The sequence below is a fragment of the Ambystoma mexicanum genome, chromosome 2p (assembly GCF_040938575.1).
Source record: "Ambystoma mexicanum isolate Mex_15411 chromosome 2p, UKY_AmexF1_1, whole genome shotgun sequence".
In the NCBI taxonomy this organism is placed as follows: domain Eukaryota; kingdom Metazoa; phylum Chordata; class Amphibia; order Caudata; family Ambystomatidae; genus Ambystoma; species Ambystoma mexicanum.
Genome location: NC_090923.1, coordinates 508,485,228 through 508,557,316, shown reverse-complemented (window position 1 = coordinate 508,557,316; position 72,089 = coordinate 508,485,228).

Sequence of the window (72,089 nt, the reverse complement as noted above, 5' to 3'; positions counted from 1 at the left end):
GAAAAAACAAACTCCAGAAATCCAGCAAAGCTGCTGGGGGACGCACTAGGTTAGGAAATTCAGCCTAAAGAGAGAATTCTCCCTAACAGGCACCCTCAACTTGGTACACGGTTTCCTTCCGTGCATAAGCTCAAACGGAGAATAACCAGTCTGCGCAGAAGGGGTGTACCTATATGCCTTATATGCCTTAAGCGCGTCCGAGACCACACTCCTCCAAGATAGACCATTAGCCACTGCTAGCTGAATGCACTCTTAACAAATCTGTTCATCCTTTCCACAAGACCGTTAGCCGTGGGATTGTACAAGGAGGCCCTAAAATGCTGTATACCCATGCTCTTTAAATACTGTTGTATGTGGCTGGACACAAACTGGACACAAACTGCACTCCATTATCAGTAACAATGCCCGCCGGCACTCCTTCTCTGTCAAACACTCCGTTTAGGAAGTCCACCACCTTCTCCGCGGTCACCGTTTCTAGGACTGGAAGTATAGTCCACCAGTACAACAATAAACCTAAAATCGCCTCCTAAAGCATCCATGGGACCCATAATATCAATGGCAACCTTTGCCCAAACCTCCTTCGGAACCTCCACCGGATACACTGGTTGGGGGCTGGGAGCCTTGCTTTTATCACTAGTGGCACACGCCACACATTCTTTTACTTCTTCCTCCACATCACTATCCATTCTGGGCCACCAATAAGAGTCCCTGAATCTCCTCTTTGTCATCGATCTACTTAGATACGCTTCGTGAGCCAATGTAACAAACCTACTCCTAAGAAACACCAGAGGTATCAGCCTCTGACCTCTGGCGACACCCCACAGGCCTTCCGAAAGCTCATGCCACACATGACCATAATATCTACTCAACTCCTTGTCTAGGATGCCATTTTTAAGCACTGTCCTGATACTTGTCAAAGTCAAATCATTGGCACACTCCCTATTCCACACCTCCTCATCAATAGCCGGAACTACACAGGCCACCATGGTGCACTTGTCCATATCTACCTTGTCCTCCTCAACCACACCTCCAATGCAGGGAAGACAAGACAAACAGTCAGCCACAGCATTTTTTGTACCAGGGATGTACTCCACCTTAAAATTGAACTCATGCATGTCCTCCATCCACCTCGAAATCCTGGATGACGCGTGAGACAAACCCTTGGTGGTTAGGACGTGTAGTAAGGGCTTGTGATCGGTCCGCAAGGTATTCTGCACACCCCACAAAAAGGTTCTAAAATGTTTAGAAGCCCAGACAGCAGTTAAAGCCTCCCTTTCGATGACAGCATACCTCTGTTCTGCGTCCCCCAATACCATAGACTCTCAGGTAAACGCTATGCGGCGATACTCCCCTTCATCCCACTGTTCTAGTACTGCTCCAATGCCCACCTCGCTGGCATCGACTGTTAACACTGTCTTTATCTTGGGAGAGAATGAACCCAAAGAAGGAGCCCGGTTGACATCCTTCTTCAATCCCTCGAATGCAACCTGACACTCCTTGGACCATTGAAAACGAACCCCTTTTTTTAACAATGCTCTCATGTTGGGCGTCTTATCAGCATATGATGCAACAAAACGACTATAGTATTCCGTTAGACCCAGGAATTATCTAGGTTACTCTTTATTTACGGGGGCAGGGGCATCTTTCAACACCCTCACAAGATCCTCTTTGGGATGAATTCCACTCACATCCAGGGTGTGCCCTATGTAGGTCACACTAGACACCCCCAGATGGCATTTGCTCAGTTTTATGGTGAGGCTGCTTTTCTTCAATACTTCCATTACTTCAAGTACTTTTCCATCATGTTCACTACGACTCCTCCCCCAAACCAGAATGTCATCCTGAAAATACTCAACTCCAGAAATGCCACCAAATAACTTTTGCATAATCCTTTGTAACACTGCCGATGCACGCTTAAACCAAATGGAATCCGACAAAACCGGAAAGCTCCGAAAGGGGTCACGAATGATGTCAAAGGACTGGATTCTGCATGGAGATCAATATGGGGTATACTGATGATAGGTCGAAGGTGGAAAAACATGAAGCCCTTCCCACCAATGCGAGTAACTCATTTATGTTGGGCAGGGGATGCCTGTCCACCCATATGCTGGCATTTAGATCCCTTAGATCAACACACATCCTCACTCTGCCTTCCGTGCCAATACTACGGACGCCAACCACTCAGAGCTCTCCACCTCCTCAATTATGCCAGCTTCCTGGAGTTTGACCAATTCATCCTTAAGCCCTTCACGGGCTAACATGGGAACCCTCTTCACCCTGTGTACACTCGGCACAGCACCCCTCTTGAGCACTATCTTGCTTTCATGGTCATGAAGTCAGGGGCACAGGCATGCGGGTTCGCATGAACAGGAGACCTGGATGAACTCTGTCCTGGCGCCTTTGGCACCAGGCTCATGAACAAAAGTAAACAAGAACATCCATTTAATACCAAAAGGCTTTTATTATGGACATAGCACTTCACATGCATTAACCTTGAACATTCCATCCATTAAGCAACCTCAAGTGTATTCTTGGGTGTGGCTGCTAATGGATTGCCTTCACACATGCTCACTCTCTAGGATTGGCCGAGTGTGGCTGGTAAACCGGCCCTAATGGGCCTGCCCACGATCTCGGCTATATAAACTGCCCCGATCCTCAAGACAGACGCTTCGCGTTATTCTGCACTTGCAAGCAGCGTAACCCTCACTGTCGCCTGAGGTCAAACTTACCTTTGAAGATCCTGCTTCCTGGACATCCTGCTTCCTGCCAGCATACTTACCAACTGGGGGAAGCTGTTCGTATCTGTATATCTCTTCAGCAAACCAAGTATTCATCTTTACACTTTCCGGAAAACCGAAATCTTCATCTTGGCACTGCAGCATGACACGCTCCATCGTCGACAGCAGCGCCTGCAAGGAAAAACAGAAGACAAGGTTAGACATTGAAAAAACAGTCAGTTTAAGGTTGCGCTTCACCATACTTCGTGCTTTTCCTTAAACCATCACTTACCTGCTGTCGAACGTTGCGGTAGCATCCATCTTCCATCCGGCCGTGTCTCGCATCTCACAGCTGCATTGACGTCGCATTTCCATCTAAGGGAAAAAAAAGAAGAGGGGCATTATTGCGGGCATAAATAGGAGCAACATATAAAGACATTAAAGAGAACAAACAGCATCACAAGAGCTCAAGAAAGACTTACCAATCATAAGGAGAAGCATAGTCGCAGCTGGACTGGACTAATTCTTATCAGGGATCAGTGAAGGAACTAGATCCCATTCAACGCGCCCCTGCCTGAAGTAGCAGGACAGAAAGCTTATCTTCCATAATTCACAGGTGAGCTTTATGGGCCGGCGTATGCTCACAGAAACCGTACTTTGGGGTGAAGGGTCCGAGAGGTACAACAATCACAGATTGGCGCACTTACACACTCTTATCTCCACGCAGGAGCAGTATCACTACGTACCTCTGCTCACAACTTTTCTACTGAGGGAGAGGCCTGAAGGGGGTGATTCAAGTTGAGGGAGGGCTGCAACCATGCCCTACCGCCTCTGCAGAAACCAGGTGAATGTAACAGAACGCAAAGCCTCTAATACTCTCTGTCTAGGCGCTTTGGAAACTTCAGAAACAGATCAGTTAGCCCTCTTACTAGGGGAATTACGGGCTGAAGTACATGCTTCAAGACAGGAAACCAATGCATTACGGAGGGATCTTATTGTAACTCGAGAAAGAACTGACAAATTGGCAGGACAAATGCTACAAGCACAAGAAGGACAGGTTCCACTGCCTGGAGTGACCCATTCTTCTCATTCTTCCACACTACAACAATCAACACTGGTTCAGGTGGTTCTTCCAGGAGCAGTGCCTCTAGCCCCTCCCGAACGCTTCATCAGCGACCCAAACAAGTTCGCTGTATTTTTGAACCAATGTCACCTTCATTTCCTGTGCAGACCAGGAGCCTTTCCTAATGACCAAGCCAAAGTGGCGTTTGTACTCTTGTATTTAGGAGGTAGTGAGGTGGACTGGTCTATACCTTTGGTAAATCAAGATGATCCTTTACTCCGGAACTTTGGGAATTTCCAACATGAGATGGAGAATTGTTTGCCCGTCATACTCATGGACAAGCTCTGGACAACGAGTTGTTGTCATTCAGACAAGGGAGTCAAAATCTATTAACCTATATTGCAACCTTCAATTGTCTCATAGCCCAGACCAACTGGCCAGAAGAGAAGAGGACTACACTCTTTTACCAAGGGTTACGTGGAGAACTTAAGGATGTGTTGGCGCAAGTGGTGAATCCCCCTGAGAGGTGTGCGGACTACATAGACCTGACGGTGCAACTCGATCATAGGTTGCAGAATCGGAAAATGGATCGAGCTAGATCAGAGGGACGGTCAGTTTATGTTCGACATTGTGAGAATCAGACTAAACTACATGAACAGTCTGAGCCATTGCAAATTGGTGGATTACGAAGTTCCCTTACCAAAGCAGAAAGAGAAAAAAGGAGGCAACAACAGCTTTGCTTATATTGTGGACAAGCAGGTCACTCCCTCCATGACTGCCCGGTAAAACCTCCCAAGAAAATTGTTGGGGCAAACGACAAAACTGATGAAGAAGAAGAATAGAACTCGGGAAACGCCAATGCCCGGCAAGTGTAGGGTTCCGCTTGTCGAGCATGAAAAATGAATCCGTACAGACCTCATATTCAGTCCTTCCAGTGCTTTTGGTGAATCACAAGCAACCATCAAAAATACATGCCTTGGAGGTATATAATGATTGTGGAGTTGTGGGTAACTACATTGACCAAGATTTGGCTCTCCGAATAGGCCTTCCTCTCTGACAGAAGCAGAAATCGGAAAATGTCACTGCTGTGGATGGTTCTCAGCTATCAACTGGCCCGGTGACGGAATACACTGAGAAAGTCAAGCTTCTGTGTCAGGACGGGCATCAAGAGGACATTACTTTCAATCTCATTGGTGCTCCTCAGTTCCAGATGATATTGGGAATGCCCTGGCTGGAGACCCACAATCCTAGGATCGACTGGCAAAAATGAGTTCTGACATTTCCTCATGATTGTGCTGACACGTTACCAAAAAGATGACACCAATCTGAAACCGAAGAAAGGAATCGTGTTGGGCCTCATCAGCTCCTTACTGCTTGAATACCAAGATTACCAGGATGTCTTAAAAAAAGAGCAAGCCAACGTTTTGCATCTGCACAGACCCTACGATTGTCAAATAGATCTTGTACTCGGAGCCCATGTCCCTTGCAGCCGAATTTACGCTCTGACAGAACAGGAAAATCAGCATCTTAGAACTTACCTGGATCAGTACCTGGCAAACGGTGTCATTCGCCCATCTAAGTCACCTGCCTCCTCGCCCTTATTCTTCATGCCTAAAATGGAGGGGGATTTAAGAACTTGCATCGGCAATAGAGCCATCAATCAGATCACAGTAAAAAAACGATATCCTTTACCATATATACCAGAGCTCCTGGACCAAGTGAAACATGCTCAAATCTACACCAAACTGGATTTAAGAGGAGCATACCATCTTGTAAGAGCAAAAGAGGGAGACGAGTGGAAAACGGCCTTCTGCACAAAGTACGGCCTCTTTGGCTACCAGGTCATGCCCTTCGGGCTATGCAATGCCTCCGCAGCGTTTCAATTATTTATGAATGATGTACTCCGTAAACTACTGGGCGTTTGCACTCTTGTTTACATTGATGATATTATTATCTACTCAAATTCCATGGAAGAACATGTAGGCCATGTCCGGCCAGTATTAGGGAAGCTTCGGCAACACCAATTGTATGCCAAGTTGGAAAAATGTTTTTTCCATGTAACCAAGGTCCAGTTTCTCAGTTTCATGTTCACACCACAAGGCGTACATATGGATACACGAAAGGTGGATGCCAGAAGTTGAAACTAGCATTCACTACAGCACCAGTCCTTCAACACCCTCAACCAGACCTATCTTACATAGTTGAGACAGATGCTTCAAAAATAGCCGTGGGAGCAGTATTGTCACAACGAGACCCTGAAACAGGAAAACTACACCCGTTGCATTCTGGTCCCGCACATTTTCAGCCCCCAAGTTGAACTACGCAATCACAGATAAGGAATTACTGGTGATTAAAGCAGCATTCAAGGCCTGGAGACATTGGGTCTCATTCCGAGTTGGGCGGTAAGTATAGGCGATTACCGGCATGGCGTAAAGAGCGTTTCCGTGCTGGCACAAGACCGTAAAAATCGGCCTATTCCGACTTCGCGTGCACGCACTTTGCGCCATGCCGGTAATGTACCTCAGCGCCATGCTGTAAAAGGGCCCCAAAAGCCCTTACCGGCAACAAGCGCACCGTACATAACACTACCGACATAGAGAAATTAGCAGTTAATGTAAATAGCGGTCCACGCTATTTACGGTCACCGTTAAAAAACGGAACTGGAAAAAAAAACATCGCACAGGAACGGGAAGGCGCACGGCGGCTTTCTTTAAAATCACAATCCATTGCCATCCTCTCCATACAGGACCCGGAGGCATATAGTGATCAGAGAAATAGGCATTCGAGACCAGCATCATGCCCAAAGCATTAAAAAAGGGTGCTGCACGCATAAGGAAGGAGCGCTTTACCCAGGACGAGCTCCAGATACTGGTGGACACTCTGCACGAACATGCAGACACTGTATTCAGCAGTGATATGCAGAGGCCCACCGTCGTCAGGAAGAAAGAGATCTGGGCCTTGGTGGCACAGAGGGTGAGCGCCGTGGGAAACACCCCCCGCACCACCAAGGACTGCAGGAAACGGTGGGATGACCTCTCTCTCAGGGTGCGGGCCATCCTCTCGGCAAACAGAAGTCAGGCCCTAGAGACAGGAGGAGGGCCAGATTCCCCCATAAAAATGATGCTGTGGGAGGAAACGTGTGCGGCCATGATGGGCACAGAAGCCATAGAAGGGGTTGAGAAATGGAGTGCGGTGCAGCGTCTTCCGCTGATGGAGGTGAGTGTCATGAGTCAAGACAGAACATGCATTCCTAACGTAAGTCACTGCCAAGGGCTGGGCAAGGTGTCACGTCATGGTTGGGCAACCCCCCCCCCCCAATGAAATCATGCTGTAACAAGTGGGACCCAGGCTGATGTCAGGTGCAAGGCTGTAACCCATATGGCCCATACCACACAAAGAGGCCGAATCTGTGAGGCACACGTGGCAGTGATTGTAAACATTGTGAATGTGAGTCATCACAGTACTCCGCCAACATGAGTGACCCAGACATCTGCATGCATTTACCATCCAAGCCCAGATCACTGTCCCACTCACCACCCAAATGTCAACAAACCGCTGCAATCCCATTGTGATACCATAGGCATGTAGAAATGCTGACCCCAAATTCATTGCTCATGCCGTCTCTCTCTTCCCCCCCCACAGGCAGCGAGCATGACAGCGAGGACCAGGAAAGCACCCGGGCCAGTACCTCCAGGGGCAGAGCCAGGGGCTGCCGTATACCTGCAAGAAGGAAGACAACACAAGCAACACCACCTGCTCCAGCAACCCCCATGGAGGGTGCACAACCCCCACCCGCACCCCTACCCATGCCTGCAGTGCCGCTGGACGCATGTCCCACGCTGCACTCTGAGGAGTCCAGTGTGGCTTGTGAGAATGCAGCCATGTGCCTCCTCGATGTGTTAGACAGCCCCACATCAATATCGGGAACCAACGTGGAGGACGCCAATGACATTGCCCATACCCCTGACACACCATCATACAACCAGGTGGCACACAGCGACTCTGGGGAGAGTGATACCCCAGGGCTCACAGGGCAAGGAGTACAACCTGCCTGTCCTGTATCCACTTCCCCTGCAGAAACTCCGGAAAGGCCTGCAGGCCCAATACCAAGCCTGCCAAGCACATCAGCCACATCGGCCATGGATGTAGTGCGCTCCCAGCATCTCACAGGCCTCATTGAGGAGCTCATCAGGGACAATCGCGAATCAAGGGTGGAGTGGCGCAATGACCTTCAGGCTCTGGGCAAGGGGATCACAGCGAGCACAAACCGGCTCTGCGACGTCCTTGGCCGGATCGCAGATGCCCTGGAAGCAGCACACCCCACACCACAGCCCCAGCGGGAGGACCCACCTTCACAAAGCTCCTCCACCCAGACCAGCCTGGTCCATCGTTCACTGCGTACATTGCACCGCCACGACATGGATCCCCCTGGCTCTGGGAGTGCACATTGACCATGCTGGCACACACATGTGGCCTATGTTGTCCTAATGGAACTATTGTGGGGTTGTTGTGGGGGAGGCGGAGGGGGGTGAGGGTGTGTGTGGAAGTTGGGGGGGAGGCAGAGGGGGGTGAGGGTGTGTGTGGGCTTTGGGGGGAGGGGGTGAGGGTGTGTGTGGGAGTTGGGGGGGAGGGGGATGGGGTGGGGTGGAGGTTTTGTTGTACACGTTAGAACATTATTATTCAATACACCAGTTGATCATCCAAAAAAAACAGAGTGGACATTGATCATTGTGCATGTGTCTTTTAATGTTCCACAGTGCATGGTGTACATGTATCCCCACACCCAGTGCCTGATGTCCTGTCATCCTCACACCCTCAGCTGACTAGTGAGTTAGAAATATTGTCCGATCAATGATTGCCGCACGGCACGTCCCTCCTGTGCATCGGCACCGTGATGCTGTCCTGCCATTCCTTCCTCCTCCCCCTCATCATCATCTGGTGGTAGCAGTCCAACGTCAGGGGGCAGTGGCACGTTCCGACGGATGCACATGTTGTGCAGCATTACACATGACATGGTGATCTTGGACACCTTCTCGTGGCTGTAGATGAGTGCCCCACCCGACCGGCTGAGGCAACGAAATCGTGCCTTCAACAGGCCAAAGGTATGCTCTATCACCACCCGTGTACGGGTATGGGATCTATTGTAGTCCTCCTCGTGCCTGTTCTGTGGGTTGTGGACCGGGGTCATGAGCCACGGCTTCAAAGGGTAGCCAGCATCACCTGCATGAGAGTGGAATGAAGGTAAGTGTTTGTAAATTCATGGTGGAGAACTGTACTAGTCTTACATGGCAGCAGGTGATTACTGGCCATACACACATGTCCCAGGAGGCATTCACCCCATTACTGGCCCAGCTATGTGTCCTGTGGAATGGAATGATGGAGGGGGTAGCTTCTTCATGATGGGTTATGGTGTGCACTCACGTCTTGTTGCATGTGCATCGTATATGCATGCAGCAGTGTTGGACTGCATTCATTGAGGTGTTGTGCGAGTTTTGGTGACAGGGGGGGTTGGCTGTAGTTAGTAGCATACTCATCATTCTGCACTGATCTGTGCCATGGTAACCTGCAGAAATCCTATGGGTGTGCAGGACCAGTGACACGTTGTGGGATCCCTTTTAGACTCACTTCTATGCACTCCCAGGGATGACTGTCCTGTGTGGTGAGATGCAGGAGTCTGCGACATGGTGCTATTGCACTGCATGGTGCTGGATGCCCTTACGGTGTGTAAGGGCCGCCGATGAGTGGTGCATGTGTTGTGGTATTTGGCCAGGTTTCCTGTTAGTCATGTTGTGTTAGGTGTCGGCTCTAATTCATCACTGTGTGGTTAGGTACTCATGTGCCGTGTCACTTGCCTTGGGGCACAGTGTTCTGTGAGGTGCACATCGTGCACTGGCGTGAACATTCCCACCCAGGTGAAGTAGGTACCCCCCCTTTTCCCACCCAGGTAAAGTAGGCATCTCCCCCCCTTTCCCACCAAGGTGGAGTATGCAGCCAACATACTCACAGCTCCAATGCACTGCCATGGCCCATTCAGGTTACTCACCAAGCAGCCAGGCACGTCGTCCGGCGTGTCGCTCCATGTAGCGTGGTAGTGTGGAGTTCCGCAGGACCAAGGAGTCATGAGTTGATCTGGGGTATCGGGCATTGCAATGTGTGATGGCTTTACTGGCATTACACACCATCTGGACGTTGATGGAGTGGTATTGCTTGCGGTTGCGATACAGCACCTCCATGGCATGCGGGACCACCAATTCAACGTGGGTGCAGTCGAGGGCACCTATGCAATTTGGCATGCCTGCCAGTGCATGGAAGGCAACTGCATGCATGTGTCCCACTGTATGCTGGTAGGTGCCTGTGGCAAGGAAGTGGAGCACAGAGACTACCTTCAGTAGAGGGGGGATGGCAGTGCTGATTTCTATGAGGCTCACTATATCGTCATGTATCAGATCCACTATGGTGGTAATGGTGTCCCAGTCAAGCCGGTGCAGGGTGTGGATCTGCTCTGGTGTGATGTTGAAGGGGGTGGCTCTGATGCGGGGGTTTGGGGGTTGCCGGCGTGGTAATGCTGGCTGCACCGGTAGGGCATGCTGGGCCTGTCTCACCCTCCTTCTCCTCCTGTGGATCCTCTCTGGTGGGGGCTGTGGTTGTTGTTGTTGCTGTTGTTGTAGTTGCTGCCTTGCAAGCAGGGCCTCCAGCTCCAGGAATGCTGCTACAATTGGTATCATCTTGGTGTGGGAGGGGGTGTGGTGTGTGGGTGTGCTCCTTTTGTGCTGTGCCAGACTCCATTGCCTCCACCTTTGCTGATTGAGTGCACCTGTGCCTCTTGGAAACACTGCTCACGGTTCTTAACACCTTCTCAGCGATGCCGTTATTTACTCCATGCCGGTAAGGTACTTTGCGGCTTTGTGGAGGCCGTTTTTTGCATGTCCGCATTACTTGGAATCAGCTCCAGTTTAAGCCATGCCGCTAATTTCGGCATGGAGTGTCGGGCGTGCGCCACTAGACCGCTATTTACGCCCTTGTACTTTACAGCACCGTAAATAACGGTCTGGTAGGTCAGAATAGCCCGTAACGGGAAACAATGCCGGTTATCCTTTTCCGGCATCGTTTTTCCCTTACCTCCTAACTCGGAATGACCCCCATTACCTTCTTGGGGCGAGACATACGGTCACTGTCATCACAGACCACCGTAACTTGCGATACTCGAAAACCACCAAAGCACAATCCTCGCGTCAACTTTGTTGGGCTCTCTTTTTCATGGAATACAATTTTATTATCTCTTATAGACCTGGAGTACGCAATGGGAAAGCAGACGCTCTGTCACGCATGAGTGAAGCAAAAGAGGCTTTTACAGCATCCGACCCTGTGGCCATAATTCCTGAGGAAAGGATTCAAACCAGAATAGCTGCCACCACGTGTGTGCATGACCAAAGAACCAGTTTACAATCACTGATGGATCAATCGACACAGCAGGAATGGCTGTTAAAACGTGACCAATACACCATTGAAGACAATCTACCGTATTTCCAAGGACGATTATATGTCCAAGACCAAGAACTGCAAAAGCAAATCATCACAAATGACCACAATTCATAAGTGGAATTACACCCAGGAATAGCCAAAACTCAGGCTAAGGTAAAACAAAACTACTGGTGGCCAACCTGGCAAAAAGACATTGCCCAATTTATTGAAACCTTTGGTGTCTGTGCTCAACACAAGTCTCAGAAACAGAACCCCTCTGGCTTGCTACATCCCCTAACAGTACCGCCAGCACCTTGGCATACCCTGTCGATGGACTTCATCGTGGATTTTCCACCCTGCAATGGATACAACGCCATATTAGTCGTCGTGGATTTATTCTCCAAAATGGCCCATTTCATCCCCCTGCAGGTACTCCCAACTGCATCAACTCTCGCTTCTGTGTTCCTAGAGCAAATTGTTTGATTGCATGGATTTCCATCAATATTAGCATGATTTCCATCAATATTATCTGAGCACGGAATTCAATTTGTTTCTGCCTTTTGGAGAAAGTGTTGTCCGATTGCCAAAATCGATCTCCGGTTGTCCACAAGCCATCACCCTCAAACTGATGGGCAAACTGAACGAACCAACCAAACTTTAGAGTAATATCTCAGGTGTACATTGCAACAGTCCGAGGATTCTTGGAAAAATATTCTCTGGATAGCTGAGTATGCATACAACAACTCAGTTCACACAAGCACAGGGCAACCTCCATTCTACACTGTGCACGGAAGACATCCGAGGACATCAGTATTTGATCCACCCGATACCCTGGAAATGCCAGCCATAAAAAACGTGCATAAAACCATCACACAGGTTTTTAAGGAGACGACAGAGCATCTGACCAAGGCTACGGAAAGACAAAAACTGTTTGCTGATCGACATCGGAAGGAAGCTCCCGCCTACCAGATTGGAGAAAAGATGTAGTTAGCAATATATAGAGAATATATTCCTCTGAAGGGGCCAAGAGCTTCCTGCGCAAGATACCTGGGCCCCTATACCCATAAAGTCCATAATCAATCCTGTCGCCATGAAATTGGAGTTACCATCTCACATGTAAATTCATCCCATATTTCATGTCTCTTTCCTCAAACCAATGAAATCCAATACACGGCTTAGTTCTCTGCCAGAGCCCTAAGTAATAGACGGAGAACCAGAATATGAAGTCAAATCCATCCTGGACTCCAAAGTGGTTCAATCAAAATTGTATTACCTAATTGACTGGAAAGGTTACGAACCTCAAGACCGAACTTGGGAACCCAATGAACACATCCATGCTCTGCGTTTAATCAGACAGTTCCATTGCAATAATCCTACCAAACCAGGACCGGGAGCAGAACCACCCTTGAGAGGGGCCTTGAGGGGGAGTGCTGTCATGGTCATGAAGTCAGGGGCACAGGTATGGAGGGGTCGCATGAACAGGAGACCCGGGTGGACACTGTCCTGGCGCCTTTGGCGTCAGGCTCATTAACAAAAGTAAACAAGAACATCCATTTAACACCAAAAGGCTTTTATTATGGACCTAGCAAGGTGCATTAACCTTGAACATTCCATCCATTAAGCAGCCCCAAGTGTATTCTTGGGGGTGGCTGCTAATGGATTGCCTTTGCACGTGCTCACTCTCTAGGGGTGGCAGGGTGTGGCTGGTAAGCCGGCCCTTATGGGCGTGCCCACGATCTCAGCTATATAAGCTGCCCCGATCCTCAAGACAGACTCTTTGTGTTATTCTGCACTTGCAAGCAGTAAAATGCTCACCGTCGCTTGTGGTTGGACTTACCTTTGAAGGTCCTGCTTCCTGGACATCCTGCATTCTGCCAGCATACTTACCAACTGGGGGAAGCTGTTCTTACCTGTACATCTCTTTGGCGAACCAAGTATGCATCTTTACACTTTCCGGAAAACCGAAATCTTCATCTTGGCACTGCAGCACGACACGCTCCATCGTCGACAGCTGTGCCTGCAAGGAAAAACAGAAGATAAGGTTAGACATTGAAAAAGCAGTCCGTTTAAGGTTGTGCTTCGCCATACCTTGCACTTTTCCTTAAACCATTACTTACCTGCTGTCGAACATTGCGGTAGCATCCATCTCCCATCTGATACATCTCGCGTCTCACAGCTGCATTGAGGCCGCATTTCCATCTAAGGGAAGAAAACAGAAGAGAGACATTATTGCGAGCATAAATAGGACCAACATATCAAGACATTAAAGAGAACAAACAGCATCACAAGAGCTCAAGATAGACTTACCAATCATAAGGAGAAGTATTGTTGCAGCTGGACTGGACTAATACTTATCAGGAATCAGTGAAGGAACTAGATCCCATTCGACGCCCCCCTGCCCGAAGTAGCAGGACGGAGAGCTTATCTTCCATAATTCACAGGTGAGCTTTATGGGCCGGCGTATGCTCACAGAAACCGTCCTTTGGTGTGAAGGGTCTGAGAGGTACAACAGTCATAGATTGGCGCACTCACACACTCTTATCTCCACGCAGGAACAGTATCACCACGCACCACCACTCACAGCTTTTCTACTGAGGGAGAGGCCTGAAGGGGGTGATTCAAGTTTAGGGAGGGCTGCAACCGTGCCCCAATGCCTCCGCAGAGACCAGGTGAGCGTAACACTTATGGGAAAACCCCTTTAGTTTTCCCAGGGTTGAAGTATACACACTGGGATAGGCCTCTTTGAGATACTCTGCAGACAACGCCTCTTCCCCCGCTCCAATTTCCATCCGCACTCACACTTAGAACGAGAACGGCCTTCCCTGGCCGTATTTCTATTTTAAGAGCCGCCTGTTCATCCCACCCTACTACAGAGTCCCCCTTGTGGGCCAAGTACAACTTCCCACGGGTATTACTCCCTTCAAACTCAATGGTGGCCCATTGATATCCCAACACTTTTATCAGCACTCGTCCATATGTAAGCAACTCAGCCACTTGCTTGTGGAAGCTTGCCACATATAACTCGGGAGATATAATAGTGTAGGGTGAACCAGTGTCGACCATCATCTTCATTGGCACCCCATTCACGGTCAGCATGGCCCATGCACCCTTTCTCCCGTGACCATTTCCCACCCTCAATAACACTCCTTCGCGCACAACTTCACTCCCAGGGTCAGGGTTGGTGTCACCTACAACAGTTAAAAACATCTTCATCTGGATCAGGATCAACCATCCTAATAGGTTGCTTGTTTTGCACAATGGTCTTACACATTCGGCGTAATGCCCTCTGCCTTTACATTTTCTGCAGCCAACGGTGACGGAGGGACACTCCTTCGAGCCATTTGCATGTCCCCGCCATCCACATCTCCTGCACCCTTCTCTTGGTGCTGGTGTTCCTTTACTGTCCTTAAACTTTCCTTTCTGATCATCACTCCTTCTCTTAGTTATTATGGCGTGTACATTTTCATTTCTATCTGTCACTTCCAGGACAATCCTCTTGTATTCCTCTATAGCTCTCGTTATCTCTATCACTTTTTCCAAAGGTGGATATCTCTCAATCCAGAGACTCTCCCTCACCCTGGAGTCACTTGTGCGCATCATGATTTGATCACGGATGTACTTGTCCGCCAATCCAGTGAATTTCCAGGATGCAATGAGAATACGTTGTGGGATATTTTTACCCATGCCCATGCGCCCCACTGCACCCCTTTACCAATGGGGAAAGAAACAGCCAAAAATGGATGCGCTAAACCCTGTGTGCGCAAAAATCTGCAAAACTGCACGTGTGTCACAATCACAAAAGGCTGCACACCCCTGCCACACAGTCATAGTGGGGGTGACAACAGAATTCTCACTGCAGTAGAATGCCAGTGGGTGCTGTTGCGTTTAACATGAAGCAAGGACACAGAATTGGGCTAAAAACCGGAAATGTCTTTTAAAATGCAGCTTTTGCAACCTTCAAAGTGCTGTTTCGGTGCTAGATCAATTAATTTTGCAGTGAATCATGGAAATGAAAAGGGTACAGATCATCCAGTGTGGCCCGAGAAACCGAGCCTCATTGACTGACAGCAGTTAAGAAATGTATACCATGAAAAACCAGCCCAGCAACATTTCTTTCAATTCCACGGGAAAAATGCAGCTAAAAATGGCAAAACATGTACCAATTTCAGTTGTGCAGAGAAAACTCCAAGCAAAGGCTGGATACTTACTTCCAGACTGCAAACAAATCACAGAAGTTAAGAGAAGAACTGGTGCTGAATAAAATGTTGCTGCAGAGGAAACTCTGATGTAAAAGATTCAGTTTAAATGTGCTTTTTCCATGAAGAAGTGCAAAATCGCCTGTTTAAAAGTATGTTTTGGTGAAAGGTCTAATTCTTTAAATGTCAAAATCCCCTATAAACTGTGTTAATTTTTATATGTTTTAAATGAAAGATTTAGGTGAATCTTGAAGTCAAAACCCGGTCTTGGGTTAATTAAATAATTAGTTCTGACTTGACAGTGCCCAACATGGGAAAGATGACACTTCAGGTTGACACTCCCCTGTTAGCAGGAAGGCTTAATTGATGCTGGAGGTTCTCGCATATTTAGAACAAAGACCTCATCAGACTTTCGTCTCTGGCCCAGCCAAGGACAATGGTAGGCTGAGCACTGATCCCTTCAGGGGAGGGGCAGAAAACTTCCCTCTCGGCCCCCACCCTGACCAAAGGAATTTGACAGCTGTTGCCAAGTGAAAGAAGAATTTAAAACTGCTGAAAGATATTTGTGGTTTAAATGCTTATTTGTGATTAAGATTTGAAAACATTTAACTTTGCCCCATGAAGGAGGACAAATCTAAAAATTGGTAGTTGTAAATCTAATTGTATGCTCTTTCTGCGAAGACGTGAGTGAACCCTGTACCACGTAAGGACCAAAGTTACACAAAAAGAATAATTGTGGCAAAACTATTGATGCTGCAAATGTAATATTGTATACCCATGTTCTAGGGGTAATTGCCCAGATATGTACTGAATTAGGAATTGGTAGGCCAAACCGTTATGATTAAAATTGGCAAAATTCTACAGAACGACAAAGATAGCTCTTACTGAGATGGGAGTTAGATGTCAGGATAACTCACAAACTATGTAATGTATGTGTCCGGTTTTATTAGAGGGCATAATTATAGAAATGTGTATTTGTGCAAAGGTCAAATTCTGGTCCAAATCATTGTGGGAGTTCTCAAATCACATCATAAAATATGACAGCTCTTTCTGACTTCCAACCAGAAAGAGGCAAGTGCCTTTGACCTAATGCAGCCGTGTGGGTGTGGCTTGCAATTCTGCCCCTACCATAAACTTTGTGATGTCAATTGGCATGATAAATATAGAATCTTCACCACACACAGGACACTGATTCCTGACTACATCCTGATTTCCACGTGACGCTCTGGTCCTGACCTCTTCATCCTGTTCCAGAACTCTTCATCTTGTTCCTGTTCCAGATTTCTTTACCAAGCCAAGGCACAGCATTTGCTGAACTCTTTTCAGCTAGGCCCTAATCCTTAAACCATCCCAAAGGGAAATAATTCTGATCCAGTCTGGCTTGCTACCATTCCTGCTTGCCTGCTGAACTCGCCATACCACTGAGGTACCAGTCCAATTGACCAGAACCGCCCAGCTGATCCAATTCTACCAGAGATGCCCTGCTGCCCATAGACCTGACCTGTGATGACCAGAAGCTGACGGTCCAATCTTAATTTACAGTGGACAGTAGTGGAAGTATCAATAGGAATCCTAGTGACCCATAGTATATGTGCCTTGTCCAAACCCATCTCTCAACCTATCCCATCTTTAACTTAAGAACCTCTAATATTATCAGATCAATTCTTGCAACCCTGTTGTAATCCCTAGTGTTTGCACTGATTTTTTCTTATTTGTTTCATTAGACCATAAGCCATTAGTGATTTGGATTAAATAAAGTAATTCCCATAAAGAAAACCTAGTATCTGCCACATGAAGAGTTATACGTGGGCGTGCGTAACTGTGGAGATTCACAGGTGGCATTCTGTTTTTCTTAGTCATTAATATAGTTTAAATAAAACCAATCCCTCATTTTCAAAACCGAATTTCTGCTTTTCTCTGTTCTATTTTTTCAAAAACGCCTCCCATTAAAACATACATAACTTCTTCAATTTTATAGCTAGAGACCGAATTCCAATTCTCAGTTAAACCTAAGACCTGTAGCTACATCCACAACCATTGCAAAACAGCGTATTTGACCCGTTATTATTAAAAATCGCATAGTGAAAATTAGGCGTGAATTTGCATTTTTGTAAAAGTTTTACACGTGTCTTTTCCCATTCAAAGTGTTTCTTAAGTTCCATTCCGATTTAAAGTTTGTTCTGTTGCTCATATTGTAGCTCATGAGAAAAAGTGGTATCTTTCCAACACCACATTTGTCCTCTTGCCAAAATGTGCTTCCAACTTTCCTAAGGCTGTCTCATAAGCTAATATAACTCCCTCACCCTCATCCCCACCATCTCCACCATCTGCGCGGGGGGTACGCACATCTTGCCCCAGAAGATGCCTGAAGACTCTTAGCCCTTCAGTTCCTACACAATTCTTTTTAGTTTTTAGTTCCAAAGGTTTAAATATCACATTTTGCACCCAGTCTACACTTAGACTATGCCCTGCAGCTCTTTCATAGCTCGTTCCTGGGCATTCTGCCCCACCCATTTCTTGCCCTGCCTGCTTCGTAACGTGTGCCAGCAGGTCCTGATCACGCCCTTGGCATGATCCGAATTGATGCCTGGAGTCACGTGGACACATTTAGCTCCACCCACAGCTGGGTCCGGAAGAGATCGGGAAGCAGCTGCTTACCTCCTCGCTGGTGCTGTGTAGGTTTTTGCGCGGACTGGATAGACGCTCTCCTCCGCAGTGCACCCTCCTCTTTTGTTTGCTACAAAGGAGCGCCGGCCAGCACGATGGTTGCTTCTGCAGCACGATGGTTGCATCTGCTTCTGCTGCCGCTGCGCTCGACCCCCTACTGCTCAGGGGAGCGCTGGCAGCGCAGCTCGATGAAGGACTGCCCTGTCCTTCGATGCGCGGCTCTACTGAAGCTGTAGTTGCCTGCACCACGCTCGACCCCCCTCCTCATCAGGGGAGTGCAGGCACCAGCTAGACCCTGCTCAGGACACACAGCTGGATACCTGAGAGGTTTGCTCGCCGCAGGCCTTCCAATCCGCACTCCTGGGGAAGGCCGAACGGCGGCCAATGTGTTGCGGGCACCACAGGGGCCATGGTCCTACTGGGCTACTCTATACCTTGCCATTGCACGCGTGCGGTTGATCATAGTTAACTGCCCTCGTCGCCAGTGTAATAACGAAGACACTGGGTGGTTGGAGAAGGAAGTTTATTGCAGCAAACCCTGAGCCCAGCAGGACTCTCCAACAACACAAACCAACTGCTGTTACATGGCACGTAGAACCTCCTCCACAAGTAAACAGAGAGACAACGTGAGCACAGATAGAATGCTAAGGTGAGCATTCCAGGTAAGCCTTCAACTCACATTGGGCCTCATTACGACCCTGGCGCTAAGTGAAAAACGATGGCGGTAAATGGTTACCGCCATCGTTTTCCGCCAGGTCCGATCATGACCCGTGACCGTTAACTACGATGCCATTAGCGGCATCATAGTTAACGCTGCCGCTAACTGCGCTAAGGGTGCGCGCACGCGACTGCCCACACCGTACTTAGCGCCATGGCGGAAAGGTACGCAAATGCCGACCCAAGCGGACATGCACCTAACGCCATCACCCAGCCCGTTAAGTACCTTACCGCCATGGTGCAAATAACGCCATCGCGAACCAACCATAAAGGGCCATGTTAAGTGAATGCAGCTGCCACAGGTGCACAGAAACAGCACAGGTGAAGGCAATACAGACTCAGGGAAGTACAAAAAGAGCACACCCTCCCCTTCCCACACCCAGTCACACTCCACAATGATACCAATACGACTAGCAATGTTGGGGCTGGAGGACCTGATAGCAATGCATGTGCTACAACAGCAACAACAACAACAGGCAGCACAGAGGAGACGCAGGAGGAGAAGGAGGGCAAGGCAGGCCCAGCAAGCCCCACCAGCACAGCCAGTGCCACCACGCAGGCAGCCCCCAATCCCACGCATCAGAGCCAATCCATTCAACCTCACTGCTGAGCAGATCCACACCCTGTACCGTTTGGACCGGGACACCATCACCGCCATCGTAGACATGACACACAACGACATCGTCAGCATGATAGAAAGTCCAACCGCCATCCCCCCCCTACTGAAGGTAGTGTCTGTACTCCACTGCCTGGCCACAGGCACCTACCAGCACACAGTGGGGCACCTGCATGGCATTTCACAACCATTATTCTCACGAACACTCATCCAAGTGCTCGATGCCCTCCTCAAGCACACAGACGACCACATCTCATTACCACGGACTGCCCAGGAGATTGCAAACACCAAAGTGGGTTTCCATGCACTAGCCGGCATACCCGGTTGCATTGGTGCCATCAACTGCACCCATGTGGAATTGGTGGTTCCACGTGCCATGGAGGTACCGTACCGCAACCGGAAACAGTTCCACTCAATCAACGTGCAAATGGTCTGTGACTCCAACAAGATCATCACACATTGTTGTGCCCGATTCCCCGGATCAACCCATGATTCTATGGTCCTGAGGAACTCCACAATACCACGCTACATGGAGCGACATGCAGGGCCAAGATCCTGGCTACTCAGTGAGTCCAATGTCATGGAAGTGGGCAGGTGAATGACGTACCGATGCATACTCCACCTGGCAGAAAGGGGGGGGGATGATGCATACTCCACCTGGCTGAAAGGGGGGGGGGGGTGATGCATACTCCACCTGGCTGAAAGGGGGGGGTGATGCATACTCCACCTGGCTGAAAGGGGGGGGGGATGATGCATACTCCACCTGGCTGAAAGGGGGGGGGATGATTCATACTCCACCTGGCTGAAAGGGGGGGGATGATGCATACTCCACCTGGCTGAAAGGGGGGGGGATGATGCATACTCCACCTGGCTGTGAGTAACACAGAGAACGGAGACAGAGGATGGGCACTCACAATGCACACAACCCCTCTGCATACATTGGGTGATGGCATGCAAAACAGGCCATGGGAGCCATGAGCATATACTGGTTGCATTGTGTGAATCAATTAGTGCATGTAGAAGTGAGCCAAAGTAACAGTTGGATGCGAGCCATGGTGGAACATCATGTTCCTGATCAGACAACATGACTGACACATACATTCTCGCCTACATACAGGTGATGCAAGCTATCCCCTGAAGAGGTGGCTCCTTACACCAGTCCGGAACCCGCAGAACCAGCACGAGGAGGACTTCAACCGTGCACATACACGTACTCGTGTGGTCATAGAGCAGACATTCGGCCTATTGAAGGCACGGTTCCGAAGCCTCAGCAGGTCTGGTGGGGCACTCCTGTATGGCCATGAGAAGGTGGCAAAGATCGTCATGGCATGTGTCATGCTACACAATATGTGCGTCAGACGGAATGTGCCCCTGCCCCCTGACGCAGAACTGCAACCACCTGACGATGAGGATGAGGAGGGTGCAGATGGGGCGGCACCCCATGGAGGAGACGATGCACAGGAGGGGCGTGCAATGCGCCAAAGTATCATCGACCACTGCTTCTAGCACACACGGCTGGTGTTTATCACATGGAGACTGCACTTGGGGCACTGTGTGTCTCTGGGACATGCACACTGTGGACTGTACACCAATAAAGCACACATACGCAATGAAAATGTCCACACATTACTTTTTTTGAAAGAAAAAAGTGTATTGAAACTATGAAATGTCGTGTCACACCCCCTCCCACCTCCCCCCTCACCTCCCCCCTGCACACCCCAACACACCCCCTCCCACCTCCCCCCTGCACACCCCAACACACCCCCTCCCACCTCCCCCCTGCACACCCCAACACACCCCCTCCCACCTCCCCCCTGCACACCCCAACACACCCCATGTAGGTGTCAACAGATGCCTGTGACAGTGGCCACAGGCTGTTACAAGCCCCCTCTCCCGGCCCCCGGGGCACCCCTGGCTGTCGAGCGCAGGTTACGTCCGGAACGTCGCACGGGGCTGCTCTGTGCAGAACTGGCAGTGGAGGATGTCCCTGGCTGCCCCTGTGCATGCACGTCCTGTAGGGTGTGGGTGAGCTCAGTGAGCGCACGATGCAAGACGGCAAGTTCAGCACAGATGTCCCTGGACATGGCCTGCATGGCATCCCTCAGGGTGGCAGTGCTCTGCGCTACTTCGGCCCTTAGGGTCTCCGTGGCCTGTTCAATGGTAGACCTAGCCCCCACACATTCCACGGCATGCTCATTCAGCATCGTGGACAGTTGATGCTGCCGTTCTGTGATGTCCTCGAGGGACTGCTGGCCCTGCTGGGCCATGGCCAGTGCTGGTGGAGTGATGGAGGGGCTGCTCCCCTCCTGTGGAGTGTGGACAGGGCATGGGGCGGAAGGCCACTCCTCTACCTCTGTGTGCCCCTGTGTGTGATCCTCATGGGGGCTGGCGTCTGAGAAACAGGGGGAATGTAGTAGGTCAGTGGGGCTTCTGACCTCGTGCTCCATGTCTGAGTCTGAACATGCAGCTGTTGCAGCTGTCTCACCGATGTTGCTGCTGGCCGCTGACCCCGTGCCTTCTGTGGCAGGCAATGTCGGTGGAGCAGCTGCTGCTGGCCTGCTGCCTACAGGGGTGCTTGCCGGTGGGATGTCCGGTATGCTTGCAGTGGGACCTGCTTGTTGTGGGGTCTGCCTCACTGCAGCTGAGGTTGAGGGTGCAGGGACGTTATTGATGGCCTTCTTGGCTCTCTTCGGCGCAGGGGTGTCCTGGTCCTCTGGGTGTGAATCTGTGCCTGTGGTGGAGCAAAGGAGGGAGGGCGTTATTGATGGGTCTGCGGACTTTGGAATGACAATGATTGACATTATTCTGGTCAGTAGATGAGGCAGATTTCAGGCAGTGCCATGCAGGTTGTCTCCTTTTAGTGGGGAATGTGGATGCAGGTATGCGGGTGCCAGCAGTGTATACAGGGTGGTGCTCGCATGTGGCTATGGGCAGTGTTGATATGTGTTGCATTTACACTCTAGGGCAACCTTGTGCTACACATGATTGGACTGCAGTGACTATGGCATGTCTTGTTTGAGGCACCTACCTTCATCGCCTGATGTCGGAGCTCCCCTTTCCATCCCTCCGACGCCTTCAATGGATTCCATGCCAATCGTGGTTGCACAGATCTCCTCCCACGGTTGGAGTTTTAGGGGGGATTCCGACCCTCCACCGGTACCCAGGGCAAGGTTGCGGTTTGCAGAGATGACGGCTCTGACCCATATGCGTAGGTCATCCCAGCGCTTCCTGCACTGCTGTGGGGTGCGGGGTACGGTCCCCACCGCGCTGACGCGCTCAGCCACCAGGGCCCAGATGGCCTTCTTTTTCCCTATCGCTGTCCTGGTCATTTCCGGGGAGAAAACGACACCTGCGTTGTCTTGCAGGGTCTCCGCAAGCATGCAGAGTTCCTCCCGGCTGAATCTCTCCTGGCGCTGGCGGTCACATGCCTTTTTCACAGCTTTAGGCATTTTCGGGTACTTGGATGGGTGGGTGATTGGTTGGGACAGGTGTCAGGGTTGGGTCTGGTGTTGTTCGGTAGGATGGCAATGGATTGTGTTTTTAAAGATGGCCGATGGGCTGTTTCCCGTTCCGGCGCGATGACGATATTTCCGGTTCGGCTTTTTACGGCCGCCGCAAATTACGGTGGCCGCTACTTACGGTGGCCGCTACTTACGGTGGCGGAAGTGCACCTTGCTCGCTTTACGATGCCGGTAGGGGCCTTTTCCGCCATGGCGTTAATTGCATTACCGCGATGGTGTAATGCTCGTTCGCGATGGGTCGTAATGTGGCGCTCTTTACGCCATCGGCCCACGGCGTAAACGCTCATTACGCCATGGCGTTAATGACGGACGATTACCGCCTGGGTCATAATGAGGCCCATTGTAACAGAGTTACATCTTTGACTCGCAGTCCCATCAGATGAGGTACCGCACAAAGTTCCACAGATTGGCTGAGTGCCTTTACACCATGCCAGCTTGCCAACACTTAGATAATCCATAGTGAAAGCTCATAAAAGCAGTCATTGAATGGGGTGCTGTATTTCTTATTTTCCATAACTAATGAAGTGGAGATCAGGCCCTGGTCACAAACAGATGGAGTTGTAACAATTTCAGCAATGAGCTGGAAAGTTGAGTGTTGAAGGATCTTCCCCTGAGCTGGGCTTTCCCCCCAGTCTCTCCTTTCTTTTTCCCTCCTTTTTCCTCTAATGGACTATGCCTGAGAGACATGTATTGGAGGGAATAGTTTTCAGGACCACTGTTACCCCGCCTGTGGGATCCATAGGCCGTGGTACCCCTAGATATGTACATCTTTGCCACACCTGCGCCTCTCTTTTATTCGTTCTTTCATTATGAGTGTAATTTTGCCAATAAAGGAACTAGCCATTGCACACAGTTGCCCCAGACGTTTTGGTCAATATCGCTTGCTCAACCTTGTGTGCCTGTTGATACCTGCTGACACAGTGCAAGTGGGGGCAGGGGAGGGCAGTGCTTTACCATATTCCATTCCATTGCATTCGCTTTCAGTTTTCTTTGAGGCACTAAAATCAAGGTGTTTAAGGCTGGAGCACCCAGGGAGCACCAAGAGGGCATATTTAGTAGCCTGGGGAGGGCCTACAAGAAATAACTGTATGCTCTGGGCTGCTGAATGTTCACAGGCTGCAAAGGCGGGCTTGCCATTTGACGCATATCCCCAGTTTAAAGAGACACGGGTCTGGCGGTGTGATTGCTCTGAAGCCCAAGGCAAGAGGAGCAGGGGACTTTTGCTATTTGGCTCCAGCCCGTTTTTTACTGATTTCTTTGCATCTCTTACCGGTGGGTCTTTCATTTGGTATTAACATCCTATCGAGCAGATATCATGCATGTCCTGTTTAGTGAGCGCATAATGGGGGAAATAAACCTTTATTATACCCGTGGACGCGCAATGGAAATAATAGGCAAGGGATGTCCAACTTGAGCATTCGGATGGGAATCCTGTTTCTTGTTACTCGATCTGCATTGAAATTCTATACACCAGACACAGAGGCTAGGCTGCTTTCTGCCAAATCTGTCTGGTGCCAACGCATTCATTCTCCTCTGCGCAGAGTGTTTGTGTGTGTGTCTGACAACGAACATTAAATTGCCGTTTCCTTTTCCCTATTCCTGTTCCTGTTCCTGTCTAGGGATTAGGCCGGGAGAGTTAGCATTGGCACAACGTGATCCTTGTTCCTGCCGAGGGAGAGGCTCGCCCGAGTTACGGAAGCCCCGCCAGCCATTGTTGCTGGGATTGTGCCCTGCCAAGGAGCGTCAGGCAGTGGGGGTTGGCTTATAGTGGTTGATTGCCTTGGAGCAAGCTTTGGTTGAGGCTATGTGGAAGGTGGGCGGCAAATCACAACTTTTACAAAAGCCCCCCTTTACGTGTGATTGTCATTTTAAGTTAATGAAATTTGAAAGTCACACATGGAAAGACTTTCCGTTGCATTTCAATGCGACAATTTGAACCTCAATTTTAATTAATGAACCTCAATTTTAATTAATTAAAGGTTCCTCCACATGGATATCTCGAGCTGTCAACGTATCCCAGGCGGCATAATATGGAAATGCTTTGTGACTACTACAGATACTTAAGAAAAGCATCATTTAGTTTGTTTGGCCACATAGCATATTGTTGGAACAAATTGTTATTTATTAACTAGTTGTTTACAATATGTTATGTCACTTGGCATTTATATAGCGCCTTATATGTCATTGGTATGACCTCAAAGCGCTGGTAGGTTGAACGGCCTCAGGAGCCTATCCTACACTAGGATCTGATGGATAGCTCGGGTGCAACTGGATTGTCTTGGAAGCAAGGCATCGCACGCAAAACAGGCTCGAATCCGACCCTTGCGCTTAGAAGTCACTCACTGCTATTAAGCGCATTATAAATGAACAATAATAAAAAAAAGAATACACCACGAGCAGGCTGCTTCTTAGCACCGATTTTGGATGTTTTAAATTGATTGAATTTAACTCTATGTATGGTCCATAAAGCTTTTTTTTATCATCCAGGACCTTCATTTTTCCATAGCCTTCTCTTACGGTGTACCCTAGACAGAAAGGTTAGATCAGTGTCTGCCAATCTTCTGAAAATATTAGTGTGCTGGTGCCAACACAGTGCAACAGACCGCCGCCACATCTGCCAGCTCTGGATAAGCACCTTAAGGTCCGAGGACATCTGAAGACCTTGTTATTCGAGAGATAAATACTCATACAATTGTATTGTTTGTGTGAAGAAATGAATAAAAACATTAAAAGAAAATAATAATACTCATACAAGCTTCAAGGGTAGCCCGGCCTGGCATCAGAGCGCCTTGATGGCTCACTTGAGGCGGTTTACTACTCTTTACACATAAATACCTGCCTACTTTAATATAGGAAGTTACTAAGGACATAGGTTTTTATGATCAAATAATATTGGACATTTACGTATCACATGCAAAAACTGTTTAATTTCTTGCATGCTCTTGGAGCTCATGTAATAGGCGATATTATTACACGTCATCACTGGAACTCAATGTATTAACCTCCCACTAATGATGAAAGGCATAAATCTCTATAGGAGGAAGTCAACCCACTGTGCCATCTCAATGCTTTTCTATAAACTGATCTTGGAACATATAGTTTGTTTGCGCCTAGAAACACTAGTGTACAGGCGTGTTATAAAAGCCATATCAGATCATATCATAGTTTTTTCCCTTTATTATTTATTGTGCTCATCCAGGTGTCGCATGATAACTTTGTAATAACAATGGCAGTCAATGTTTATCATTTAGAAGTTGGCAGTAGTCTTGAGTTTTGGTCCTGTGAAAGCTAGGACGGTTTACAACAGTTTTAATGCAACTACAAGCTTATTGGCTTAGAGGTTAATTGGGAAGTTTACTCACTGGTTGGACAGTCATTTGCATCTCAGGCCTTGATTTCAGTGATGTTTGAATGTCTCTTCCACAGTCTTATTGGGTTCCCAGAGCTACATGCTCATCCAGAACCATCAAGGACCACATCGACACCCTTGCTCCAGCCTTGACCGATTTCTGCAATCACTCCTTTGCTACTAGAACCTTCCCCTCTGCCTTAAGCACTCCCTTGTGCACCCTCTTCTTAAGAAGCCCTCTGCCGATCCATTCTCTCCGGCTAACTATCTCCCCATCTCCATCACTCCTTTCCTGGGAAAACTCCTGGAAAAGCTGGCCATCTCCCAGCTTAATCTGCATACTGAATCTGTTGATTGTCTCCATGGCCACTAGTCTGGCTTCGGAGCTGCCAGAAGCACAGAAACTTCTCTCCTGAACACCAATGAAGGCCTGCTCTCTAATCTCGACTCTAATCTTCCTTCTGTCCTCATTCTCCTTGATCTATCCTCTGCTTTTGTTACGGTCAACCATGCTAACCTGCTGAATCGCTTCCGAGATAACCTGGTATCACTGATCAGGCCATGGCCTGGTTGACCTCCTTTCTCACCGACCAACCCTCTCAAGTAAAACTGGGGTCTTTCCTCTCTTCTATCTCTCTCTCTACTTGTGGTGTTCCCCAGGGGTCTAACCATTCCCCTTGGGTTTTCAACCACTACCTGGCACCTCTTACCCACCGCATCGCTACTTTCTGTTCCAATCATCAATGTTATGCAGATGACACCCAGCTCTCTTTCAGGATCCCCTCAGCCACCTCTGATCCTTCTCTCATACCAGACTGTCTGGCCGCAATTTAGGAATGGTGTGCCACGAATGATCTCTGCCTTAATGCCAGTAAGACTGAGATCCTTCTCATTGGGACACCTGCTCCCACCTTTCCTCTCTCTCTCTCTATGGCCGCTCATTCTGGGCCCTCTCCCGACTTCACCCTCTCCTTCTCTCCTCACATCTCCAACATCTCTAAGGAGTCAAACTATCAGCTGCACCTCCTCTGAGGTATTTTTTCTTTTCTCACTTTCCACCAGATGCTCACTGTCTCCAGAGCCCGGGTCATCTCTAGGCTGGACCACTGCAACAGCCTCTTTCTAAATCTGCCTGCCTCTACTCTTCAATCGTTACAACTTATCCAGTACAGGACTGCAGTACTTGTCCTTGGTCTGAAGCCCAGGGATCGTATCTCTCCTACTCTGAAATATCTTCACTGGCTCCCTGTGCCTTCAAGGATCAAGTTCAAGACCCTTTGCATTGTCCACAAGGCTTTCTGGGGCCTGGGACCCCACCACCTCCAACTTTCTCTTTTAAACATGTTCTTTCGTGAGCTCTCCACTCATCCACCTCCAACTCTCTGAGGGTCAGATGCTTCTCCAAGCAGAGAGTGGGGGCAGATCTCTCTCCTCAGCTGTGACCTCCCTCTGGAACAGCCTCCCTGACTCTCTCAAACTTTAGCAGAACTACCTCAGGTTCCGGAAGCAACTCAAGACATTCCTTTTCGCTTCCACTTTCTCTCTTCCTCTACCCTGCTGATGTCCCTGACTGCCCGCACACTGGTCACCCGGCCCCTCCTAACTTGGCCACAGGCTCCTGCATGTCCAGTTGCCCTAGCACTTCCTCTGGGCTCCCCCAGCACTTGAGTGTCTGTATCTGCAACTCTACAGTCTACTCTCTCTGCACCTATGAGCCACCCGCTGGCTGCACTTATTGAGTTACCTGCACTCCCCCCAACCCCCCTGGCACTTCTCCCCTCTCTCTTTCCTGCACTTGGGCAATCTGAATGACACAAGGCCTAGTAAGATTGTTGCTTTGTTCACCCCTTGTTTCCACCTCCTTGTCTTGTTGCACCTAGAAACATTTGTGTACAGGCGCATTATAAATGTCATATCATATCATACATTTTGTGATATTCCACCTCTCAAAAGCAAGGAGCACTATCTGGCAGTGCGTGATGCCCGATCGTCGAGATAAGTTCTTTATCACCTACATGAGTAAAGCGTTGGTCTCTGACATGAGGGCAGACTGCATTAGGCAAGCTCCAATCATGTGCCCTGTGACAGGGTCAAATTAGCCTTTCGACATTCTGAGGTTGATACTACAAGTTACATTAAAAATGGGGTAAAAATAACACGTTATTACAGCACTCAGATTCTGGAGGAGTATAGCAGTGAGCTCTTTATAAGAACACAGTATTATTTATTAAAGAGAAATCATATGCTATTAAATAGGTTATGGCTGTGTAGAAATAGATACAAATTATATTTTAAAGGCATGGGAGCTCATGATGCTCCTGAGTGTAATTTTACCGCTGGGACCTGATACGTTTGCACTCAGGCATAGCCAGGTCCCTGAGACCACATTTTTGTCATTTGCACAGTGGGGTTGAAATGCAAAGGGCAAAAGGTTGTGTACAAGTAAGTACGCCGCCTTTTGCTCTTCACAATTGCACTCCACAGTGCAATGTGAGTAAACGCTGCCTGGCATGTCAGGCAGCGTTTACTTTTCATTGTGAGCACTGCTTGCCATGCTTGCATGGCAAGCAGTGCTTGCCCTTAAAATGAAACCCACATGCTCCCTGGCATGCACGCATGGTAAGCAGTGTCCCCAATTGAAATGAAACCTTCCTGACATGCAGGCATGTTGGAGCAGGTTTCATTTCACTTGTACACGCTTCCTGCAATGCATGGCTGGGAGCATGTACAATGGATCCCTATGGGGTCTGCCTGCTTTATGCTGCTGCATAAAGCTGGCTTGCTCCATAGGGTTCTCCGGCATTTGCATCGGCATGAAAATCCATGCCAGTGCAAGTTCAGGAGCATTTGTACGGCAGAGCGGTAGAGAGGGTGTGGAAACGCAAGTTGTATTGCGACCCTACTCTCCGACATACAAATTGATGAAAAGGAGCCGTGGCATTAATGAAAGCCTTACGCAATGGTTGTACGCCTTCCATTGAAATGACCTTCATTGGGTTGAGACTGCTGGATTGCAAAAGTTGATATTCTATAGCTGAAGAATGCATACTCACTTATAGCGTGGGTCATTTGGTGCTCCTTAATCGTGTAACTTGTATAGTGCAGTGGTAGGGCACATATTTCTTTGTTAACAGTGAGATGTATTTGCTGTGGGAATGAATATGGCTTTCAAGCCCTGACGGGTGGGTGGGGGCCAACATGGCTGGTAAAGGCCCACCAACACGAGCCATGGTAGGCCCGAGCAAAGTGTGGTCCTCGCGAGGGCTCTGGGCCATTACCGCCCATTTCGGCGCTCCCCCCTTGCCATGAATAATAAATAAAAATGAAAAAAAGATGTCTACCATCCGTAGGGCTAAGGAACTAAGTCACTTTTCTATTTCCATGGTGGCTGGGATCGGAAGGAGCATGCAGATCAGCGCTCAAAGCTCCGGTCTCACAGGTAAATTGGAAGAGGTTTGGTTAGTTTTCGGGTGGGGTAGGTAGGTTGGCAACAGGGAGAGGCTCCTTGTTGCCTCCCGACATAAAGAAAATAAGAAAAATGGTGCCACCCGGGGAAGGGTATCGGGTGGCCGGCACAGCGGGCACAGAATGTATATTCTCGCCCTCTCTTCTAGCCACCTCATTGGTTAATGACCTTTCCCCAGGATGCAAATGTTAATTCATTAATATAAAAATTGAGACATATTTGAAATGATCACAGCTATATTTATTCTAAAAGACCATCTTAATGGATATCTATTCTCTTTGAAGCGTTAGCCCTGCTGTTATCCCAACAACCTTTTTAGGTTTTGAAAAATGTCGCACGTCTATCGTCTCTTTGAAGTGTTTCAGATTAACAACAATGATAGAATTCGAGAACACAGTACAGTCACAAAGGTGTGGGATGAGAAGGACCACAGTGATGGAGTTCGGTACATGTAATTCTGAGAATAGCTTTTACATGACTAAGGTTCACAGGGCACAAGGTTCATTACGCTACAGGCGGGTTGTCACTGGACTGAAACACTGTTTCTGCTGCCTGATATCCCGGTGCCACCAGGACATTACAAGTCCTAGCGGCCCAGGATATCAGGCCGCAGAAAATGTTAGTCCCCATTCCCATGGAACCCTATAGTACAGGAGATCTGAAAAGATTTTATTGACGAATGTTGAAAAATCACTGGGGCGTTAACTAGCCCAAACATCATCAGCCTGTATTCGTATAACCCAAGGGGGGGTTCTAAAGGCGGTCTTCCATTCGTCGCCCTCCTTGATCCTCGGGAGGTGATAGGCTCCCCTGAGGTTCAACTTGGTGAACATGGGAGTGGGGGCATGGTAGCACTGGCACCGTTCAGTGAGAACTCTGATTTTCCGGGGCTGTTGCGCCTGGCAGGTGGAACCTGCCGGGCGCACAGGCCCAGGAAAGCAGAGTTGTAGTCTGCTGGTCCGGAAAGGGTGCCGATACATTGCTACCGGCACCCTTTTTTCCAGACCGGCAGACTCGTAATGAGGCCCACGGTTGTCTCTAATCCCTTGCAAATCTGCATAAACAAGATTTTTTAAACGTGCAGAACAGCAACTTTGCATACTTGCCAACATACTTTCCTTACACCAAATCCTGCTCCTCTGTACTTTTGCCATTCAAGATCATAATACCTACTGTCTTGCTGGTCCCATCTTACTTGCTGTCAATTAATCTGAGTCATATTTTTGTTAGGGCAGAATTCAATATTTGTGGGTCGTCTAAACTGTTGTATTTCTTTTTGCTGGCTTCCTTGGTTTCTTGACTTTTTTTATCAGTGGATCTTCTACTGTAATCCTCGTCTCTGAAATACGTTTTCTGATCTGCAGCCATTTATGGTGCAATTGGCTGGCAAGGCTGGGATGCTTCAAATGCACCTCATTTTGGACCACGTGGGACCTCTGACAAGCAGAAAGTGTGCAGTGGTGTAGGCTGGTGGAAGTTACATTTAGTTTTGGCATCATAAACTGTTGTAGCCATTTTTACCACTTTAGTAACCAAATGGTAGCCTTTTGGGTACTAAAGCATTTTGTAAGTCCTGCATCACACCACTTTGATTTTTGACTGTGGGGACTATGAGGCAGGCTTGAAATGCCCATTGTGCTATTTGGGCTCAGCATTGCTGAGCCCCGCCTTGCTCCCTCGTGAGTGCTTTAACCTGGGTTAGCCTGTCTGTCAAACCCCATAAAGCCACAATTCACATCTAGAAGTGCCTTTGGGGGCAGTGATTTAGGACCTGCCTGATTGGCTAGCTGCCAAAACCCTTTGTGTGCTGCCATGTGCTGTGATTGGTGGACAGACTTGGCCAGCGACTGGGTGAAAGGGCTTATGAGTGTGATTCCCAGTTCCTTTCTCAGATTCTTAGCTGAATTGCTGCTTCTTGCTGCTGGCTCTTCCTTGAGCTAATCTGAAATTCTCCTAGATTTCTTCTGTTCTCCTGGTGTCTTCTATGTCACTGCTGCTGCTTCTGTCTAGTGGATCTTCCTCTTGTGTATGCAGGTTATTCCTCCTTTGTGTTGATTAAGTCATTACTGGTGAGGGTTGAAGTACCATGATAATGGTGCTACTCTAGAACTGTAAAGCAACCCGTGCACTTACCTTGCTCCCCCATGTTCCTGAGCTGAATTTGCAGTTAATGGCACAGTGAGTACTTCTCCCCAGATTAAGGGGTCCTGATATATTCATTGAAGCCTTCATCAGGGGTCTCTTGGGTCTGTGCGTAGTTGGGTTTTGCAGATCCCACTACCGCATATTACCATTGACTTCCATTGGTAGAAAACCTGTTCTGTATTGTGACAAACGTGCCAAAACGTCACGTTACAAGGTCAATAGATTTTAAGTTTTATTATAAAACAACATATAAAACGAATCAATTGTTGCATCATATGGGGCTCCCTGTTTCTGTTTGCTTTCCCTAAACCATGTTCAGGGCTCCCTCCTGACAAAAGGCTTTATATAAGATTTGCTTACTCTTATTCCTCTGTCTCCCTCAGCAGGCTTTCTAGGTCCCCTAAACACAGGTAGCCTGATTGTCTTGTTGAATGCTTCCCCTCCTTGTCTTATCACATGTCTCCACTCACCTCCTAACTCCGGCTTTCACCCCTCCGGTCTACACTCCCTAATAACTTTCCTGATCTTACTCCATTCTCTCCTGCTGTCTCACTCACACCCAAACATACAAGAAACTGGTGCCACATTTTCACTCTCAACACTTTACCTGCACACTCTCCAAGCACCATATCTTTCCTCCAAGTCCTCCTACAAATACTGCACACTCCGGTTTGGTCTCTTGGTCCTCCTTCATTCCCCCCGACCTTACCCAAACATCTTTTAGTGTAGAATGACTCGCCACACTTTATATAGCCCTCCACTTTCTGTCTAGACACTTCTTTGGTCTTCCATTGGGTACTGGGGTTAGCTGTTTTCCACGGCCAATCTCTATTTTCTCTATTCCCAACTCCTCCCATCAACTTCTGGGCTGGAATTTCTCCTGAGAGGCTTCCTGAGGACCTTTAGCCTGCTCCTTTTGAAGTCTGAATTTCCTTCCATCCAGCCATGTTGTCTCTTCAATAGTATTTCCTCTGTGCTGGTCTTGCTCTGGGTCTGCCTCTGTCCACTATCATTTTGGGGAGTAGTCCCTGCTTTACCCTAGTGCAGGTCAGCTTCTTGCTGATTCCAGCTCTGTCACTGCTGTTCCATTGTTACCTTTTAGCATGCCTTTGTACTCTGTGGTATGGTTTCCCACTTGCATCCTGCATGTGGAAGAATAATCAATCTTCATTAAAGCAATGTCCTCTTTCCACCTGGTCTGCATCATGGCCATTGAACCCAGGTGCTTTTTGGTAGCCGTGATCCTTTTTGTTTGTCTCTGCACAATACTGCTTCCCAGGAACGACCGGAAAGATTGAAAAAAGAGACCTGGCTGGGTCAGAGGCCGTTAAAAATCAGAACAGGGAAAGAGGTACCTATGCCGATACATAATTCCTCACATTCTTTGAAGCCAGGGCCTGGGGCCTCTATTAACTCATGCGCACCACCTATGGGGCAGGTCTGGCTATGGCATTGTGCTGGTAGGCCATTTACATCAAGCCAGGAGAGATTCTTATGCCTCTTGACAGGGCCATGCCCTTGACCCTGTCACAAACCTCTACCCTTTCTGTTTGGCACCTCCTATCCTCATCTAACATCTCCCTCTGGGGTTATTGAGACAGACATGTTCCTGTCTTTTTCCTTCTCAGTGCTCTACTGAAAATTAGAATGGTTGTAGAGCTGGGCACTACCTCATGATTCAGGGATTGCTATATTTCTTAGGGGCCATACATGCAAGTCGGTCATAGGGGCTCTCGGTCAATCAATATTATATGCTTCCCACCATCCATTTGATAGCCATACACTTATTATATACACATATTACTCCAGCTTGACATTGGAGTAATACCATTCTTTGGGAAACAATTTATGACTAATGGATATTTTTTATCCCCATCTTTTTCCTGGGATAGCACCTCCCTAATCCCTTCCAGGGAAGCATCTGTTCGCAAATAGAAATTATTTTCCAAAGTCAAGCATGCTTGGAACTTGGGAACTGCATAACTTAGTTTTTAGTGCCTCAAAGGCTTCTGGAGCGTAGTGGTGAAATGATATATTGTTAGGCTGGGAGTCGGTCAATTTATCTGTAAGTGTGGTGGCAATCACTACGAAGTTTAGAATTACCCTACTAAACCAAAAAATGGCTGGATATCCTTTTTTTGTCTTAAGCCAGGGAATATTTTGTACAGGCTAGATTTTTGCTTGCTCTGCAGACATTTGTTCCCAACTTAGAATCCCAGGTACTTAACCGTGGGCTGAGGTAGATGGCACTTTGCTGGATTGGCAGTAAATTCTCTTAGGTGTTTTCAGTCCAAGTATAATGTCTCATATGTTGCTTCCATATTTGGCTAAATAATATGAAATCATCTAGATAAGCTCCAGAAATTGTTCTGTATGCCATTTACATCAACCAATATCCATTTTCCAAGTCAAGAGTGGAGATGAATTTGGTAGTTCTGAAGGTTTCCCCTAATTCATTGATGCAGGGCATCGGATAGGCATCAAATTCAGATAAAGCGTTCACCGTCGAAAGTCGATACAGAACCTCGAGGTGTTATCGGGGATGGGCACTAAGATGATCATTCACTATAGAATCTCTCGATTACGCCCAGTTGCAGCATCTTTCTTAGTTCTTCCTTGACAATCTTCTGGCAAACCTCTGGACGCCTGTATGTATTTAGTCACACCACTAGACTAGGATAGTGGGGCGAGTGTGAATATGATGTACAGTCCTGTTCACTTTTCTCAGGTTTCGTGGAAACAAACTTGATTGAAGTCCTTCACAAAATCAGCAAGAATCTCATGTTGCTGTGTGCTTAGTCAGGGTAATGCCATGAACCCATGAACTTCTATGGGGAGAGGATACGAGGCCTGCAACAGGAGGTTTACCATTTTCCTTCTACTCCTTCAGCTTGTTAATGTGGTATGCCTGGAATGTTTTTTAGCCAGCCATCTGATATACTTCATACATCAGGGAGATATCAGTTTGGTGACTACGTACGGGCTGCTGCAGAGGGCCAAGCCCTTGTTTTGGGTCGCACATAGTAACAACATCACCTTATCTCTGACGATGAATGATCTAATCTGGGCTTGCTCAAGACAGTCTTTTGACAGGTTTTGAAATGGATGGCAACCAGTTTTTTGAACATTTCCATTCTTTCTTTAGTATTCTGTATGGTATGATGGGCTGGATACTGGTTGGTGTATTCTTCTGGTCTTTCCAATCTGGTTAGGCTATCAAGAATATCCCTGGGATTCCTAGTTTGAATGGCGAAAACCCTATGGATGACTAGGGAGTTTTCTGAACAGAATACGGTGTCCAGGGAATCAGATCATACCAGTAACATTCATCTTCAGCAACATTCAATACAACTGCTTTAGAGATTGATTAAACCATTTTGCCAATCCGTCCGTCGGTGGGTGATAAGTAGAGGTGCACAGTGCCTTAATATTTATTAAGTTCTTTGTCTCTGTCACTAGCTTTGCCATAAAGCTGCTGCCCTGATCTGTCAGGATTGCTCTTGGATACCCCACTGGGGTGAAGAACAGTACCCAGATCTTTAGGATATCTTTGGTGGTGTTCCATAATGAAAATTTCACTGAATAACTGGTGGCATAATCCAATGCTCTGAAACGGAATCTCAGTTATTGGCAGGGTTTGTAAAGGTTCTTTAGGCACATCCACTGTAAAGATCTTCTGGCAGGTGGCACGTCTCACAATAATTCTTGATGTGGATATAGATGCCTGGCCAAACAAAAAGACTTAGGATATTCTGCAGGACTTTTCAAGACCTAAATGTCCTGCCATGAGATGCAAGTGGTCCACATCTATCGGTCCACTACATCACCCTTTGGGCTCCCTTCCACTATAAAACAAACCACGTTTTTCTTGTTGAAAAGCGTACCTTCCTGGTACTCCCCGTAGCTTCTGATACAGTGTTCTTGCGAGTCTGATCGAAAAGCCAGCCCACTCCTCGAGCTTCTGCAAACTACATCGACATCAGATGTAGGGCTCCTCTTTCCCCTATCACCTAGGGTTACCTCAATCATGTCACCAAAACTAGCCTCTCCTTGTTCTGTCTCACCAGCTCTTCCACCTCCTCTGTCATTAGTGTCAGGATCAATTCTCATATCAACTGGGCGGTAGCCTGCCCCGAGCAAATCTGATAAGAAATATTGCTCATGTTAAACAGGACAACTTTTCATTTTGCCAGTCAAATCACCATCCAACATTGAAGCTCCCATGTCACGGAAACACTTATTTGCCAGGCCTGGTTTTGGGGCAATTCTTCTGTAGGAGTGGGTGCTCTTCCTCCCACTTACTCTGGTGGGCAGTTTGTGTATATGGACCTAAACCCTCCCACAATGACACCACTTGTGACAACCTTGCCAATAAGTTATGCGACAAGGTCAAAACATTTTCAGTTTTTATTATGAAGCAACATACAAAAATAGGCAATTGGTTCACCGAGTCTAGGGTGACCGCTGTCTAATAACTCCTTTTTCTAAAGCGCTACAAACCCTCAGGTATCTGAGTGCGGCAGTAACAGTTATTATTATCCTACTGAGTGGTATTCAATTTATCGACCTTGGAAGGATGAAAGGCTGAGTTGGCCCTGCCGGCATTCGCACCTCTGTCAGCAGGCTACGCATGGATATCATAACGAGTGCTCAACTCACTGTGCTATCTATCGGCTTTCCCTCAACTTTGAAGAAAGATCCGCAGCTCTATAACCCAGGCTACAAGATTTGCTCGGGGGGAGTGTCTACATGGCCACGGAATAGGCTCTGTTTCTGTGTTTTCCCGCAGATCCGTCCATCATCCTGGCAAAACGGAGCAGTTGAAACCAGCAGACGTGTGTTGAACGTCGCCCACGGACGTGGGAACATACTGGGCATGCACCGGACTGATGCCCGATGTAATGGGCAGATAAGAACCCGATATATATGCATATAATGTGTAAAGCACCCTGGCGGTGACAGCAAAAAAGATGGCGCTGTGAGGACAAAGGGAGAACAACAACAGGACAGCACGGCCGATTTTGGAAGGAGCTTGCAACCACTGTACTGCTATCCCAGGGCGGTCACGAGATCCAGTGCAAGCTGAACATAAGGAATGGAGAGGGCGTTTGGTGCAGAATAAATAAGAAGTGCGGCAACCCACAACGTTGAAGGGGCCTGGAGTACACCGTTCGGCCCAGGGCTGCATTGGGTGCCTCGGGGGTGGGCTCTGAACGAAAGACGGCAGGTGTTGAACCTTAATATAGCAGGGGAGAGCAGCCAGCTTTTCGAAGCTCGGGAGACCCCACTTGCAGGGCGACACTAATAGAAGCAGCCGTGTGTGGGACAGCCTCTCTCGAACAGCTGAGCAGCAGAAACAACACTGGGTACGTGTCGGGATTACCCGAGTGAAGCATGAGGAGCAGCAACATTGTATCTAGGAGAGAGATACAATACTTGAGCAGACATACGCGGATGGTGTAACTGACATTGCCGGAGGCGCGGTGAGCGCATACGAGCGGATATTGCATTGACACAACACTGGCATTGCACGCCCAGCCAAGAAAGAGGAAGGAACCCAGCTGAGGATCGTGGCAGGATAGGAAAGTGGTGCAGTCCTGCACAAGGAGATAAGCGTAGGACAGCACATCCCCAACATCCCGGAACATGTGATTGTTATTATAGTGCAGCAGAGCCCTGTGCGCACTGAAGGCAGAGCAAACACTCAACAAGGGAGAGACCACGGAACTAATGGGATGGCCGCATGAAATGCAAGCATAAAACAGGATAGTTCATGATGACTGAAGACGTGCAAGCCCATTCACAGGGCCATGAGTGCTGGGCGCACGCCAGGGACGAGAGCCCAAGAACAGCTGGGAAGCGGATGACACTACGGGCGGTGACGCTCACGAAGTTGGGCCACGAGCGCAGAGGCAAGTGCTGAGCCCGCAAGCGGAGGATTGTAAGGGCGTGACAAAAAGGGGCCTCACCTCATATATAACGCTAAGGTTGCCCATAAAAGGAGGGCTGACACAGAGACCCGGCATGCTATTACACAGGCATGGAGGACACCTTGTCTGAATAAAGGCACTACCTGCACAACAGTAGAGCTGTCGGGGCCACCGGAGGGCTCAGGAAACTGTGGCACACCGCACCTCCCCCTAGACTTCGGTGGGGGTGCTGGAGGTAAACCGTGCTGGAGGTAAACCGGAAAGCACGCAAACAACACCTCGTGGTGCCGGCATGGGGGGCCGGGGCACATATCTACGCCCGGGGAACTGCAGATTGAAGGAGGGGGGCGCCCTGCCAACCTCAAAGTGGAGCTCAAATTGCACAATGAAGCAACGCCCGAGGTGAGATCGGCTGCAGCGTGGGCTGGGTTACTGGACATACCCTGGGCTGTGGCGACAGTGGCCTGCTAAGGAAGTTGAACAGTGGCACAGCAGACCCGGCACAGGATCGATAAAGCTGTACACGAAGCTGAAGGACATTTAAACAAATGCAAGCTCATACAACTGTGCCCCGCTGATGATACCCTCGCCTGGACTAGCTTATTGGGTCCTTAATAAAAGGCTCCTTACACTGCCCTACTCCACGGAGAAATTGAGAGTTTAGTGGCCTGCAGATGGGTGCAGACGGTCCAGTAGCCAATGTGATAACCGGAACCTGGTCCGACAGGCTCACGGTGCGAGCGTGTGCTAGTAAGTGCGGAGTGAAGCAACATTGTTATGTGGGAGGTCACAACCCACTCTCGTAGCTAATCATTGGCTCCCAGACACCCCTTGCACGGCCCACCTGGGCCTCGGCGCCAACAGAAGTTCTATCTCGCAGGGACTGGTGAGAGGAGAGGTTTGGTCACAATTCCTAGGCACAACACCATGTCCAGCAAACCACTAAGGACGAAGAGTAAGCAGCCCACGCTGGAAGAGTACGCCAGGACACCGCCCAGGCCCTGAAGGAACCAAGAGCAAGAAGAAAATCCCAGCCGGGAAGGCAGCCACCATGGGCACCAACCAGGAGGTCCTGGCGGCTATTGCAGATCTGAAAGTAGCCTGGGAGACCAAACTGGGTCTGGCTATGACTGAATTGAAAGCAGCATTGGAGCTGAAAGTGGGGGCAGTGCAGGAGGAAGTGAACCTTCTCCGACAAGATGTCAGGTCTCTGGCTGAACGCACATATAGAGTCTGGAAAAGGAGGTGGGCCCGAACACAGCGGACTGTGCAACACATAAAGCTGATCTTCATGCCCTAGTGCAACGCGTGGGCAATCTGGAATGCAGGGCGGAGGAGGCGGAGGGACGTGCCCGAAGGAATAACATCTGTATCGTTGGTCTGCCGCTGGGAGCCGAGGGATCCAACCCTACATAGTTTGTGGAATCAATGCTGCTGCAGGAGATAACTGGAGGAGTCTTGTCCCAGGGGTTTGCGGTGGAAAGGGCGCACAGGGCTCTTACAAGGAGGCCACCGCTGGGCAACCTCCCTAGGCCGGTGATCGCTAAGATCCTCAACTATCAGGACTGAGAAAGAATCCTTGAACACTTCCGAAAGGGCGGAACAATACAGAGAGGGTCAGCAAATATAACCGCATACCCGGATTATACCCTGATGGTACAGTGTAGCCGCATGAACTTTGGGACTGTCAAAAGAAGATTGTGTGAAGCAGGCTACAGGTACATGCTGCTTTACCCAGCTAAGCTGAAGGTGTTTCACAAAGACAGGACCTTGTTTTTCAAAACCCCGGAAAAAGCTATGAGGTGGCTGGACATGCCAGGAGTCGGGCATTCAGATGTGAGAAGGAGAAGGAAGAGATAAGTAAACTATGGAGGGGGCACCAGAGGGCGTTGCGGCTCAAGTGACCATGGCACTTGATTACTGTAATTGATGTAGTGTATGATTAGGCGGAATGAGACGTGATCCGTGAGCACTGAGACTTTTAGCTAGTTAGGGAGCCTTGCAGAGCTAGTCCTCATGCCCCCATTTAGAGTAGTTCAGTTAGGTTACCGGTAGTCCGGTGACACCCTACTGGGTTTCTGCCCTCGGCATACTGAGGCAGAACCAGAAGCGGGGTCGCCTGAGATCCAGGGATGGAGCTGGGCATTTGTTGGAGTTCCTTAGATACTACAAAGGGCTCTATGAGGACCCAGGTGGAGTTGGGGACCAAGAAATCCGGGACACGATAGAAGACATGGATCTGCCCACCTTAGACGACTTGAAATGGGCAGACCTGGATGCCCCAATCACGATAGAAGAGCTTGAGATAGTGATCAGACACCTGCCCACTTGTAAGGCTCCAGGGTCAGACGGGCTCCCGAGCGAATTCTACAAAACCTACAAACAGGAGCTGCTAGCCCCGTTGCTGGCTATGTTTAATGAGTCGTATGAGCAAGGCAGGTTGCCAGAGTCCCTACGTGAGGCGGTAATTATACCGCTCTTAAAGCCGGGTAAGCCGAGCACAGACTGTGGGTTTACCGGCCCCTGTCGATGCTTAACCAAGACAGCAAAATCCTCACGGCAGTGCTAGCAAACAGGCTTAAGCGTGTCATTAGCAAACTGATACACCCTGACCAAACAGGCTACGTCCCTGGTAGGAATATAACTGATAACCATAGGAGACTGCATCACATTATCGATCAGACAGAGGAAGACCCAGGTGAGTTGGCGATCGCCTCGCTTGACGCGGTCAAGGCTTTCGACTCAGTAAGATGGCATGGCTGTTGGTGACTCGAGAAGCTTTGGGAATGGACCCAGGGTATCGTAGGTGGGTTAAAATGGTATATAGTTCCCCAATTGCCAGGGTCAAAACGGGTGTCGCAATCTCAGACAAATGGCAATTTAGCAGGGGCACCAGACAGGGCTACCCCTGGTCACCTATGTTGTACATATTAGCGTTAGAGCCGCTGGCTGTCTGTCTTAGACAACAATATGGAGAAATTGGGATACGTACCGCAGGCGGTCCACATCTCATTTCATTATACGTTGACGATATACTCTTGTACATGCGTTTCCCAGAAGAGAATACACAATACATCCCAGAGGTGATGGAACGATATGCCGCCCTCTCCGGCATAGCGATAAACCCCAAGAAATCTAGCATGTTTCCCTTAGGGAGATACAGATTAGTCCCGCCAGGGGGATTGCCGTACTGCCAATACCCTGGCAAACCAAGTCGTTCAGATATCTTGGAATTGACATATACCATACGACAGGAGAAGAACATAAACACAACACAGTGAAGGCAGTGGAAAGTGTTAAGAATAGCATGGGTTTTTGGTCCAGACGGCCCCTGGCCATGATGGGGAGGGCGGCTCTAATCAAGGTGGTAGTCCTGCTCAGACTGTTCCACTTTTTTGTAAACATCCCCCATGTGATCCCCAGGCGTTTCTTCGCCAGTCTCCACAGCTTGTGCAGGGGCTTCATATGGCATAATTCCAGGAATAGGGTGGCTCTTTGGAAACTGCAGAATTCATGTGATAGGGGGGGAATAAATCTGCCGAATCTTGAGTTATATTATCTAGCGGGACAATTGCAATACGTGGCCAGATGGCTGTCAGAGGAAGAAACATCGGAAACTAGGCTGTTGTGTAAGGAACCGGCCCCCTATTTCCTTAGAGAGGTGGTGTGGCTGCCTAGGCACAGGGTGCTGGAGTTGGCGCGGCTGCTGTTGCTTGTCTGGGAGGTGTGGCATAGAGCATGGCGGTTGGTAGGATACCCGGCTCTGTTTTTCATGCAGGTGCCGTTGGCTGCGCTACGTAGAGAGGACCCCCAATTGATGCAAGGGGTACGTAGATACTGGGAACCCATGGGTTTGGCCACACTGGGAGATATATGGCAGGATGGAGTAGCGTTAGAATTCCAGACACTGATGGAGGATACAGGGGTGCACAAGGGGCAACATATAACCCACTCCAGACTGGTTAAGCGGGTGCAAGAAAAATGGCCGGCGGGGGTGCTTACGGAACAACTGGATGCCACTATGGAGATGATATATGACGTCTCAGAGGGTGGGCAAGAGATATCCCGCGTATACGAGCTACTGGGGTCCAAGGTGGGAAAGGAATTCTCCCAATTGAGACAGATCTGTGAGGAGGAGGTGGGAGAGTCTATGACGGATGGGTTATGGGATAGAGCCCAGAGATATCATAAGAAAGTGTCCCGAAATGCGAGGCTCCAACAGATCCAATTATATGTCACACATAGGGCATATCTGACTCCCAGTAAGAGTGCAAGGTTTGGGGGCCAGACGATCCAGAGATGCCCCAGGTACGGGGAGGAGGATGCCGGGATGTTACACATGTTCTGGGCTTGTCCGGAGGTGGGTAGATTTTGGGTTGAACTGAAAATACGCCTGGCTGAAAAAGGTATCAAGCTGGAGGTGGAGTCGGCCTGGGCATGCATGCTAGGAGGTTTTCCTAGGCCACATAACCTGAGGCACATTAGCAAGATGAAGGATTTAGCATACATCCTGGCCAAGAGGAGGATTGCAATGTGTTGGAAGGCAGCTCACAGGCCCAGGATGGAGTTGTGGTGGGCTGACCTCTTGAAATGGGCCGAGGCTGAAACGGCTGTTTGGTTCGAAGCGATCAGCAGGGAAGGTGAGGAGGAGGTAGGACCCCCTACTCGAATGGAGGCAATTGGTGGCCACCATGGTGGGCTCCCCCAGCCCGATCACAGTGAGGATGATATGGATGAGAGGAGGACAATCGACCCGCCTGAGGACGCACAGGCTGATGATATGGACTATATGGCTCAAGTTGGGGGGCACGGGGGGAGTGGGACTGAAGAACATAGCTTGTAATGTTATCTTGTTAGACATAGAAATGGAAGTCCTAATTATTGTAATGTTTGTTGTTATAAAATAATAAAATGTTTTTAAAAAAAAATACAAGATCTGCTCATTATAGCCAGGGTACCCCTACCATCTGGCAGATTTTTGCCTGTGTTCCACCTGCACGTAGTCACTGGAGTTCATTGTGGTAGCTACTGGAGGGGATTGGGAAGGGGGTTCCCTTGTTATAATGTTTTGCTTTGGGATTGATGCTGGCATTAGGTTGATTTGTGATATGTTGTATTGTTCAGGAAGGATTGCGACAAAGGTGGGGGAGGAATTTTTTCATTACTGTCCTGATCTGGTGTAACCTCCCGAGACCTCTCCTCAACTCTGTTTTCAGATGAGCTGTCTCAAGTCTCAGATGATGCCTTAAGTCGGGTTTTCTTTGCCTCCTTCTTCTTCTTCCCTTCCTTTACCTTCTTTTCCTTTTTGTCGTGCAAATAGGGTTGAGCTATTCCGGAGGCCACCCTGACAGGGACAAAGACCCACGCCAAAGGGAACTCCGGGGAGCCTGCCCGAAACCAGGGAACAAGCTTTCAAGCACCAAAAAAACCCTGGTAGAGCATATCGAGAGTGTCTATGAACAGATGGCAGATGAACTTGTCCTGGAGAAAGGAGATCCTTTAAAGACCCGAAATGCTGAACAAAAGTACACAAGTCCAATAGAATGCTTCAGCAGGTAAGTAGAATATCCACAACCATTAACCCTGTCTGTAGCGTATTCAGAACTGGATTGACTGGAGGCTCGGAAAACGTTGTGCAGATAGGTTCTCGCTATACTGATGCGGATGCCTGGTGGAGAGGAGGGAAGAACCCACGTGCACATTGCAACATCTGCGAGCGGAACACCAACAGAAAACAGAGACCCTAAGCAGGTAAGAAGAATACGAGACGATAAGACTATAAGCGAAATGGGGCAAACAAGTGAAAAATCTGCAGAATCAGCACAAACGGACAAGCGTGCGGACAGGTAAGGATAGTCAGAAAGGCTGTGCAAAGCAACAGACAAGCCAAAAAGAGGAAAGAAAGGAAGCGGTCAAAGACCGTTGATTGAAAGGAAGAGAACCCGCAGGAGAGAGAGAGTGGGTGTAAAGCCGGTGCCGAGACACCGGGTGAACCTACAGCAATAAAGCAAGCAAGGAAAAGTAAGCAAGCAAGGGGGAAAGAAGGGAAAAGAAAATAGCAGAGCAGACCGGCTTAGAACCGTAAAATTAGCCTAATGAACAAAGTAGCAAAAGGGGAACTTTGAAACACAGCAGCGGGCTCTTAGAGGACAGATCCAACCCACTGTGCCGTATATAAATGCGACAGCCATCTTGGGTGAGGACTGGACTGCAGCTTCAACTTGTACATTATGCATGGTGCTGTGTGGGAATCTCCACTTGTGCCAACACTTCCATGGCCGCGGCATGCCAGTATACCCCCTTCTCATCTTCACTCCCCCCGGCCTACTCGGGTGTAGCCTGTGAAAGCATCAAATGAGCCTCAGTGCTTGAACATGGCTTTGGGGTTCCCAAGTGCGTTCACACTCTGCATATCCCTTCAATGGACCAGGTATTGAAGGGTGCCCCGTCTGTATCTGGAGTCTACCAGATGGAATACTTCATATTCCTCAGGTTCTGTTGGGGTAGTAACCTGGTATCCACGTCTCTTCCTTTGAAATGGATCAGATATGTACTCCTTCAGAAGAGATGTGTGAAAGACTGGATGCACTCAAAGGAGGCTCTTGGGAAGTCGTAGTCTAAACGCTAGTGGGTTTATCCTTGCTGTGAGGGTGAAAGGTCCGATGTACTTGTGGGCACATTTTCCAGTGTGAACCCACTTGGGTAGATAATGTGTGGACAGCCATACTTGTGTTCCTGGTCCCCAATCTGGATTCAGATTCCTCTTTTGATCCGCCCATCTTTTATACTTCTTGCGGATATCCTCCAATGACAGCAAGGCCTCCTTGAGACCGCTTATGAGGTTGTCAACAGAAGGAGATTTGGTAGATGAAAAGCTTGTCAAAGCAGATGATGAGGGTGGTAACTGAATGTGCAAAAGAAAGGACTCATATGGATGGCTGTGTGTGACGTGTTGTTAGCCAGAGGGAGTAGAGTAGGCCAGTTGTCCTGTTCTCGGTTACAGAAGCACCAAGTATTACTCCAGGTTGGAATTGAGGTACTCTGTCTGGCCATTTCTCTGCGGCTGGTACCCAGATGAGAGAGCCCTTTGGATACCCAGTTGGGCACAGAGAGAGGTCTAGAACCTTGAGGTAAACTGGGTACTTCGATCAGAGTTAATGGTAACAGGGATACCATGGAGCCTGACTATATCCCGGAGAAAGACTGAAGCGGTTTCTGGCGCAGTGGGCAAACCTGGAAGAGAAGTGAGCCAGCTTACTGAAGGTATCTATAGTGACCATGATGGCCCTCTGTCCTTCAGACAATGGGAGGTCCACAATCAAGTCAGTAGAAACATGCTCCCAGAGCCTGGATGGTACAGCCTCCTGTTGCAGTAAGCCTATGGGTCGACTGGGTGCGGTCTTGTTGGTGGCACACACTGGACATTTGGATACATAGGTCCTGACATCCTTACCCAAAGTAGGCCACCAAAAGAGTCTTTTGACCAGATCTTGGGCTCCTTTCTGGCCCTTGTGTCCAGCCAATGGAATATCATGGCACTATGATATTGCTTGAGTCTGTGATTCCTTTGTGGGAATGAATAGAGCTGAATCGTGGTACCATAGGCCATCCTTTTGGGTGAGTGGAAGCGTTGGCTTGTCAATGTTCTGGATACCTTCTTGAATCCCTTAAAGAAAGGTGGGGAGAAGTGCTATAAACTTCTTGTCTGGCAGGAATAGTTTGCCTCCTAATTCAGTTCCATTCTCATGTCCTTGACTTCTTGACAATGCGTCTGCCAGTGTGTTCTTTGATCCAGGAATATACATTATGAGGAAATCATATTGTGAGAAGTAGTAATCCCATCGGGCATGGCGGGAGTTGGTACATTCCATCTGTTGGAGTACCTTAAGATTCCAGCGATCTGTGTGCACTAGAAAAGATTGAGATACTCCTTGCAATAAATGCCTCCATTCTTAGCATGCCGGTTTTATAGCTAATAACTCTAGGACAGAGTAATTGCGCTCACTGACAGTAAGAGTTCTGGAATAGTAAGCAACTGGTTGCTCATGGTTGTTGGGGGTCTTCGGAAGGAGAGCTGCTGCCAAAGCTCCTTCCGAAGCGTCAGTCTCCAGAATAAACTGACTGGTTTGATCTGGTGGGACCAGTATTGGTGCCGTGGTAAATAGCTCCTTCAGTTGTCTGAAGGCTTGTTGGACTGCAGGGTTCATGTCAAACTTCACTACCTTCTTGAGTACAATTTCAAAGAACCTGGGAATGAAGGGTCGATAAAAGTTCGTCACTATCAGAAATCTTTGCATTTCCTTCACGTTCTGGGGTTCTGGCTATCTTAATATTGCTTTGACCTTTCCTGGATCCATCCGAACGCCTTCTGCTGACAGGATGTAGCCTAAGTATGAGACTGAGGAGGCATCAAATTGGCATTTCTCCAGCTTTGCATATAGATGATTTTTCTGGAGTCGACGGAGTACCTCTTTAACATGTCGATGATGTTTAGTTAAGGTGGGAGAAAACACTAAAATGTCATCCAGATATACTACAACTGAAAAGTACAGGAGATCTGAAAAGATTTTATCAACGAACCGTTGAAAAATCGCTGGGGCGCTAACTAACCCAAATGGCATCACCCTATATTCGTATAACCCAAGGGGGTTCTAAAGGCGGTCTTCCATTTGTCGCCCTCCTTGATCCTCAGGAGGTGATAGGCTCCCCTGAAGTCCAGATTGGTCAACACTGTGGAACCCTGTACCGCCTGCAAAATGTCTCGGATTAAAGGCATAGGGTAGCGGTCCCTTAAGGAGATGTGGTTCAGACCGCAGTAATTGATACGTGGTCGTAATTCAGTTGTACCCTTCTTGGGTACAAAGAAGAGTGAAACTCCTCCTGGTGATCTGGATTCCTGGATGAGACTATTCTGAGTATTGGCTTCTAAGTATTCCTTGAGTACTTGGCGCTCAGCAAGCGACAGATGATACATACGGCCAAAGGGAACCGAAGTGTCAGGCTGTAAGGCAAAAGAACAGTCCTCTGGTCTATGTGGAGGTAGCAGTCTAGGAACCTTGTCTTTGAACGCCTCAGCATATTCCAGATAGTGTAGTGGTATTGTGGAGACCACTGGGTTGGCAAGAGGCATTGCCTTCCCCTGCTGGGAATCTTCTGTGGATACCTGTAGACAATTCTGATGACCGAAGATGGAATCAAAACTCAAGGTATTGAGGGCTCAGTCAATTCTGGGGTTGTGCTTCCTTACCCACGGTATCCCCAGTACCACTGGAAAATGAGCTGCCCTTATAAGGTCAAATACAATGTCTTCCTTGTGACCACAAGTTTCCTGTTTCCATAGTGATGGGTCTGGAAGAGAGGGGCGTCCCATCTACCCCTTCCACCGGAATGTGCTTCTGCTTGGCGGAGATGGATAGTTCATGGTCCTTGTCCCAGGTGACGTCAATGAAATTGCCTGCTGCACAGCAGTCCAAAATCGCCAAGACCTCGAGAGATCTTTCAGGCGTATCTGTAGATGCACTAGAAAAACCATAAGCTTCATGATCCCAGTCAGTGAGCATAGTCCTCATTCAGGCATTCAGGCTAGGCAGGGAACATTAAATCAATCTGCAGGTCAGAGGTGGTTGTTAGCCTGGCACACGTGGCATTTACACCATTCACAGCATCCACTTCCATAGACTCCCATGATGTTCAACAGTAATTTCATACACTTAACATGGCCGCTGCAAAACCCATTTACAAGTAGCAGCACTGTTCTATTTATATTTTCAGAGGGAGATACTTAAGCCACGCCTCCACTGGAACGCGCCCATCGCGTCTGCTCCACTGACAGCGGGTAACGCTACCAGCTTTTTGCCTCACAGAACCTGTCAAAGAAAGGAGATATTTTCTCCACATCAACGCGCCTTTGTAGAAAAGCAGGATGGAGAGCTCCACAATAATAAAACACAGGTGAGAAAGGAATTCAACAATAAAGTTAGAAGGGAGTGGTTTAAGGGAATACACATCTCATGTAGTATTTCTCAGTTAATGGATGTAATAGCATTTCTATTGTTGTCATTTGTTTGTTCAAACAGAAAACGAATCCTAAAGGGTCCAAGGTATCAGGTCCACAGGCTGGAAAGGTATTATGCTACCAAGGAGTCCAGGTAACCGTTACAAAAAGTCGGGCATCTTCTTCCTTCTCTAATGCTTGAGTGTGGAGCAGGGATTGCCTCTGTTTCCCCTGAAATCACCCCTGCATAAAATCGGGAGTAGAATTTCCCTTATATCTGCGAAGTACCTATGGGCAGTTCCTTAGGATGTGCTTGGAATATCCGCAATACATACACAGACCAAGTTCACAGCACCTTCTTCGTTCTTCAGGTGTCAAAGGTCCCTGAGTAGTACCGATCTGCATGTGTTCTTCAGGTGTTTGGCCTTCCTTAGACAGAGGTGGGAGGTCATTCAAGGGAGGATAACTGCAGTTCTTTCTTCTCTCCTGATGGCGTTCTGTCAGTCACTACTCAATCTGAAGAGAGAGAGTGACTAGTTCTTGGAAGGATGCTGGACGAGCTACCCGAGCAAGCTCGTCTTTAAGGTCTTCATGTAGTCCTCTCCTAAATAAGGTCTGTTGTTCAGAATCTGCCCACCCTGCATTAGCAGGCAGCTTTTGGAAATGGGAGACGTATGATTGAACATCCGTAGAACCTTGATGTATCTCTATCATAGCTTTGTATGAGGAATACAATACTTCTGGTCGATCTATTCTTGTCTTGCAGGCTTGGGTGAACTGTGAAAAGTCTTGCAAAGTTGGATCATTGCTGGTGACTAGGGAGGTAGCCCATGCTAATGCACTTCCCACTAAGTTAGAGATTAGGAACCCTACATGGGCCCTGTCGATCTTGTAAGCTTGAAGCCTGAAAGTAAAATAAACAAGACAGGCGTCCATAAATTCCTTCAACGTCTTTGGACTTCTGTCATATTTGCCAAATGCGGTAGGTCACCTCTTCCCTCATCTCGGGGCACTACTTGCTGGTGTAGAGCCACTTTCTCGGAATGTAGTGACTGCACCTCTGCGATTAACCCTTGTATCGCAGCGACTAACTTGTGTTATTTCTCCAAAGAAGCCATGGATGCGGTCGGGCATTGTATACTGTCCTGATCTGGTGTAACCTCCCGAGACCACTCCTCACCTCTGTCTTCAGATGAGCTGTCTCGAATCTCAGATGACGCCATAAGCTGGGTCTTCTTGACCTCCTTATTCTTCCCTTCCTTTACCTTTTTTTGCTTTTGTCGTGCAAATAGGGTTGAGTTCCCCCAGCGGCCACCCTGACAGGGACAAAGACCCACACCGAGGGAAAAAGGGAAACTCCAGGGAGCCCTCCCCAAACCAGGGAAAAAGCCTTCAAGCACCACAAAACCCTGGTAGAGGATATCGAGAGTGTCTCTGAACGTGTCCTGGAGAAAGGAGATCCTTTGAAGATCTGAAATGCTGAACAAAAGTACAAAGTCCAATAGAATGCTTCAGCAGGTAAGTAGAATATCCATGACCATTAACCCTGGTCCTGTCTGTAGAGTGTTCAGAAGTGGACTGATTCGAAGGGCTCAGAAAACCTTGTGCAGATATGTTCTCACAATACTGATGCGGATGCCTGATGGAGAGGAGGGAACAACCCACCAGCACCGTGGAACAGCTGCGAGCGGAACCCCAACAGAAAACAGAGACACTAAGCAGGTAAGAAGAATACGAGGTAGAAGACAGAAAGACTGTAAGCGAAATGAAGCAAACTAGTGAAAAACATGCAAAGTCAGCCACAGACACACGAGTGCACGGACAGACAAGGATAGTCAGAAAGGCTGTGCAAAGCAACAGACAAGCCAAAAAGGGGAAAAGCAAGGAAGCGGTGGAAGACTGTTGAATGAAAGAAAGCGAACCCGCAGGAGAGAGAGCATGGGTGTAAAGCCGATGCTGAGATGCCGGGTGAACCTACAGCAATAATGCAAGCAAGGAAAAGTAAGCAAACAAGGGGGAAAGAAGGGAAAAGAAACTAGCAGAGCAGACCGTCTGAGAACCGGAAAAGTAGCCTAACTAACACAGTAGCAAAAGGGGAACTGTGAAACACAGCAGCGGCTTTCTAGAGGATGGATACAACGCACCATGCCTACAGCATGGTATGTTGATATACACGCAGTGGCCATCTTGGGTGAGGACTGGACCACAGCTTCAACTTGTTGTGCATTATGCACGGTGCTGTGTGGGAATCTCCACTTGTGCCAACACTTCCATGGCCGCGGCATGACAAGTACTTCTTTTTTTCTCTCCCCAACCTGAGCATGTTTAATGGTAAATTACATGTACAGATTTGGGATGGATTAATCTGCACATTCGAAAATACTACATTTTAGTCTGTGAGTGAGGGCAAAGACAAGTGAGAAGGGGATGAAACCACAGAATTGATTGTATTTTTGACTCTGAATTTATGGTGTAATAACTCTCCTAGTAAGAGGAGCTGCTTTCTACACATTCTGAAGGACACAGACGCAGATATGGTGTTTGTGCAAGAAATACATCTTTGGGAAATTATGAGATTAGCTGCAGAGTAGACTCTTCACAGTTCAGCTGGGGTAGCAGTTTTGATTTGTGGATGATTGATATTTATTTCACAAGAAGGGTACGATTAGAGGTACAATTGGTACGTTTCTTCTTGGTAAGGAGTTGATAGGGGAACATAAACTCACGTTGGGTTATATCTATGCCCCAAATAGTGGCCTGGCGGAGTTATTGCTATCCTTATTCTTTGAAATTTCACCGTTTGTATATGGTGACATTATCTTGGTGGCTGGACCTTCACTTACTTATGAATTAAGAACTGGACCAATTGAAGGGTTTAGCAGCACAGGCTTGATTTGCCTCAGAAGCAAGCAGTAAGGCATGGCCTATCTGAATTAAGTGTTGAAATTATTTGGAGAAATAAACATGGCCTCAAAAATGACATCTCATTTTTTTTTGCCTGTTCATTCAACTTATACTACAAACAATTACTTTTTTACCTCACATTGTTTGCACTACAAGATCAACAAAGTCACCCAGGGTAATATCATTTTGGACCATAGTCCAGTAACGTTGATCTTAGGACCCAGCTAGAAGGCCCCACATCTCCAAACTTTCTCTTGCCGAATTGTGTTTTGCGGGATCCAGGGATTTCCACTGACTTCAGTACGTACATAAGGGAATTATTTCAGATGAGTGATCCTGCTGATACTTCCCGTAATACAAGTTGGGATGTTTTTAAAGTGGCCATTAGGGGTAAATTGTTGGCTGCAAAATCAGAGCTAATTACAGTTAGATCCTTCAAATTACTAAAGGTTACAGAAGAAATCCAGGAATTAGAGAAAAATCATAAGGGCACAGGCTCTAGAAAGATCTGAATGAGGAACATTGGTGTTAGGGGGCACTTTATTAATATCCCTATTAAGGCAGAAAAGACATTGTTAATCTAAACCAGAAATTCTATTTACACAGCTATAGGAGTGACACATTGTTAGCCCATTATCTTAGAGCCCAGAGAAGCCATGCATATATCCACTCTGTTATGGCCACTATAGACCACCAGCAATTTGACGAAGATTGCAAAAAGAGAGCATCCTATAATATTTACAAATAACTATATAGTGCTCGTACTGGCTTGGATGAACAACAGAGATGCTGCTTTGTGGAAGCAGTACTCCCAAAAGGCTTCACTCACAGAGGGAATTCTTCAATAATTCCATAATCAAAGACCAGATTTTGAAAGCCATTAGAGAGATGAAACTGAACAATGCGCCAAGACCAAATGGGGTCATGGCCCGATTTTACAAAAAGCTCTCAGGAGTTCTGGTGGATTCTTTAACTAAAGTCCTGAATTTGTTTCTGTTCACCAAAGCACTTTTTTAGTGATTCCTCAACTGGGGAAAGATCATGAGTCCTGTGGGTCTTAAAGACCTCTAGCTCTCGTGAATCTAGACTACAAGCTATTTGCCATCATTTCAGCAAGCTGATTGGAGAGAATACTCCTGAACTTAATCCATCTGGATCAAGGAGGTTTTATATTGGGAAGACAGGCTTTCAACAATATTGTTCTTTGTTTTTGTGTGTGTGCTTTTTTAAAGCGCTCACAAGCCCGCAGGCATTGAGGCACTGTTACAGGAAAATGACTTAGTTGCGTATTTATAACGCGCTTAATACCCAGAGGTTTCTAAACGCGGACCGTTTGTGTCGTCTTGTTTTCCAAGGCGAGCACTTTGCCACTGAGCTATCCTTCTTGACAAAACATATACATTTTCAATAGTATCAGCTATCCTGCTATCTCTTGATGTTGAAAAAGCTTTTGACAGGCTAAGGGGCAAGCCATGGGTGTTTGGGGAGACGTTTCTGGACTGAATCTTTGCTGCTGTTATCTATGGAATATATTTCAGTTTCTACTGTTTGATTCTTTTTATGGAGAAATATCTCTGACCTAATGCCACCCAACACGATAGTCCCACCCTAAAATCTGAGTGTTCTTTTTTATTTGAAATAATGAATCAAGAAATTAACAATGGTCCCCTTACTTTCAGTGCAGATGAAGTGTGAGGACTTGCCATCTGGCAAGGGTGTAGCAGCTCTGTATTTTAAATGTGTATCAATTAAAGTAAGTATGCAAGTAATTCAATCTCAGAAAGGGGTTATGTTAATCAGACCTGCTTTCAGTAAACTCTATCGGTCTTCTGATCTGCAGCTCCTACTCGCCAGTGGCACAGAGCCACTCAGAGGTCACAAGTGTCCTGTTTGACAGCTGCCATCACAGCAGCGTCTTTGCAGTGCAGACGCTGCATTTAAGTTCACACCTCTGTTCCAAATTCCATTTGATTATGATAAACTCCTCATCTGGTGGCAGGGTAATCTGAAAATATAAGCTATAGCTCAAGAGAGACAAGAGACTGAAATGCTATGCCTCTCTCCTGAACCTTTGTGAGGTCAGGTAACACCTCTCTCCAGCAGGAAAGCCTCCCAGCATAAGCTACCCTGGGAAATAGGCATCAAATGTCACACTCTACACAAATGGACTAACCTCACACTAGGATTTCACTTATCAAAGGGCCTTTTATGCTTTGGGTTTAAAAGTGGGTGGCGTTATTGTGGTTACAGGGAGCTTAAAACAGCTGGAAAAGGGATCCACCATCTTGTTTCTCTCAGCACCTCTTCATTCTTCTTGTCCCCTACACTTCCTAAGGCTAAAAGCAGTTTGGGTATTATGCAAGAAGAGAAGGACCACTTGCCACAAGGGCATGGATTGGACCCCCTAAAGCAGGCTAGCTTTTGTCCTATCACCTGTGGACCATTGCTTTAAAAGAGGGGGGTTTGTCACTCATTCTTTGATTTAATGTTTTAATTCACTTTAGAACTTCAAGAAGATTTATTTGGATCTCATTTTGGAGAATTTACTTTCCAAAGCCCTCAGTCATTTACGTGATGGAGTGCTCCAAGGCAGATGCAAGCCATGATTCCTAACCATCTACATGGCACATTGGTGGCAACCTGCTGCTGGAGCAAGACCTGGCCCTCTGCCATCCACTGTAACCAGGAGCTCACAGGAGGATTCCTGTAGGTGTTTGCCAGCATCCCCCCTATGTTGAGTTGAGATAAAAGGGAACAAGGCCTCATGTTGTCCCTGAGCCCCTGCGTTGGAACTCACAGCATCCTGAGAGCCAGAAAAGCAGGACCCCTGTTTGTTGCGATCAAACCACTTCTAGCTGACACCCGTCGAAACAACCTACGCACTGGTGCTGCTTTTGGCACTTTCTTGACCTTCGAATGCTGTCGCAGCATGGTCAAACCAGTTCACCTCTGCACCACACCAGCTGAGTGTGTCGTTGTTTTGATTGGAACAAGAAACTTGCTGCTGCAGAAGGCTCTAACTGTTGCATATTGATGAAGCGCCTCAAGTCACCAGCATCTGAGTCTTTTTCAAAAGCTTGAACATCGAACCAACCCTGAGGGACCTATTGGCCCGCTTCATTAGAATGCACATGAACTGCGGCAAACCACTCTTTGAACCTGACTCAATGTCTGCTCTCTGCCTGCATTACTGTGGCTTTATCTGAACCTGATTCAAACTATTCGAACGATGAGGGGAAGCTTGGTTTGATGCTGTCTAACTGTCATGAACAGGAGCACACATGCATAGCCACCCCCGTGCTGTAGTGGGATCACTACACAAAAGGCATGTCCGGAGCGCCACCCTAATTACCACCCATGGAATACGGGAAAGGGCCACTTGAACCTTGTCCTGGCACCTCTGGCACCAGGCTCAAGAAAGGGAATGTGAAGAACACCAAGCTAAAGAACCAATGACCCTCGGGTATTCCAAAATAGTGTGGCACTTAGCTACAGTCCCTATTTTATCATGCAGACCAGTATTTGGGCGTGGCTAGGCCTTATGGGGGCTCAAATGGGAATGGGGAAGGGCCCTGGTGAATGGGGAATTAACGGTCCCGCCAACCTTGGAATGGGCCGGTAATAGCTCCATTCACCAGGGCGTAGTCGGTAAGGTTTTGGAGGCAGCCATGGCGCTAATAGCACCATGGTTACCTCCAACCTTGTAATGAGGCCCATTATATGTAATAATAAATACGAAGTGGAACCTAGCTATCTAACACATCAACCATCCATTTAAATACCATATGTACTCAAATGGAATATACCAAAACAAACAAGATATGCCTCCAACATAATTACCTTACAGAAACTGCACAGCTAGGAGCAACAGCAGACCTACACAACTGTAAGAACACAATTTACCAGAAACTAGTAAGTAAACTTCATTTTTCTTATATATTTCTAAACTTTCTGTATTAGGTACACTAAAATTAATATATTTTAGTTTTTTACACAGAAATGTCCAGTACTTTGGAATGGCTTTCCCACGTGAGGAAATGTCTGAAGACAGTAATACTAATGGTAGACACTTCTCTTTATAAGCAAATTAAAAATCATTACTTTATGTGCACTTAACATATATATTTATTTTTAACAGACCATACAAACATTGAAAATAATACACCAAAAGAAACATTGGAAAATACTCTGCAGCACATGGAACAGAAAATGGACATGCTCAAGGAAAATGTCAATGTTTTTAAACAGTTTGTGGAGGACCACATAAAAGAAAAAAATAAATACCATTGTCGCACATGTATCTGTTCCCCCTCTCCATGTCCCAGTCAACTATCCCCAAACCCTCAACACCAAGAAAACGTTTTGATGAGACTTCCATCCCTTCATCCCCTCCCATCCATCCTCTCCTAACCCCTAATTCCCCTATATTTGTATCAGTTTCTGCTTCCCCCCTCTCTTTCATAAATTGTGTATATGTATATAATAAAAAAATATTATGTTTCTTTTAATGAAATCCTTTGTGTCTTATTTTTTTTTAAAAAGTAGTTAAAATGTCCGCGAACAGCGCGCCTGTCTGGAATGTCCGGAATTAACAAAATGGGGAAGTCCTGAGGACACTATACCTGTCCGTACCATTTGCAAGCAAAGATGGAACTGTTCTTAGAACACACCCGGTGTCCGGGATGTCCGTAAATGAACAAAATGGGGGTGTCCTAGGGACACTTTACCTGTCCGTACCGTTCGCAACCAATACACACCCGGTGTCCGGGATGTCTGTAACTGAACAAAATGGAGGAATCCTAAGGACACTATACCTGTCCGTACCATCCGCAGCAAAGTTAAAACTGTCCTAAGAACATGCGCGGTGTCCGGGATGTCCGTAGTCAAACAAAATGGAGGTGTCCTAAGGACACTATACCTGTCCGTACAGTCTGCAGAACATCTATGCACCTGCGCACCACACTCGTAAGTCCTGCGAACATCGCGCCTGTCCGTAACTGTCCGTCTCACTTGTGTTGCACTTTTACTTTGTTTGCGGACCCGAACACTGTCCGTAGAACACCTGCGCGCATGCGCATGACCGTTCCCGTGCATTTAGTGTCCTGCAGACACCCGTTCCCTTCGCGGACGTGTTCCCGCCGTCATCATGTGACCGCATCCGCACTGAGCCTGTGTCCTAATTTGCAGACACTGTCCGGTTCCCCAACATTTTAAAAGAACTTTTTCAGACAATCCAAATTATTTTACAGTAAAAAAATCACCATTGCACATGTCCCAGACAATGACCTGGCTTTCCACATACTTTTTGGAACTGTTCAATCTGTTAGCCGCTATAAAAGGCCACACCCCAGAGCTGATCTTCATTGTACTTCTGGCTATTGCAAATTGACTTTTGCTGCCTTTGCTGCTCTTGCTGAGATTATCTCATCAACCCTGATGGCATCCATGGCTGCTGTTGCTACATCTGCCTCAGCACCACCCCCAAAACCTGAAGAGAATGAGGTCGAGGAACTCCCTACTACCAGCACTCGCCGGGAGTCTTGGGTGTGGCGGTTGTTTACCATTCATGGTAACGTACCAAAAGCACGTGCGAATAAGGTCACCTGCAAACAGTGCAAAATGGTGCTGAGTCATGGGAGACATGGTTCGTACAGCTTTGGTACGACATCCATGAAGCGATACCATGAAAAACTTAAATCGTCAACATCTACAGCAAAATAGATGACTGTAATTCCAAAAAAGGTCGCAATGCATTTTGTACATTTCTCAGAAAAATCTGATTGCCAGCATAGGTAAGATGGACTCCATCTCTGTGAAAAATGTATGTGCTACGAAACATGATATTTTCATTGTGAAAAGAGTACATGCCAACATCTCTTAGAAAGGCACAAACAGCCTTATTGACATTGCGCCTCGCTTTCTCCATTTGTGGACCAAATGAAGAAGAACACAGCCACATTTGTCCCTGTGCAATAAGAGAAAAAATTACTTGGGAATTTGGAAACATGTCCATGACCTTGCCAAGTCCTTCTTTCATTGCAAATTGCAAAGAAATTCCAGACACATGTCCTAAAATATTCCCTTCACAATGAATTATAATTATGTCTGGATGATGCTCTGTCTCTAAAGTAGCACAGAGAGGTACCAAGACCAGCCACTTCATTCCACGCACTCCATGCCAGTGCACTTCCACATGAAGGAATCTAAGATCTTTAGCTACTCCACAACGTTCTGCATGTACCTCCAACCAATGTATACATGAGTCTCCCAAAATCCAGATAATCTGTTTTCGGAAACACACAGCCATAGCTATCTCTTCTACTCTCAGGAAAAAGACGTTCTGACAAAATCTCTCCTTACACAACACACCCAGTAAACTTTACTGACCAATCCCTAGCTCCGCTCATTCTCATTTGCATGCCTCTCCACCCCAGAATCCCTGTATGTAATACGCGCTGGCCGCGGACAACTGCCATATCCGCGGACATATCGAAAATCGCAGCGTGGGTGGTGAATGTAAATTTAAATAGTGTGCCCCATTTACCCTTTGAGGTTGGCTCTGAAAAGAGCCATTTTTTTGTATTTTTTGGAGATGCCTGACAGACACCTGTTATTTTGTTTTTTTGGGGTTTTTTTTTCTTCTTACTTTACTACTAAAATCTTCACATAACCTTCTCCAAAGCAACCCTTACATTCCAAAACAGCATGGCATTTTCCCAAAAAGATAAGGAAATGCCATCTTCTTCAAAATAAACAGCATTACTTGAATCAATAGTCTCATTATTACAGAAAAACATACCAGCTCTAAGCATGAAAGCAGACATGCCTCGGTTGACTGCACACCTAGCAATGTTTTGCTGAGGACAAAAAACAGAAATATTGTCCCATAAAGCCCTAGGTAGTAATCCAGAAAAAATTACTTTCGCAATTGGAACGATGTTCATTACTGCTTGAACCAACTGTTCCAAATCTGCCAACAAAGTAGGGGCACTGACATAGCCCAAATGGAAAGCACCATAGTGCAGAACTACCAGATGGGGACTGTTCATCCTGCCCATATCTTCACAAACTTCTAGAATTCGCTCTACATTGAAATCAGGCACAGCGCTCCACACCACCTCCACTCCTTTAACATCGAAATTGTTTGTCACATGCCTACATTAAGCATACTGCTGTAAAGCATGCCCAAAGATATCTCCGAGCACCAACACCCTGTCTCTCTCCACCTCTGTCATCTTCACTACACACAGCCTCTTTCTACACAAATCCACAACGTCAACATCTGATTGGCTAATCCCTACAGTACCTTTTCTATACTGGATTTGCTGGAAAACCCCGGATGTGGCACACCCTATCCGCGAACAGCTGTGGTGTCCACGCGGCGCTTAACTCTTACCAGCCCTTCTACCGTTTCCACATCACTCTCGGTGCCATTCCCTCATTGGATACAGCTAAGCAGTCACACAACCATCCACCAATCACATCCAAGACCTCTACATCTAAATCCATCATCAGAGTTCCGCACTTCAAATGTACTGTTGATCACTCTGAGTATAAGTCTCATATCATTGCAAAGCACCTACCACAAAAACTACTCTACAAGTCTCCAAGATTTCTACTTACAGCTGCATTCATATCCAGATGCATGGATACAAACTACAGGTATGCATATTTTATTCACAGTACATGTTCAATTCTTATGAATCCATATACATAGAGTAATGCCACTAAACCTGCATAACCTATTCCAATATGCCAACCCTCCTGATTTAGGCGCGAGACTGCCGATTTTTCATAGAAAAATTGCACTATTATTTACTGTCTCCAGCATAACCTATACATACATGCCAACCCTCCTGATTTAGGTGCGAAACTCCTGATTTTTCATTGAAAAATCGCACTATTTTTTACTATCTCCCACCTAAATTAATGCTAGTCCCAATGCAATCCTGTGGGATAAATAAATGTTCCCGATATTGTATTCACAGTACATGCATACATGCCAACCCTCCTGATTTAGGCGCGAGACTCCCGATTTCATTAGCAAAAATGTTGCTGTTTTGTACTGCCTCCCTCGTAAAATAATTCTAATCCCAATGCGTTCTAATGGGGAAATTCAGCTCTCCCGATTGCTCGGAGAGAATCTCCCTCCCAGCTGCTACAAAATGTTGGCATGTATGTACATGTACAACTCTTATGAATGCATATAAACAGAAATGCAACTAAACCTGCATAACCTATAAAATGAATTTATTGAAATATTTCCCATCTACTATAATGAACTGTCACTTCCAAACCTGTCTGCTATCTACAACACACCTTTAAAAACCAAGTGAATTTCATACACTTAAAATTCTACGCATTTGCAAAGCATGTTGAACTAACATATTGCAAATAAACTATAAAGGCTGCACATAGTCAAATTAAATGCATGCATACACTATGTTCAGATATCAAACAAGAATACTACTACAAAAACATAAAAATCAACGTCTACATTAACATCAGTGCTATAAACACACAAAATTACTAACTTCTTTCTTTTACAATTGCAGTGAAGACCACTCTCCTGCTAATCAGAAGCATCTGAACTACAAACAACATATCCGAAGAAACCTGCTCATTCCACAAAAAAGAGTAAGTACAATACTACCTTAATATTCTTACTGTTCCTCAAACACACTATGTGGTTCATTCTTGTAAATTGTGTACCAAAAGAAATTGAGATTTCTGAACCATTCTGCCCACAAATCCCCATTTATTAAACATGGATTAGCAGGCAGAATGGCACAGAAATCCCCGTTATTTTGGAACACAAATAACATACTCAACCCCTAGAATGTTAGTATTACAAAACAAAGAACTGTTTTAATTTTATACCATTAGGTTTACTATTAATGCTTCTCCTCACCACTAGCTCACTTTCTACTCTCATCTGAACTGCAGTTTAGTAAAACACAAATAGAAGAATAGCCTTCCCAACTAATTGCAGCTGCCCAATGCACGATCACACGCCACCACATACATCTTTCCCATCACACTCAGACACTCATGCACACATCACAAATACATTGCAGAACGGGCCAACCCATACCTTCTTTTTTTTTTCGACAGACCCCAAAGAATGCCTACCAAAAAGCAAGTCTGTAGAAAGCAACGCAGAAGTAGAGCAAATCAAAATAAAAGTCTCCAAAATAAGCATCCATCATACAGTCATTAGGCGAAACAAAACAAGCTTCCAGTACAGAAACTTTGCCTCCTCTATCAAAATGTAAAACGAAACAGAAAATGATTAACAAGAATTCGGCACCACTACTGCTAAAACTGCTCCTATAAATCTTGATATATTAGCAAGTAACCATACCCAAAAAATTATTTTAGCAAAAATGTTCCGCCACAGAGTCCTTTAGAATCTTATAAAAACAGGAGACAAATCATCCACAACCCTTCAAACCTACCGTAGAAAATTAAGCTTAGAAGCTTTGATAGACAGTGCAATCTTTCTCAAAAGAAAGTTAAAAAATTAATAATACCATAATGGAACAAGAAATACTGCTTACAAAAATATCCCCACAAAACTCAGAATTACCTCTCCATTCGACTGAACCAAAATGTCCAGTACCATTCCCAAAAAATCTTTCAAATCTTTACGCCAGTTCCTCTATCAGTATGTGGAAGGCAAAGACAAAATCAAAATGAAAGTGCTGAAAAATATGGATACCTGTCCAATGCGCAAATACACAGGACTACAAGGACATTCATTAACCTGCATTTCAGGACCTATTTGCAAAAGCACCTTCCATCATATCAAAATGATATCAACACATCATTCACCTATAAGACATCTAGGGCCTCATTACGAGTTTGGCGGCAGCCATAGAGCTGTTTGCTCCATGGCTGCCGCCAAACCGGGTTCCTTTACCGGGTTCCCAGAATGGGGAATTACTGGGTCACCCTGAGTATGGAGGGCCCGGTAATTCCTCCCTCTGGGAACCCGGGCATGGACCTTCCCCATTCCCATCTGAGCCCACATAGATCTCACTGAGAATGGGAGAGGGAACTAACAACGGGCTGATTACGACCGGCCCGTTGTTAGCTCCCTCTTCCCCTTGCGGGACCCGGTAAGGATGCATGGTTTTACCAGGCATCCTTACCGGGTCCCACGTGGGGACCTCGTAATTTCGTTGGACGTGTTTACCAGGTCCACCTCCATTAGCGGAGCCCGTTAACACGTTCCGCAAATCTCGTAATGATGCCCCTAGTCTATAAACTGTACTATGCTAAAAGTCCTGCTTTAGCACTAGCCAACTTAAATAACACTCTTCTACATGGTACACCCAAAGACCTACTCAAAGAAATTGACCATATCCAGAGAAAATATTTTGGAAGTGAAAGCCACTTACAAAATGCAATAGCTTTACAGAGACTAGCAACAATTCTGCACATGGCAACCTTCTACTGCACATACAAAAAAGAAATACTAAAATTTAAAAGTACATTTGCTGAAGTACCAAACCATGTGTGTGTGTGTGTGTTGCCGCAGAACTTTTTATAAAAGTAACACAAAAACTGTAGACGTAACATACAAAATATAAAACAATGAAGATTCCAAATGGTTTGAATTAGCTCTCTAACGTATACCAGAAAACAAATACGAAATAACTGACCCCTTAATACTTTGCAGTTACTGCACTACAAAAATTGACAACAACCAAACTCCTTCACGTGCTATCACAAAGAACTTGGAATTATTCCCAGTACCAAAACCCCTGCAACAACTCAATTTATATGAGAGCATTATAATTCAAACAGTGCACCCATTTTAAGCAATAATACGCCTTCAACCAAAAACAGCAAAATTACCTCCCTCTGAATTTGTGAAAGGCATTCGTGGCAAAGTAGTTTATTTACCATTCGATCTGAAAGAAAATGTGCACACTCTGGGAGTGCAACGTCCAATATAGTAATCTTTAATGGTCTTAGTAAATGGTGTACCAAAAAAAGACAAAAAAATTTGGCAAGATCTCGTAGACTTACATAAAGTTAGACACGCCTTGCAACATCTAAAAGACAATAATGAATACTACAAAGAAATACATATTGAAGAAAAGTTAAGGTAAACAACTGAAATTATTCAAGAGTCACCAGAAACTGGCCAATTTGAAATTCTAGATCCTGCTACATTATCCAATATTTTAGACCATTATACAATTCATCCTTTACACTCTAATGACGCCATAGATGATGCACTAGAAATGTACCAAATGCAACAAACCAAAGGATCCCTAATCAGCACATGGGAAAAAAGTATAGAAGCACGTGCTTTTCCTCTACTCTTTCCTACTGGCAAAGGAGGAAGGTACGATGATAGACCCACTCAGATAACGGTATCAGAATACCGCTCGTTGCGAATGTATTTTGAAGATCCCAGATTTAGACAAAACGTGGAATACGTATTCCACCTACTCTTTGAAAGTTAACTAGCAACTCTATGTTACGGAGTTGCACACATATTGAAATCAGGAACCCACTTCAAAATATGTCAGCTATGCAATTAATACAAAAAGTGCAAGAAAAAGATGAGGTTTTACAATCAAGCATTACAAATCTGTTAGCAAACATGCGTGGTACGAAAGAATACTGGTTCCGATGTCACGGAGATGTACGTTGTATGATAAGAAACATTGGCCCACCCACTTGGTTTGTTACATTCAGTTGTGCAGAATATGTATGGGAAGATATACATGATTTCCTACACATATCAAACAAAAATAAAACAAACATAGATATACTAACACCTGGAGAACTTTGCTCTCTAGATCCTCTTAATGTTTCAAGATATTTCCATCATAGTTTCATTGCTATGCTACACTTTATTTGTAATAAAACTGTTCCTCCCCTTGGAGAAGTGCAACACTTATTTGGGAGAAAAGAATACCAAGCCAGAGAGGAGCACCACATATCCACATGATTTTATGGATTAAAGATGCTCCTAAATTTGGTCAAGACAGTGATGCCACTGTTTTACAGTTTATTGAAAAATATGTCACTTGTGAAATTCCATCGGAAATATCAAATAGCGATCTTCATGCACAAATTGTACAATTTCAAAGACACAAATGTGGCAAATATTGTTGTCGCAAATACAAAAACAAAGGGAAATACTACACAAAATGCCGCTTTGGTTTCCCTAGACCAGTTACAGAAACAGGTTAAGTGAACAACTTTATGTCTTCAGTTAGACATAGTGTTAAAGGTAAATCACCTAAGAACACATATTACATAAAAAGAACAGAAGAATCAAAATATATCAATGATTACAATGCAATCATTGCCCTCTTATGGAATTCAAACATAGATGTGCAGTACATTGCAGACAATTCCACTGCAGTTGCACGATATGTTACAGCCTCCTTAACAAAAGCAGAAAAAACAGAGCTTCAAGACCTCTGGAATTACCTATCATCGGACAAAACACTATCTCAGAAATTGTACAGCTTAGGCATAAAAATGCTCTCTAATAGAGAATGTGGCTCCTATGAAGCTGCAGAACGTTTAACTGGTACTGCTTTGTATGGAAAATCTGAAAATATAGTATGGCTAATTCCTGGTCCTGCTAAATCTAGAAAAAGAGTTCTCAAAGCATACAATGACATAGAAACAATAGCCAAAAATGATCCCAACAGCCAAGACATTTTGAAAAACAATTTACTAGACACATACTACCCGAACAGGAGTACCACTTTGGAAACCATGTGTCGATACCACATAGCCCAAAACTTCACATACAAAAATAATATAAAACCCGATAAAAAAGGTACATATAGAGTGACAGATTGTGAAGGCAGCTTAGTGAAACTTACCAAATGAAGCTTAATTAATCATATCAAATTGTCATTAAAAACTCCTCAACATAAAGAACATATATAACTATATTAAGAACTATTGTAGCATGTTCCTGCTACAACTTTTTAAACCATGGAGAAAAGAAGAAGAGATACTAGAAAACTATGACTCCTATGAAGACACTTTCAAAGCAAATGAAGCACTATCACTGATATAAACTTTACGCAGTACAAAACAATGTTGCACAATGAACAGCAACACGAAGAAGAACTCGGGGCCCAACTAGATAAGGACACTCCCGACAGTAGTCACCTTCTGTAATAGGAAGTTAAGAACCACTGGGACAGCCACTAATAGCAAATGAGGCAGAATTAGCTATGACAGAAGTAGAGAACACCATGTGTCACTAAGAAGAAGATACAGAAGACTTAACTGTACTGCAATCAAAACTGAACAATGAGCAGCGTACCATTTTTCAAGAAGTAACAAAATAAATTGCACATGGTGTACAACATGAAAATAAAGAATGTACCTGCCAAAATTACAAACCTATACTACTATACGTCAGTGGTGAAGCTGGTTCAGGCAAAACATTCTTAATCAAAATCATCAGCAAGTTCCTTCAACAATTGACAAACAACAAACTGTCAGCTGTTGTAACTGCCCCCAAAGGGTTAGCTGCCTACAGCATAGGCGGTGTCACTTTACACCGATTACTACTCCTTCCAGTACAACACCAAAACAAATTATAATATTACAAACTTTCTACAGAAGCTGCAATGGAACTACGCAGAGTGTTAAAATAAATGAAAATTCTACTAATAGATGAAGTGAGCATGGTCTCCAACCTAATGTTAGCTTTGATTAACCTCAAATTGCAAGAAGTACTTAAAACAAACTACGAAGAGCTCTTTGGAGGAAAACACATTATTGTTTTCGGAGATCTTCTTCAATTGACACCAGTGAAAGGTGAACCTATTTTTAAAACCTTAGGACACAAACTCTGACATAAAACTGTTGGCAGCATAGGAAATGTCAAACTTTGGCAACAATCTGCAGACCTCACTTACGCCAACATTTTTAAAAGTGTTAGAGTTGGTGTACTATCTCATGAAGCACAAGCAATATTAAATAGCTGGAACATCCATGCACTTTATGGCCATAATTCATGTGCTACTGATGTCATGGAAAAATTAGCACACAAAAATGTCAATTGTATGTCCTAAATGCCAACTCTTGCAAGCTGTTCCAAAAGCAATGAAACAATGTTGAAAAAGAAATGCAACCAATAATTGAAATTTGCTCCACAGACAAACTGGACGCACATGGTATGACACTACCCATGTGTCAACAAGCCACAACAAGATTAAATACCTTAGAGAATTCTATCTCCAACACAGCTGGTTTGGAGAAAATATTAAAATTATCCTTAAATTGTAGAGTAATTCTTAAACGTAACCTGGACGTGGATCAAGTACTAGTTAATGGAGCACTGGGTATAGTTGTTGGCTTCCAAACATACCCATGTGACAACAACATTCAGTTTGTCAATATTTTCTTTGACAAACTTTCAGAATTAAAAAGGATAGGGTGCTCAACAGCTCGATTCCTTCTCTTCAAAGTCATGTATGTACGCAGAGAACAATTTTCTCTTTAGCATACACAGTCACCATTCACAAATCACAAGGTCTTACCCTAGACAAAGCATTGATAGATATTGGGAACACAGTCTTGAAAGAAGGCATGAGCTACGTAGCACTATCACGCTTACGTACACTTGATGGTCTATTTCTAATCAACTTTGATGCAAGTAAAGAAAACGTCGATATTCCTTGTATTTTAGAATACAATAGACTACGTTCACTATACACCCCCATCTAAAAACATATCCTGTTCCACAAAAAGGAAAACGTTGTAAAAGAAAAATAATTCAAACAGAAATGCAACAGGATCTCACTGCAAATCCTCCAAAGAGAATAAAATAAGCTAATACTTCATCAATTACCACAACCAAAGAAGAACCTATTACTCAAAGTAACCCAGGTACTTCTTCAAAGAAGCAACACACACCACGGAAAAATTCACACAGAACTATCTGGTCCATTCAAATTTTCAAATATAACTGGTGCAAGTTGCTACGCAAATGTAGCAATTAATATTCTATTTCAATTGCCACCAATTGTTGACAACATTTACTTGCACATACCTATAAATGAAATCTTCCAGATATCATACATGTGGAAACATACATGCACTCTCTGCAACAATGTGGCACAGGAACAAATCCCTAATGAGCGCTTCGTGTATGTATACATACCTAATTGTGAATCCGTTCCATTTCAGCAACTTGTACAAAATGCAAACCATGGTAGATTATGTACTAACTGCAATTCAGATAATCCACCTTACTAATACAAAAACATAGTAAATAGGTAATACTAATCTTCTACGTTACAATGCAGATGGTACCAAAAACAACTGCAAGCTGAATGGATTCACACATGGTCAAGTATCACTTGGTAAGAAAACCTTCACAACAATAGGTATGATCTACCACGCAGGAGTCACAACCAATGCAGGTCACTACACTGCATATATAAAAAAGAAATGTGGATGGTTCAAATGTAATAATAGTACCATTACTGTAAAGCAGAGATTACCAGCAAATCTTACAAACGCTTATTTAATCTTCTTAAAACCAAAATTTAATAACTAATCTGTGCTTAAACATTAACAAAACTTCAATTAAAAAACTATAACCAGTTAGAATACGCCAACAGGTATCTAACTGCCCCAAGATTTTGCAACAACCAAACAGATAAATCAAAATTATAACAAAAAATAGACAGTTAGAATACACTAACAGATATCTAACTGCTCCAAAAATCTGCAACAAGCCAACAGATAGAACATTAGCAAGAAACAAGTGAACACTGAAAACAAAAAAACAAATAGATTGTAGCATAACAAAAAAAGGTTTTTTTAATCCGACATGGATTTTTTTTCCCACAGACCCAATGATTTGAAAAACAAACACAGAAACTGAGCAAATTGCACAGTACACTGGTTTGTAAACTACTAAATATGAGGGTCGAAAAAAAGCTGAAATGTCTATTATGCAATTTAATAAGTCTTTATAAAATACATACACTAACATGCTCTTTTCTTTTATCACAGAAATAGAAAAAGAATATGTGCTCCAGTTACCCAACTCATAAAAAAAATATATGCAATCTCAAAAAATCAAACAGTAAGTATATTCTAATACAAGACATAAATACTGCTACATAACAGAACCATTGAAGCAAACATCTAACCATACACCACAATACAAAAAGTTTACTTCCATAGATATGTTATACTGCAGTGCTTGTTACCAAACTCTACAATCTTAATGACAAGATGTAGCCAAAACTTCACATACAAACTATACAAATCAAACAGTACACAAACTGTAGATTTGCAAATATTTGATAGATATTTGATTCTATGGGTGTGATCTATGTGTGTGATATGCTGCAGTGGTTGTGGCCAGGGCTTAGAGTCTTGGGTGTATGGCCTACGGCCTGCGGCCATGCACCCAAGACTCTAGGCCCTGGCCACAACCACTGCAGCATATCACACCCATAGATCACACCCATAGAATCAAACATTTTAACTGTCTATATGGGCCCACCCCTATCACACTTTTTGCAAAGTTTGTTGAAAATGAATCCAGGGAGAGCGAAGTTATAAGCCACCCATGGTGGCTTATAACTTCAGTGCATATAACTTCAGTCTTTTTTAATGCAACACATACATACTGCTACATAACTGAACTGTTTAAGCAAACATCTAACCATACACCACAATACAAAAAGTTTACTTCCATGGATATGTTATAGTGCAGTGCTTGTTACCAAACTCTACAATCTTAATGACATGATGTCGCCAAAACTTCACATACAAACTATACAAATCAAACAGTACACAAACTGTAGATTTCCAAATATTTTATAGATATTTGATTCTATGGGTGTGATCTATGTGTGTGATATGCTGCGGTGGTTGTGGCCAGGGCTTAGAGTCTTGGATGTATGCCCTATGGCCTGCAGCCATGCACCCAAAACTCTAGGCCCTGGCCACAACCACCGCAACATATCACACCCATGTTGGCTTATAACTTCAGTGCTTATAACCTCAGTTCTGGGTGTATGGCCTGTGGCCATGCACCCAAGACTCTAGGCCCTGGCCACAACCACCGCAGCTTGGCCATGCACCCAAGACTCTAGGCCCTGGCCACAACCACCGCAGCTTATCACACCCATGGTGGGTTATAACTTCAGGGCTTATAACATCGACCTTGGGTGCATGGCCTTTGGCCATGCACCCAAGACTCTAGGCCCTGGCCACAACCACTGCAGCTTATCACACCCATAGATCACACCCTTAGAATCAAACATTCTAACTGTCTATATGGGCCCACCCATATCACACTGTTTACAAGGTTAAGTGAGGATTCATCCAGGGAGAGGAAAGTTAAAAGCCACCCATGGTGTCTTATAACTTCGGTGCATGTAACTTCGGTCTTGCCGCAGCATATCACACCCATGGTGGCTTATAACTTCAGTGCTTACAACTTCGGTCTTGGGTGCATGGCCAAGACTCTAGACCCTGGCCACAACCACCGCAGCATATCACACCCATGGTGGGTTATAACTTCAGGGCTTATAACATCGACCTTGGGTGCATGGCCTTTGGCCATGCACCCAAGACTCTAGGCCCTGGCCACAACCACCGCAGCATATCACACCCATAGAATCAAACATTTTAACTATGGCATATGGGAAATTTTTATGTCCGCGTACACCGCGCATGTCCATAGAACAGTTTCAACTTGCCTGCGGACAGCACAGACGGGAATACTGTCCTTAAGACACCACTCATTTTCACTAATTATGGACATCCCGGACAGCGCGGGCATGGCCAATACATCATAGCGCCTGCCACCTAAACAAATACAGTATTTGACCCATCTCTTACTCCCCAAACCTCCCAAGCACTCTTGTACACCAAAACACTCCCCAAAACGACATTTCGCCTCTGTTCACCGCTGCACTGTCGGCGGATCCAAGATGGCGGGCACATCGGAACAATCTGACACACTTCATGCTCTTCACCATCCAATCAGCGAAAGCGTCACATTTCCGCGTACATGCGGCGAGCCGATTGGACAATCAGTGTCCTGACCGCGGAGCGAACAGGGAAGTGTGTCCGCAGAGCAGACATAGATATCACTAATTGTTTGTGACCTACTTTTTGGTTGTTTTAAAAAAAGCTACTGGACGGATTTTCACCAAATTTACAAAAGCACGCTTTTGGGACCAAGCCGCTGCTCCTGCCGCAAATTTGGTGAAAATCCATCCAGCGGTGTGGGCTGTAGGCGTGTGCAAAGTTTTTTCACCATTCAGTCTATGGGAAAAAAGACATTTTGGGACCCCCCTATAACATTTCCCCCCCATGGACCAAACCTCACTAAACTTTGCAAAAAAATTCAGAGTGGGCCATATACTTTCTTTGCACAGTTTGGTGTGGATTCGTCCAGGGGGAGCAAAGTTATAAGACGCCCAAAAAGTGCTCTTCCCATGGGATTAGCAACTTAACCATAACTACACGGTCACTTCCGTGGCCGTGTAATATATAAAAAAAAAACTTGATTGGCCAGTCCTTTGTTTGGGACTGCTTTACTTTGCTGTTTGGTTTTCTACTGTTTCACATTCACACCCCTCTTAAGAGTATAGCCTGCCCTCTGCCCGTGTTACCACACAAGGTGAAAGAGGCATATCTCTTATCTTTGCCTATTTCACCTTTATGATTGTGATCACTCTTGTTTTGTAGAAGTGTGATCACTGAGTAGGTGTTTTAACTACTACGCAATCTTGTACTCCTCCGGGGCAGAAGTCATTTAGTCACAGGAAGTCACCCACAATATTCCACATAAATACAGCAAGCATATCTATTGAAAAGAAATGCAATGTGCCTGCTATTATCTTGCTAATGTCTACATTAACAATACACATAAACATCCAAACGTATAATATTTGTAATACAATTCAGGTCCAAAAGCTCTGTACAGTTCAACTGGCAGACCATCCAGGCCCGGTGATTTGCCTGTATTAAGCTGGTCTATAGCACTCATTATCTCCTCCTCCCTAATATGCTGTTCAATGGCTATTGCGTGTTCCACAGGCAATTTTGGTAAATCGATTTTCCCGAAGAATTCCTCTAAATCATCCGATATTGGGTTTACGCATATAAAGATTTATAAAAGCTCCTAAACCATTCACATATATCCTCCCTCTTCACCATTGATGTTCCCTTCTCATTTACTATTCTCTGGACATATGACCTATTCGCCATACCTTTCAATTTGTTAGCCAGTAGCCTACCAACTTTATCACCTTCCTCCCAGTATTTCGTTTCATATAAAATAGGCCTTTCTCTCCCTATAGATCCATTTCACATCTCAGATATTCCCATGCTCTAGCCATCTTTGTCTTATCGTCACTACTTTTTGACAACTGGTACTTCTTTTGTAACTTGCAAGGCTCATTCTCCAAACATTTCAATTCTCCCATCCTGGATTTCCTTGCACAAGATGTCTGATTCATCAACTCTGCATGAACAGTTGCCTTAACTGTCCTAACTATTAATTCACCAGCTGTTCCCTCATTTACCTCAAAGAAGGATTTGATAAATGATTTTAAAAGTGTCAATGTGTCTTGATCTTTTAGTATGTATGTTTTCAAATGCCATATAGAGATAACAGACCTTGTATTGTCCAGTTTTAGCTCCAACCAAATCATGGAATGATCTGCCAACCCTTGCTCCCTCATCTTAACACTAGTGGTCTTCGCATTGAGCTTATCTGAGATCATGAAATAATCAGTTCTAGAGTATGAGTCATGTACTGGTGAAAAAAAGGAATATTCTCTCTCTCATTTGTGGAAGGTTCTCCAACTATCTGCTAAGTTAAAACTATGTAGAAATGTTCCAAATGCTCTACTTGCCCCCACTGCAGTGTATCTACACCTTGCTAAGTGATCTAATTAGTGGTCAAGGACACAATTAAAGCCCCCCCCCCCAATATAATGTATTCTCCATGCATATTTTGCAACAGAGAAGATCATTTTGTAAATAAATTATTTCCGGCAGCACAAGGGCCATGAATAGATCCTTCATAATTCACGTCCACCAGAATAACTCTCCCTTCATCATCCATAGTTACTCTCTCAAACCTCATGCCCAATCCCCTGCAGAATAATATTCCCACTCCTCTAGAGTTAGAGACATAACAATTCAACATTGTCTTCTATATCTTGTGCTGGTCATAACATTCCTAGACTCCTCCACTAGATGAGTTTCTTGTAGAAAAACATCTGCTCTTGCTCTCCACAATTGCAATGTCACATCTTTCCTTTTCCGAGGACAGTTCAGACCTTTAACATTCCATGTACAAACTGATAACTCTCTCATTTATCGATATACGTCACCTATTTCCCTTCCCCCTCCTTCTCCTATTGTCATCACTAATGCGATTAGTATACTCTTTTTAATTCTTAACATATGTTTCGTTATTAGTCAGTCTTTGCTTTGTAATAACATTGGAAGCTTTGTAGATAGCTTTGATAATACAAAATTATAACTGGGTACTTACAATGTCTTGATTTGGGAGTCAGATTAAAATCAGTTGGATCAACTGGGTTGTTAACCTTTGACGTGATACATATATGTCCATTGTGCATACAACAGCCGCAAAACAAAACTAACAAATAACAAATACAGGACCGCATTAAAAAACAAAGCAAGAACATTTTTCGCAAAACATTCTGTGTCATCACAGAATGACTCTTTGTTCCAATATTTACACTACTATAGACGTTCAGAACTATTCTCCTAGATGTCTGTGCCATTATCTGTTAGCACTATAAATTATAGTATAACTGCCCCTCCACCACACTTGAATTTATTGAATGACCCCATCTAAATTTCAGTTTCTAGCCACTCCTGTTGCCATGAACAGCAGAGAGATTCCTGCCATTCTGTGGTCTTTGTAGCAGCAGTCCATTCTTTCTCAACCACCCCCTGATGCACCCCTAGCACTTACATGTAAACCATATGTGCCAAGTCTTAGTAAGAACCTCTATCAAATACAGATCGGTGCATTTCCAAGCTTGCATCACCTCCCCATTGTTGCATAGTTCAAGGCCTCCCTTCTTATGCTAATGAATAACTGCAGCAGAAACACTCGGAGTCACGCAGTACTCACTGCTTTTCATCATTTCCTTTGCGGCAGTACATTAGTAGTTACTCTAGTCCTCCCACTATCTTGTCTCAACAGTTCATCAGCCAATATTCCAATATTCCACCCACGTTCCCCGCAGTATTTCGATTCCAATCCCTTGTGCCATAGCGGTCCAACCCTGCTGGTGATTGCCCTTTGCGTGTAATGCTACTT